The sequence below is a fragment of the Liolophura sinensis genome, chromosome 8 (assembly GCF_032854445.1).
Source record: "Liolophura sinensis isolate JHLJ2023 chromosome 8, CUHK_Ljap_v2, whole genome shotgun sequence".
NCBI lineage: Eukaryota > Metazoa > Mollusca > Polyplacophora > Chitonida > Chitonidae > Liolophura > Liolophura sinensis.
This window is the reverse complement of record NC_088302.1, coordinates 43,393,365-43,465,453: the sequence shown is the minus strand read 5'-3', so window position 1 is coordinate 43,465,453 and position 72,089 is coordinate 43,393,365. Positions and strand designations below refer to the sequence as shown.

The 72,089-nt window shown below is 39.9% G+C and overlaps 1 protein-coding gene across 1 annotated transcript; it reads right to left on the bottom strand.

Annotated features, from left to right (window-relative positions):
• Positions 1-41,420: 41,420 nt before the first annotated feature.
• LOC135472984 (mucin-5AC-like) lies at positions 41,421-59,502 on the bottom strand. The gene is made up of 6 exons (XM_064752740.1): positions 59,145-59,502; positions 48,575-48,729; positions 48,284-48,404; positions 46,031-46,185; positions 43,861-45,336; positions 41,421-42,524 (listed from the first exon to the last, which is right to left on the bottom strand). The coding sequence occupies exons 1-6, from the start codon at positions 59,214-59,216 to the stop codon at positions 42,473-42,475; spliced, it is 2,031 nt and encodes a 676-aa protein (XP_064608810.1). The 5' UTR covers positions 59,217-59,502; the 3' UTR covers positions 41,421-42,472.
• Positions 59,503-72,089: the final 12,587 nt, after the last annotated feature.

Genomic DNA, 72,089 nt, shown 5'->3' with positions numbered 1-72,089 from the left:
CTCATGTCACTGGTCTAGAATTACTCAAAATGTTGAATGTGCGGATGGATTTCCCTGGGCTAATCCCGGTTTCTATAACGCTGGCCGCCTTCGTATAAGTGAAATATTCTTGAATACAGCGTAAACACCAATCATGTAAATAAATGAATCAAAATGTTGTAATGTCATCGCATTTAGTAAACTGTCACATGAAAACATTGCAAGAGAATAAGGTTTGTGTGGGAATACAGTACGAGAGATTTTCAGCATAGAGTGTATTGAATGACAGATAATTATAGTTTAGATTCCCAGTTAGCCTGCACTTGCATGATTCCGTCCTATTTTCGTGCTTTATATACCTTCTTATTTCTTTGGTGGTTTATATTATACGTAATTTTGTGAAATGATCTCGCGATTATTGACTTTGAATGTCCTTATTGGGTGACAGCTGGTTTGCGAATGTCTGTTTCGACGCATAAAATCAAACGCTGAAGCTCGTTCAAACTTTGTCGAGGTGCGAATGATGGCTATGAAATGGTGTCATTCTGTATAGCACGAACACGGAATAACATCTAATACATGCCAAACTATTCCCCACCCACAATATACTTTCAGTTTACATGTATGACTGAATTTGACAATCTGTAGGACAAGCTGTATAACCTATCATCACCACAGATTTCTCCAGTGGCAGATTCCACAATCAGATTTCTGACTTAAGTTTAAAATCTTTCCAAGAGCGCTCAGTTTTTGTTGCTGAAAGTTGAAATTTGAATTCCTTCGGCTTAAGATAACAGTGATGAAATGGGCAAAATTTTACTTCATGAAACCGAAAAATAAGCTTTAAACTCGCCTTTTAAACTTTGACTTTAGTCAGAAATATCATTGTGGAATGGGCCCGTTATGTCCTTCCAACATCCCGCACAGAGTATAGGTTACCTGTAGGCCTGAATGTAGCTGTCACCACAGCTTTTTCCTGATATCCACACTCTTCCCACACATCCTTGGCTCGACTCAGGCATTGAATTTCTTTATAGCCCGTCCCAAAATTTTTCTCGCCAAATTCATCGCGATATGTCGTGAAGTAAAGGTCATTCTTTTTACACACATTCACGTCTATATAACATCCATCGCCACCCACTGTTCTCTTCTGGCCTGAAAAATAGGGGGGGGGGAATCATATTTTTACACCCGAGGCGTTTAAGTTGCTACTATTTAAGCATTTACATGAATTAATTGCACACATTTACACACATCTATATTCCTGTAATTATGTTCTTGTGACAGTTGTTAAAACTTTTCACAATATAAACGAGAGGAGCAAGTCCAATTACAAACCAGGCCATCCCTGAGACTTTAGAACTGTTAATCTTACGCAATAGGGCAAACCTGCAAGGTACGGTGTCAGTATACATTGACAGGGTTGCGATTCAGCCCTAGTGTTTTTCGCATGGTGTTCCACTGAGGCAGCACTATAAATACATGTAGGCCTTGTTGTTAACATTTGCAATCACTCCAAATTTAGTCAGCTTATGTAAGTAATATTAAGTGCTTCAGATTAACTGATGGTGAGTAGTTATCGACACAGTTCGTAAAGATGTGCAATTTAATTGTCCTAAAAAGATAGAATCTAAAAAAAATCTAGAAATGTTTCATATGTTGTTAACTACTGAATCATTATGATGTAGAACTCTTTCGAAAATGAAGGCAATAAAGAGATACTGATTAAGGTAAGCATGCAAATTTGGCTACTGACATCATTGTAACTTTAACTCTTGTTTATATCCTCTGCTCAACTGACGAGACTCTTTTAATCCAGAACATCGTATTCATAGTTTCAGTAGATTATTTGTGTGCAAGAGTAGATATAACATCAATAATTTCCAAAAAGATCTTCCTAAGGTAGGTCTAATTTTAAAGTAGATAAATATCCCTAGTATCAAACATTATCAATATAGTTTACATAGGCCACAATGCAATTTAACTGTGTACTTGTCGTGGCTTAACGCTCTAAAACAGTAACCACATGTGAGGTCTTACAACTTTTAACTAACTTACTTTTGTAACCTTTAGGAAAGGTACATGTACGTATGGAAATCTTTTACGCACGACAGTGAACTAAGTAAATCATTACTTAATTTCCCCCCACGAGTGGTTTTGCGAGTCCCACTGTTGAACGACCCTGTCCAGGACAAAAAACGTCTTTGGACGCAGATTTGACTAATCAAGTCTCAACAGCAATTCTCTGATCGATTATCAGGCACGTGTTACCAAACGGAAATCAAGGAAGACGATTATCGTCTGTCTCTCCGCTCTTGGCCTTAGTAATTACGCTGCATACCTCAAGCATGCTATTCTCCAGACGATTATCTGCTACCTCTCACTAATAACGCTACTTATTCCCGCATTTACTCGGAATTGACTCACATATTAATGTGAACGTGCTCAAACCTATTCCAAAGCTTATCCATATCTTTTTATCCGACACCAGGAACTAGTAAATGAGTTATAAAGGTTGTCCGTGTTATTAAACTGACGTATGATTAATCTGAAAGAGTACGTAAGCGAATGACGTAGCGGAGGTGAAATCACAACTGAAATCTATATACAAATTATATTTCCTTAGATTCATTTAGCCTGAATAAAATGCAGTTACATACTTTGAGCTCAGTTAAATCGACTATTTGGGGCCTCCGTGGCTCAGTTGGTTAGCGCGCTAGGGCAGCGTAATGACCGAGGAGTCTCTCACCAATGCGGTCGCGGTGAGTTCAAGTCCAGCTCATGCTGGCTTCCTCTCTGGCCGTACGTGGGAAGGTCTGACAGCAACCTGCGGATGGTCGTGGGTTTCCCCCTTGCTGTGCCCGGTTTCCACCCACCATAATGCTGGCCGCCGTCATATAAGTGAAATATTCTTGAGTACGGCGTAAAACACCAATCCAATAAATAAATAAATTAAATCGACCATTTGCATAATCTTGGATGTCTATGAATTAGAACTGAGTTTTTCTACTTTCACTGTGATCTTTGAATGGATAGGTTGAAACAAGCAATTCATTGCATCCATCGCCCACTCCATCTGCTTTGTCAACAATACCATTTACCTACCGTTATGAACACATTATAATGCAGCTTCAGAATATCAGCATCATATCATCCACGTCTATGCCAATCTTCATCAAAATTCAGCTTTCAGCATTATATTGTGATATTGGTATATAATGTATACAAATATCATCATTATGCTAATCATATCTACCACCATCACCAATATCACTGTCTTATTTGGCACAATGATAATCACCGTCATCAATAATACCATGCATCATTCCAACTATACCTATTGTCTATTTCCAATCCCCAATGTGGGTACTACAACAAGGAGCACCTGCGTCAACCTAACCAACCACTAAGGCGGGATTCCTAAGGCGGGATTACCTGTTGGTCCATACTTCATCGTCACCAGGGAATGCTCGCTTTTGCAGTTTTTCTTCCTGATCTCGTCGGCCCTGAGGAAGCAGTGGTGTTCTGACAATGTCGAATCTCGGTGCATTTCTCCCCAGTCATCTCGGACAGTCATCATGTTTAACTCCGGCGCACCAGCGCAGTTCTCCGCATAAATGTAACACCCTGGATCAAACAAGCCAGCACGAAAAGACTACCTATAGCTCCATCCCTGTCATATATATCCACTCGATGTCCTTCTCAGTTACAGAAAAACTATCGCCAATCCAAATGCTGCCAGATAGTGACCATCACAAACAATTAAAATATTCATTTCTGGTGCTCGTGCCGAACAAATTCTGCGATCGTGAAATCAGAGAGTAACAGTATTCAAAACGATGGGCTCTACGGACAAAACAGATGTATAGGCTTTGGATTTACCATCTTACTAAGGCCCTGTGATAATTTCAACATAGTTTGCTTTCCTCCTGGCAAATGTACTAAGTAACTCAATAAATCTTTATTGATTATAAATGATTATTCTTGAAACTATTTTGTATTACACATTAAGAGTAGTTTTAGACGAGTTTGAAATATGATCTGGGTATGCTTGTAATATAAACACACTGTGTCCAACATTGAATCCTGATGACTCATTCTCTTTTTACATGAAATCAACCTTTGTGATATTTTTGTATGTATATGTTTTATGTGTAAGAACTGAGATTCTATCCTCTGATAGCAGCTCATGCTAGCTTCCCTTCCGGCCGTAAGTGGGAATTTCTTCCAGCAACCTGCGGATGGTCCTGGGTTTACGTCGGGGCTTTGCCCAGTTTCCTCTCACAATAATGCTGTCCGCCGTCGTTTAAGTGAAATATTCTTGAGTACGGCGTAAAACACAAATCAAATAAATAAATAAAAAATCAATAAATAAATCATCTAATAGGATTCGCACCCGATTGTTTGATTGACGCGTAAATCATTAATCACTTTTTGTCTTTCTTACCTTCCTTGGGTTCGTAATCTGGGTTTGTCATTATTTCTGGGGCCGGAAGTGGTGGTTTCTCTTCTGTCCACTCAGAACTGCCCCCATCTGCTGTAAAACGGCAGCAAAAACTATGTGACTCCACGGATAAGCATTTATGTAGGTCGAAACATTTGTTTGTAAACAATGTTTTTATTAATGTACATCGTCAGAAACTCCACATAATGCTGACAACTCACTAAACTAAGGCGGCCAAAAAGATAAGGAAATATATGTTTAAACTGAGAATCGTGTACACACCGATATACAATATAATAATAACAATATAATGAGAGTAAGCCGTGAATTTCTTTGACGCCCCCAAACCGAGGTACTTCTGCAAAGAATGTAATTTTAAGTTTGAAGTGTTTTCTTTCTTTAATACTTCATGTAAATATACTGCTATGTTCAAATCGCAATACTCAAGCACAACTACATGTAGATATACTGAAATAAGCGTTTCAGTCTTAAACACACTTCCTGTGCAGGTTAGAAACGCGTTATGGTGTTTATTCCTGACAAACCGTGTTTAGAAACCAAAGGTATGTGTTTATTATAGTAAAGATGCGAAACGTTTACATAGTATAAATGTGGTGGATATTTTCAATAAACATAAATAGTCCGGTTAACATGCCTTTTGTGGACGCGTTTCTAAACAGTAAAAGAAATTAAGTGTTTAAAAAAGAAATACTTTTTTCTAGTGTGTAATGGTACTCACCCATTTCGTCCGCATCTTCTCCCATTCCATAATCGTATTGGTGTTCCTCTTCGCCCTCGTACATTTCTTCCTCATCCTCAGCCATCATCATTGTCCCCGCTGATGTACGCGGTCCGACTTCAATTGGACTGGGGATTTCTGGGAATGAGTCGATTTCACGCCACATCGCCAGCCGGGGAGAATTTCTGTTTGGTCGAAAATCCCCTTGAGCGGAATTTGTAAAATCTTTCACCAAATCTGCACCCTTAATAAAAGCAATGAATAACAATAATAGTTTTTTATTTTGTTTGATTGTGTTTTAAGCTGGAATATTTCACTACTTTAAGCTGGCATATTTAACATATACGACGGCGGCCATCATTGTGGTGGGAGGAAACCGGATACAGCCTGGGGGAAACCCATGACCATCCGAAGGTTGCTGCAGACCTTCCTACGTACGGTCAGAGAGGAAGAGGAACTCAAAGCGACCGCATTATAGTGAGACGCTCCAGCAGTGGTTTTAATTACTCCATTTCAGAGAATAATACGACCATCACTGTTTATTACTTTTGCTCTAAGGTAGACTAATGCCGCTACCTATTAAAATGGGATTAAGTAGAGCATGCAGAACAAGATTCACACCACCCGAAAAAAGTTTTCCATCTATCACACAATCAATTGAATATAATTTGAAATATCCCTAAAAACAAAATTTTCTGTGTAGTTTCCGTACAATTTTCCTGATCTGGCGTGGACATCCATGCGATATGGTGCTGAATGAGTCAGATATGACGTCAAATATGGCCAGATTGCTGGGTTGAAGCTAAAGTGTTATTACAGCGTCTGTACGTCATCACTAGGAGACATATATTGTTCTTTTGTCATCTTACATCAGCTGAAAATGAAATACACAACACAAAATTCTTGCCATCCCCAAGACCTAAAAAAAAACTGATACCAGATAAACTAGCTGTAGTTTAGGAAAAGAATTTCAAATTGCCTCGGTGCCTAGGTTTTGCTTTTGGTGATCCTTCTTTTAAAATAAAGGTGGTTTGCCTAGGAGAGAACCTAGGGAAAAGCTGATTTGTCCAGTCCAGAACCTTGGAATAAGTTGATTTGTCCAGTCTAGAACCTTTGGGAAAGTTGATTTGCCCAGTCAAGAACTGGTCAAAAGGTGATTTGCCCAGTCAAGAACTGGTCAAAAGCAGTTTTGCCCAGGAAAGAACCTGGGGGAAAGGTTGATTTGCTCAGTCAAGGATCTAGGGGAAACGTTGATTTGTCCAGTCAGGAACATTGTCAAAAGTTGATTTGCCCAGGAAAGAACCTGGGGAAAAGTTGATTTGTCCAGTCAAGAACCTGTGGGGAAAGTTGATTTACCAAGTCAAGAACCTGAGGAAAATGTTAACAGGCCAGTCACTGATTATGTAGGGTATCATCTCTCACCATGTGTTAAGAAAAGTAAATAGTTTTCATCAGCTTACTTACGCTAAAATGAATTAGATGAAAGGAAACCTACATCTAAAGCTGGAGAAATATCGAGATAAAGAAAAATAATAGTAATAAATATGTGTGTGTATCGAAAATATTCTCGCAGGACGATATTAACCATTGAAAAAACGAATATAACAAGGGACAGAAACACTATTTAACTCTCTTAGTTGACGAGATGCAACAAAATAGGCCTATACAAAACCGGAAATAGTCAACTCGAGCTACTTTTTGGCAAAAAAAATAAGATATCCACTGTCTCTAAGACTCTATTACATACACAAAACAAAATTGTCCTGTCCCTTCCACTTTTACCGGATGAAACCGACGAAACCACTCATGGATGACCTATAACCACAACTGCTTCCATATTCTCAGACGCTTTTGACGCCTTTTCCATCTGGAGTCCCATACATAAGGCCACACATGTTCCATTCAATTCTGTATCAGGGATTTTTTTCCGCCTCACATCAGACATATTGCTTTGGATTTTCCGTGTACTTCAGTTATCTTTTAAGTGAATTACACTTTAAAACATGTTATCTAGATAACAAAATAATTTTGAACCGTGATGGCATTTATCGACAATCAAATAAATAAATGAATCAATAAATCAATAAATTAATAAATAAACAAGTTTTTTTGTATTTTAACACTCAGCCTTGCTTCCTTCGGATCTTGAATGACTGCTGCTTTTACTGAGTCGTCTGATAAACGATTATATGGGTGGTTTATAACTGATGCACAGGAAATTGTGGGGCAATATAAGAGATTCACCCTTTACAATATAAACAAACTCCGATGGAACGGAACTCTTCCATATAATGAGGTGATATAACAGACTGTACAATCAACTCAAACCGGAGGAAAAGGAACTCTCTAATGTAATGAGGTAATATAAGACTTTCAATCCGCACATTAAAACAGAAGCGAATGTAAACTTGCGTTCGAAAGATTGAAAAAAAATTGCTCTGTTGATAAGTGCAAATGGCAAAATGACTTCTTCAACGAAACTAATGGTCACCCGTTAAACATGAAATTGCGTTATAAATTTTGATTGTTATCTTCGTGTTGTAAAAAGATGCAAAGGGTTTTTCTTCACTTTTCTATTGTCTGAAATTTAAAAGAAACTTCCCATGAATTTCGAAACTTGTTTACATAACCTCCGTATCCACCATTATGTGAACACACCTTTTGCGTTCATGAACATCTCTATCAAAATTGTACATAAACCTACATTACATGCAATATACATGCAGATATTAGGGCCTATATCCTTTTGAATTCTTTGAATTCTAATATTTTACTAAGTGTGCTGGAAACGCGTCTGTCAATTCTTTGAAGCATATCAGAGTCGTTAAATTTGAATTTTTGAAGAGAAAGCATATCTATATTTTAACATCAAAAGCTTTGGCAATCACCCGTTCCCATGCAATGGTGAATCGGGTATAATCGGGTATACAATTGTCCTCTGGCAATATATGTGTAACAGTTTGCCCACAAACTGACATCGCCAAAGCCAAAGCAATCTATGCGTGAACGAACACCCAGTAAACAATGATTTATTTATGTTTTTGATTGGTGTTTTACGCCGTACTCAAGAATATTTCACGTGAGGGCGGGTAAAAGCCTGGGGAAACCCACGACCATCCGCAGGCTGCTGCAAGACCTTTCCACCTTTTTACTGGACTCACCAGTAAACAATGAGGTACATCTATTAAAGACTATAAATACATGTAGTGATGTATAAAAGTGTAATATATGAATATGGAGTATTCGTTTAAATACATCAGGATAAATAACATATTACAGACAGAATTTGTGCGAACCAAATTTCCGTTAGAAAAATGAACTTCATTTATTTTAGGTTTAAATGTAATAAAATAATACGGCCACTCACTTTGTGTATTGACTTTATAAGACAGTAAAAAAACCTCTGACCGTTAATCACTTTATTATGCATTAATGAATGATAGTATCGTTTTAACATACACCAAGGGGAAACACGTAAACTTTTTAGGTAGGCCACAACCTAGGTGTCGAAAGATACCTTTGTATATCACTCTTCAATCATAATCATAACATAATAATCGCTCGTGCAGATTTCGAATCAACATTGAATACAAACCACCAAAGGTAAATGAGGAAGTAGTATCGGTAATTGTAATTGGAGAGATTGGTAATGCAAGCCATCACAGGCGCTTTAATGAATGCATGCCATCACAGGCGCTTTAATGAAAATAAACCAATGATTTAGGAGTAAAAGAGAAGAGAGATATACATGTATTATTGCCATATAAATGGTGTGTACCTTCAAGTTCCTGGCCATGGTCACGTAATGTTTAGTATCTGGGGGACAGTAGTCTATGGCATGGAACGCACCTTTCGGCATTGTGAACACATTCTCCGTGATGACGTTACCTGTGGAAAAATGGCATGCTCTCTTAGACACGCGTATTAGAGTACAGGATGGAAAAGATTCGCACTCAAGCAACATTAGCTTGTAAATTACTTCAGAAAGAATACATACTCGCAGACAATATACTGACTGTATTTTGTTGGACAAAGCGACATAATCGTGCCCTGTGATATTGAGGAAATGTCCATCAGCTTTATTACAAGCTTTATTTCAATAATGTAGACAGATTTCCACATATTCACAACAGGTCTACATTTTTCACAATGAAGATCAAGAGCTGAGAAAAATGTTTGTTAAATTTATTTTTAATGCATAATTATGCATTTTTATAAAGTAATTGTCTATGGATTTCGATTATTATTAGACAGTGCTTCAAAGTTCGTTCACGACAATGGCACTGATGAAGAACATTTTTTCTAACTCTTTAAAACGTAGTAAGATGTTATACGTAAGTACAAGCAATTATTTAAATTCAAAACTGTGGGGTTTTTTTTTCGTTTTTTGCTTCGTTGCCGATGAGTGAAGAATACAAGGCTCAAAAATTTTGATTTATAGTCCTTGCGATCAAGGGCTCACTACACCACCACCAATAGCTCACCACACCTGCAATAAGAGCTGACCACACCTGCATCAAAAGCTCACCACTCCAGAATCAATAGTTTAACACATCTCCATCAAAAGCTCAACACACCTGCATCAAAAGCTTACTACGTCGATAAGTGTGTGAGCTGTGGTTGTCAGTTTCATCATTTAAGGCCTAACCTTTAGGGGCGTGAGGACCCTCGTGATCCCACAACATGGACACCAGCTCCGGGTACTGAAGCTGCCACTCTTCATTATGTACGGGCGTTTCCTGTAAATACACTTTACTTATTATTTACATGTACTTAGCACGAGCACCTGTGCCCTCGTCATCTTGGTACACAAGCAAATATGTATTATCCTGAATTTTATCCGGTTCACATATACTGAGAATGCGACAACATATAACATCTATCTAAAATGTCACATTCCTCAGGAAGTGTTTCTTTTTTGCTTGCGACAAGTTGGTCTACGCTTTGGTTGTTGTTGTTCTTACTGTTGTTGGGGACAGTGTGCTCCTTTTTCCTTGATCGTGGTATACGTTTTTGAAATAGACTGTGGGTTAAAACCGAGAGTTTTGTCAGGTAACCGGTGAACGGCAAAGACTTCTTCTGAGCTCTGTTTTTGTTTCGTCCATCCACAAATCTGACCGTCGCCGTCTATAAGTGATATATCCATGAACAGGCCCACGCTTTTAAGCCCAATCAAATACACAAGGACCTAAACAATCAAAGGTTGACGTGCATGTAAGTGTACATATGATGCCAATCATTGTATAACAAAACAATGGAGTGTGAAAATAAAGAACAGAATGGCCGTATTGGTACTAACATAAAGTTTGCCGAAAAGAGTTTCATTGTGCTGAGGTCCGCAATGTCCCATACCGCGTTGGTCAATCACCACCTGAAAAAAAAACAAGTTAACAAAGATATATTATTTGTAAACCTGGAACTACTTTATTATGCAGGAAGCGACTTCTCTTTTCATAAGTTACCCCTTGAGTATTTGGATTCTTCAGAAATAAAAGCCCATGCACAAGGGCATCTTTCACACCATAATGCCGGCCGCCGTCGTATAACTGAAATATTCTTGGGTATGGCGTAAAACACCAATCAAATATATAAACAAATAAATAAGGGCATCTTACCGAACTGTCGGCGGATCCCACGAAGACGTTATGTCTGACCACATTATCACGTCCTCCTCCAATGCGGATGTCCTCGTCATTCTGAATCGTAACAAAATTGTGGAGCCAGAGTAGACTGTGAGCTTTTCAAAGCCATACATCTATAGTACTGCCTTACCTCTAAAGCGTTTTTCAAATGTGGCGGTGTGCTATGTGGAATATTTCCACCATGAAGTAAATCTGTTCATTTCTACCTTTCCGACGACGATTTGTAAGCAAACCAGAAATGTAGTACTCATCTATTGTAAGGTAACTATAAAGTTATATATAAATTTTACTGTTAAACCATAAGGTCAATGCGGCTTGAACCCAGAACATGTAAGCCCATTTAAGAACGGTCCTGTTCTTAAGTATCTTTGTGAGGACTGAAAGTAAATGGAACTGTTGGTCTCATAGACTCCATCATAAAAAATAGACTCCTTTGAATTTTTTTAACACGTTTCTCAACAACCCCTTATGCACGTAACAAAATTTCTCAACAATAAACAAAAATCAAGAGCTGAGAAAATGTTTTTTCACAATAAATGAAAACAAAACTCAGCAACAAAGTGATACAGGAACCCGATGTGATGTAAAAGGTGCTTACGTCATAGAAAACATTCTCCTCGATCAGGGCCCCAGAGTACTGATTATCCAGCAGGATTCCGCGGGCGTTCAGGCCTGGGTGCTGCTTCCGGTTGTGGAAGATGTAGTTTCGTCTGATTACATTCCCTCTCTGGAAAAGCCAAAAATATTGTTTTGCTGTAGGTATGTACCTGGTTAAATGTTAGAAATAGTGAACACCCACGGCCGTGGTGTGCGATGTGAACTCAGTGGCATGTTTGCACCTACTGTGAATTCCACTGGCTCCGTTAATATTATGATAACTTTCTTAATGATTACCCAGTAAAACATTTCGCCAATTATGATGCTTTCTACTCATCATGTTCATGGTTTTATAAACACGCTCGTGGCATTACACCAAAGAAGCAGTGCAACGCGCTAAAAACGTGGCACAAAGTGACACCTTACAAGATCATGTGACATAAGGCCAGACACATGACAAAGGAGGAATAAACCAAATACTGCTGTACCCAATGTCAGTGTATACTGTATAATTGGGTTGCCATGGCATGGCCATCAAGCAAGACACCACTACATAGATGGGATATACATAGACTGTCATGTCATGCAAACTATGATTAAGAGCGAAATTAACCGTAGGAAAACGTAGAGAGTTTGTAATTTATTATCGGAACTCACGTATGTCCAATCGAGTCCACTGCCGAGGGCGGCGCAGTCACTGCTGTCCTGACATGCGTGGTGTACACGGTTATTCTCTATCACGTGATTGTTTCCCTGTCAATAGAAGATATTTCTTCATTTATTTATATATTTTACAATGCACTCAAATCTGTCACGAATGCGACAGTAATGCTTTATGGGTGAAGGAAACCGGAGGAGAACATCCAGGGAAACCCCTCACCTCGCCAGAAGTGTGCAAATCCAAACGCTCTTTTGCCATGAACCCTTAAGGTAAAGAATTTGATGAACATGTGTAGTAGCTAACCAATGGAAGACGTGAAAATTTTGGACCATTTTCTTGGTCTTTATAAAGAAAGTGGTTTATCACCAAATCCCAGACTTAAATGCAAACTAGAGAGATAACTAGCTCTAAGAATTAATGATAGATCAGGGCTTAACCCTACGTTAACAATTTTTCAGCCGTATAGTGGCATTCTAGTCTAAGGACATATGTGACAGAGAATTGAGGATTGGTAATATTCCGCATGCGCAACATGTTAGAGAAGAAAGTCGAAGGATTCCATTAGAAATAATAACATCGACAGCAATAAAATACGCAGCTGTTACGTGCTGACAAAATCTATTGAAGGAGAAGAAAATTTAGATATCAAACAAATACCATTGAAAGTATATGCATTTCCTCGCACGTGCATGCCATAAAAAATTATAATATACCTCAAATTGATAAATAAATAAATTCAGCCCCAAAATCCGCTATAGGCGCCTCCATTTTGTCTAAGAACTAGTCCTGTGTCTTTTGCGTTAGGAGGAAACCGCCGAAGTGCAGTTCATACATTTCCGGTAGAAAATGTACGTGACCTGCCAACTGTGGTACTTCGCGTTGCTTCGGTGATTTCCGCTTAGCGTTCGGGAAACCGGAATCTTAGACGTAGGTCCCGAGTTTACACGAACAAGCCGGCAGTTTTAACGACTCTAACTGGCTAAGAGGCAACACACCCTCAGTATAAATTGCACGGTGTTAAAGATGGAGACAGCCATGGACTCACAGCTTTGCCGTTTCCAGGCTTTACGTGTATGGCTATGATTTATTTATGCCGCAAAATTATGCAGTATGTACCTCCAGATAGAAAAACATGTGCTCTTTTCAGCCTATAGTTCATTTTTAAAATTTTCTTCTCCTTTAAGGAACCGGATTTTTTGTTCACAGTTTTACGATGCTTTTAATACTTGACTTCACTATGAACGTATCATCTGTTAAAACCTCCACTTCTCTGCAATAACTTTTCATTCACTGCTGTGGTTTGTCTTCATGCTGCGTACAGCTATAGCTGACATGATTTTTAACATCATGAGTATGCACTTAAGACGTGAAATTATATGGTGGACTTCATGTTCTATAAGCTGAGGCACGGTCACATCACAGACTCCTCTTTCCTACACAACTTACTTTAAGACATAGAAATACCACTACATATATATTCATCTTAAATGTATAAATATAGAACTCGGGGCTTGTTTGGCAACTAAAATGAATCTGTGATGCGCATTTACTTGCTTAATGTTGTAAAATCCATCAAAGAATCTAAAACTGCATATATCTGCACTTATTTCACAGTAAACAAATGTTAAAAATAACGAAAGCTAAACCTTCGGCCTTCTTGATACTGCGATTTTTTTATTAAGAGGTGGTCAGTTCTATAAGTGAAAATGTGTTTATGGTGCAAAAGAAAAGTCATGTGAAAATACCAAGGCAATTTCCACTTCCGTTCGAGTAGTTCGCTTACCGTCCACCAGAGGGCAAAGGAGCCGACATTGGCCAATTCGTTATGCCGGATAGTCATGCCCACTCCCTCGACCATGACAGCGGGTTGTCCCGTGTAGCTCAGACGTGAGGTGTCGGTCACAAAGTTGTCCTCGATCGTGACATTAGACGGCTTTAAATGGTTACGATTACCACCTGCGACAAACAGAAAGCAAAATGTACCAATCAATTGATTGTTATTTTTTTTTTTTGTTTTTTTTTTTTTTTTAGGAGGGGGCGTTATTCATTATCCCAAGAGATCAATGGTCAGTCCAGCTTGGACCCGAGTCGCCATTCCTAAGAAAAAAAGGTGCCCCAGTAGATAAAAATAATAGTAATAAGTAGCATTAAACTTTTATTGTACAGTAATTTTTATCACCGCGATTGTTAAATTGTAGTATGAAAGAAAATGTACTTGGGACCGGATAAAAGAAACACAGCGAACATCTGAGCTGTTATTGTGATTTTAAGTCACTGTTAACGTTATGTCGGTCACATCACGACGGTGTCTCCTTGTCGAACCCAAGGCCGACATATTTATAGTGCAGCAAATGGCTGTAATAAACATGTCAATGGATGAGTTGACAAAGGAATTGTGAGCCAAGACAAACATGAAGAATTGAGTTATTGGTGATACGAGAGATTGTACTGTTGTTTTGGACAAATGAGCAGCGTTTTATATCATTTCAGTTCACTCTCTCTTCTATTAAGGCATTCAGTAAAGTATGAAGAATGTGGCACATCCCCACCCACCTTCTCACGCGCAGTCTAATCGAAGTCGGAACAACTGGGTCACCTTGGCCCAAGCTAAAACGACCCCAGAGGTCGACGAGCAAGATTTTAGTCGATAATTCACCACATAACGCAGACTACCCCGAGAAGTAAACAAGACAGTCTGCTATGTAATGATCCTCTCTAGCACCTGAGCTTAGTAACGGACCGTTTGACTTACTGCTGATTTAACATAAATGATAGCCAGCCAATGTCGATAAATTTCCGCGTTTTCTGACAAATTGCCGACTCACCCTTAACATAAACGCCTCCTGTGGTGTGGAAAATCTTGGATCTGCTGATCGTCACTTGTCTATTGTCCCCGTACATGTACACGGCACCAGCTCCTGTAGAAAAACAACAAAGCTGAAAGACAGGTTGAGAGCGACAGATCTTTGTGGTGCGAAACTTAACACAATGCGTTCGTCCTCAGTAAAGACAGATAGAGTGATCTGCAGAGATCAACAAGCCTTTCTTGAACTATATATGGGTTTGACGCAATATAGAATACGCACATTGTACTTTCAACGTGACTAATCCGTCGATAGATTCTTCTCGGACGATTTACTTCAAAAATCCAAATTACTTGCAGACTCTGAGTTTGAGATGGAATTACTATTTTTGTTCAATAACGTATTATTTTTTTGTCTTATATGTCAATTTACTAATATATGTATTCATTTTATTTATTTACTTATTGTCGTATTTATGAATTTCCGCTCATTCATGCATATTATTGTATATTTATTTTGAGTTATAGATTGTCATTTGTCGCGCGAAAAGAGAAAGCGCTGAACTTCTTTGCTCTTACACATCCAGTCCATTTGCACACTATAGTATCTTTTCTTACACATTTAAAAGGACGTGTAACAGCCCCAAAATGTCCAGCCACTGTCCAAGAGGTGACATGATTTGACTTCGGAGGAAGCAACATTTAAAAAGACTTGTAAATGTAAACCCTGTAATTCGCTTCGTGTGTCTCACTGTCCACGGGTTCGCCTTTCCTATATAAATCTAATTCGGATCTATCAACAAGTACACCAGATTCCGGAAGGTAGAACTCCCCTCATAGTGGATTTGCATTTTCCATATTCACATAAAAGAGAATCAGTAAATTGCTATTCAAATGATAATAGGACAATAGCTTACATTATCATCTCAATGGCTTGTGCTCGAAAGGCGCTGTAGTTATTTTCTGTAAAATTAACAGCGAAGCAAAGCGCAGTCATTCATCCATTTATGTGTATTTTGTCAACTTGCAGGATACGAGTGTATGAAATAACTAATCCTTTGCCAGGAGCAATACGACATGTCAACAGGGCATATACAATGAGTGATCCATTATATCAATTTTATCAAATGAGTAGTGTAATTTTCATTTGTCCCTTGCCAAAGGTTCGGATCAAAGGAAAATTATATCGCGAGTTTAATAAATTTGATTGAATGAGTCACGAATTGCATATTATATTTAGCCCATAAACCTGTGAAAAGGTTAGAGCCAGAACGACACATTTCACTAAATATAGTTCTAGAAAGCATTGAGAAAATCTGTGATTTTTGTAAACAGAAAACATAACACAGTCCATTAGTGAGCTATAAGACGACTAGCTTTGATTTATCGAAACATTTCGCTCCAAAATTGTGAAGTAAATCTAGATCATATCTCTATGACGTCACGCGATGAGTTGCATGGTGGGAGGAACGGTGATTTCGAAAATCAAACTGAACGAAATATTCAAATTTAGGCTTTTAACGCAAACAATTCACCTCAAAAATTATTTGCTGATCTTACCAAACATCTTGGAACTAGGAAAATGCAATAAAACAGTGTCTACACTGTTCCCAAGGGCTTGATTTTGGTTCTGTCTTGGATTTAGAATGAGCTAGATCTAAGAATAATCTTGAGGTACACCAGTTGTAGACGAGTTCATACACACCAGACAACTCTTTGGTGCCCTACAAAGTAGTAAGGTTAGTTTGTAAATTGTGTGAAAATCTGATACAGAGGCATGCTGCTGTCATTGATGATTGAACTTGAGTTCTGTTTGTGTGCAGGCCTACCTTGTTTAAGCTTACAGCGTCAGTCGCTTCGTTTCCTTTCACCAACTATTGCTATTTTTCACATTTCATGAAGATAAATTTTATGCCTATTCAGTGCTTTCAAAAACTTAACCGTTTGGTACCAAGAAACCGCCGTCCCGGTGTAGTGAGTGATCGCTCGCTTGGCTTTTTCGCAATGGTAACAAACAACAGAAGTAGCCAAAGACAACGTAACATACCCGTGTTACTGATCCGCACTCTGTCAAACATAACGGGACATACCTGTGTTACTTATCTGCACTATGTCAAAAGTAACGTGACATACCTGTGCTATTTAACTGCACTCTATCAAAGGTAACCTGGCATACCTGTGTTAATTATCTGCACTATGTCACAGGTAACGTTACCTACCCGTGTTACTTATCTGCACTATGTCAAAGATAACGTGACCTACCGGTGTTACTTATCTGCACTATGTCAAACATAACGTGACATACCTCTGTTACTTATCTGCACGATGTCTAACGTAACGTAACGAACATGTGTTACTGATCTGCACTCTTTCAAAACTTACGTGACCTACCTATGTTACTGATCTGCACTATGTCAAAGATAACGTCACATACCTGTGCTACTGATCTACACTCTGTCCAAGATAACGTGACCTACCTGTGTTACTTATCTGCACTATGTCAAAGATAAAGTGACCTACCTTTGTTACTTATCTGCACTATGTCAAAGATAACGTGACCTACCTGTGTTACTTATCTGCACTATGTCAAACATAACGTGACATACCTCTGTTACTTATCTGCACGATGTCAAAGGTAACGTAACGAACATGTGTTACTGATCTGCACTCTTTCAAAAGTTACGTGACCTACTTGTGTTACATATCTGCACGATGTCAAAGGTAACGTAACGAACATGTGTTACTGATCTGCACTCTTTCAAAACTTACGTGACCTACCTCTGTTACTGATCTGCACTATGTCAAAGATGACGTGACCTATCTGTCTGTACGATGTCAAAGGTAACTTGACGAACATGTGTTACTGATCTGCACTATGTCAAAGATAACGTCACATACCTGTGCTACTGATCTGCACTCTGTCCAAGATAACATGATCAAGATAACATGACATACCTGTGTTACTAATCTGTACTCTATCAAACGTAATGGCGTGAGTGTCCTCTCCAAAAACACCGTTACCTCTACAGTACTGTATCTTAATATTCTCAAACCGGATGTTTGCGGATTCCTTCATACTGGAATAAAAAAAACATGGAAACATCTTGAGGTGAATCTAAATTATCAACGAACGGTTTTATGCCATGTGTTGTTATCTGCCCTTGTACAATTTCTTAGGTTATGTCGTATAGACAAAAGGTGATAGACACTTCCAAGTTCTTGTAACAATGCGATTTGTCGTACATCGTGAACAATATTGGCGTTTGTCGTTCATCATGAAGATTATTGGCGCTTGTAGTACATCATAAACATTGCTGGCGTTTGTCATTCAGCATGAAAGACACTGGCACGACAGTCGGCATGAACATTATTTGCGCTTATCGCTCAGTTTGAACAGCATTGGCATTTGTCATTCAGCATAAACACCAATCTTGCGAATGTTGTTCAATGTGAACATTATTTGTCGTTCAACATGAACAGTATTTGCGTTTCTCTTTTTTAGCATTAACATTATTTGTGAAGGTCGTTAATTATAAACATTATTTGCGTTTCTTATTTGTTATGAACAATATTTTGGTGTTTGGAATATGACTGTCGAACTTGATATAAGCGTCATGTCCGACATTCGTATACCATTCGTTGTGAGGCTTAGATTTCCCTCAACCCCAACCTGCAAAATCCCAGCCCATCTAAGAACGTGGCAACTTACCTGACACACTCAACAGCTTCGGTTGCTATGACAACATCCATCTCCCCCAAATGGCCCTCTGGCGGGAAGATGTATGCCAGTCCTTTTACTCGATCAATGTAATACTCTCCCTGGAGAAAAGCAGAGCGCGTTGGAGTAATTATCCCAACCTTACTACCCCTCCCCCTCCCCTCAGTCTTAATTAATCGTGCAATGGTGACAGAAGGTTACTCTCATCTTTCTGACCCTGAACAAACATGGGCCTAATCAGATTAAACGCTTTCAGTCTAACGGACTGATTCATTATTAAGCTGTAACACAACCTCTAATTCATCTTTTCTGACCATGTATAATTCGGACCGTACTGGGCCTGTATATGCCTCATTTGAATGCATGAATCGTTTTGGGCTCTAGGCATAGGTAGATGCACGAATGGGATTATACGTATAATATTTATTTATTCATTTGATTGTTGTTGTACCACAAACTCAAGAATATTTCACTTATACGACGACGGCCAGCATTATGGTGGGAAAGAAACCCACGACCATATACATTCAAAGGACGATCTGACCGAAAATAAGTACATGTGTATATATGAATTATGGTATAAAATTTGAATAAATGAAAAGACGTATCACAAACAACATGTGTACAATATCTTACCATCTTATTATATAAAAAGATTTCGTCCAGACACTCAGACTGAAAAACATGGTCTACCATTTGAAAGTTTTTTCAAAACAGACACCATGTGGTTATTTCACGCTCGACACCCTCTTCCATTTCAAAACAGACAACATTTGGATATATCACGCTTGAAAACCACGCTCTACTATTTCAAAACAGATAGCGTGGATATATCGCGCTTGAAAACCACACTCTATTATTTTAAAACGGACAACATTTGGATATATCACGCTTGAAAACCACACTACTATTTCAAAACAGATAATGTGGATATATCGTGCTTGAAAACCACACTCTAATATTTTAAAACGGACAACATGTGGATATATCGCGCTTGAAAATCACGCTCTACTATTTCAAAACAGATAACATGTGGATATATCGCGCAACAAAATCACGATCTACTATTTTAAAACAGATAACGTAAATATATCGCGCTTGAGAAAAACGCTCTACTATTTCAAAACAGACAACATGTGGTTATATCGCGCTTGATTTTTTTTTTTTTTTTTTGGATTGGTGTTTTACGCCGTACTCAAGAATATTTCACTTATACGACGGCGGCCAGCATTATGGTGGGTGGAAACCGGGCAGAGCCCGGGGGAAACCCACGATCATCCGCAGGTTGCTGGCAGACCTTCTCACGTACGGCCACCAGCATGAGCTGGACTTGAACTCACAGCGACCGCATTGGTGAGAGACTCCTGGGTCATTACGCTGCGCTAGCGCTTTAACCGACAGAGCCACGGAGGCCCCCTATATCGCGCTTGAAAACCACGCTCAACTACTTCAAAACAGACAACATGTGTATATAACGCGCAACAAAACCACGCTCTACTACTTCAAAACAGATAACATGTGGATATATCGCGCAACAAAATCACGGTCTACTATTTCAAAACAGATAACATGTGGATATATCGCGCAACAAAATCACGGTCTACTATTTCAAAACAGATAACATGTGTATATAACGCGCAACAAAACCATGATCTACTATTTCAAAACAGATAACATGTGGATATATCGAGCAAGAAAACCACGGTCTTTAGATTACCGGTATATGTGTGTACGACTAGAAAACCATGTGTTACTATTTTGAAAATAGACTAGCTTTGTATTTATTTGACTAGCGTTTAACTCCGTACTCAAGCATATTTCACTTATAATATGGCGGCCAGTATTATTGAGGGGGGAAAACGGTCACAGCCACAGAAAACCCATGGCCATCCGCAGACTACTGCCAGACCTTCCCATGTACGACAGGACCGGAACGACAGGACCTGGACACACAATAACCACATTAGTGGGAGTCTCCTGGATCATTTTGCACCATTAGTTCGCTAACCACTTGGCCACGAAAGCCCCGATTACATATGTATACATCACGTGTAAAACCTGCAAACAGATAGCACGAGTGCATGTAACGCTTAATCATGCTGTACGATTTGTACACGAAAAATCGACAACGCCTTTCTGGCGTTACTGAAGACTGTACATTGAGTACGATTTGCACTTTACCGACCTAATTTGTTACTTAATTTATTTCTCGGTTTTCCATATATTTATATTCAAGGCTGTCCGGAAAATTGGTCATCCAGTTAATGACCTTCTAAGTATGGGCTTTCAAATTCGCAGTTGGTGGTTGGCATATCCTAGAAATGTCCCTTTCCACGCCTAATCCCATCTCTCCAGAGGCTTTTTAAACCGTCTTATTCTTCATAGTTCCTTCACCTGATATACAAAGTACAGGAAATGTACCCCAAAAAAAAAAATTTCGGTCATGAAGGACTTGGTGGTGAGAAGCAACAGTCACCACATATTGAGTAATGTAGGTAAGCATTGGTCAAAGATGTATGGGGCTGTCAAATATATAACATTACCGGCTGATCCAGTTCGGACAAGACGTTGAAGAAGTAAAAATAGCCGCCTTCCCCGGCCTCCATCCCTGTAACATGCAGAGACATACTTCATGAGATACAGCTGAAAGGGTACGCGAAACATTTGCTTTTTATTTCTTAATTAACACACAGTTTAGGATGTGTCAAACATACATGCATAGATAGAAACAAGCCTCTTGGCTTTCTTTTTTAACAGTAAAAATGGATTTATTTATTTATTTATTTGATTTGTGATTTACGCCGTACTCAAAAATATTTTACTTATACGACGGCGGCCGGCATTATGGTGGGAGGAAACCGGGCAGAACCCGGGGAAAACTCACCACCATCCGCAGGTTGCTGGAAGACCTTCCCACGTACGAAAAATGGCTTTAAGCTACAGGTCCAGAAATAAACGGTGATAGCTGTCAAAAACAACTCGGGGTGCGGGGTGGGGTGATAAGTCAGAGAGAGCTGGTCCAAAGAAGTCGTTAAGTTCTTCGTTGACGTCATTTCCGAAAATTTCCAAACATTTGCGAAAAATGTTATCAACTTTTTTTCTTCATTTCCCTTATAACCAAATTCTTTGTTTTAGAGTTCCTTCTCCTGTATCCTTTGAAGTAATAATGAAACGTAACTATATTGTTTTTCGCTTTTGTATTTGTGCATTTACACGAACAGTCAGAATAAAGCTTTATTTTTAAACTACCATCTTACTCGGTGCTCAGCTGTCAATCCGGAAAATAAGCAGCCTGCATTCAACTGGCAGGACGTCAACGATGCTAACTTTGAAAACAACTCTGTGGAAGAAAAGTACGCTTGGGGGCACTAAACTGGTCCTGCATAATTCACCGTTGACGTCACTGATGGAAAATATCCATATAATAGAGGGGGTGCTTAAGAGATATATGATATTTGTTCATTTATGAAACCGGGTCATTTTATCTATAGGAGTCTTTCATCCTTCTTGCGCGTAATTGAATTTAACGGCCAACATAACTGTCCCGCCCACAAAAATGCGATCTCATGCTGAGAGATAATACGGCGCCTGCTGCGACGCTAAAACTAGCAAGTTTTCTCCCTCTTTGATGACCACAGGTTTATATACCCATAAAATCTGACATATCATCCCGGTAAGGAAACGAGCTCACAGCTTGAAAACGCTTTGTTCAGGGCCATCCACAGATTCTCATTGACGTTTTGATCTTTTCAAAAGAGTTATGGTCACAACTGTTCGGATTTATTTTAGCTCAGTCAAGACTATAAATCTACATGGCTTCGCTCAGTTTAATTTAGCCTTCATAGACCATCAACTTTATGTTGCTTATTCAAATTTGTCTTGTGACTAAATAAGTTATGATTGGATATGAAACGCCTGATTATTCATCACTAATAAATAAGTTATGCAGCATGAGGGTATATTATTAAATAATGGCCTTATTAACATAACACACAAACGAATACATCCGTAAAAGAAATGACAGCTCCAGACCATATGTACATATGCGTCGATGAAGTATGCGGTGTACAATCTTTTTACCAATTATCTTTTTATTGCATAACCGATATCTATATTATCGATTTTAACCGATCAGGCGTTAGTTATTTCTATAACTCGAGACAACCACTGTTTCAAGCGAACATTGTTTTGCCTTATAGGTGAGTGGCTCGCGAGTGACACGACATCGTGTTTCTGGTCGTTCTTATATATCGCATCCCATTGCCACGTAAGGATTCCAGATCAAAAGTTGATTTACAGATTTACCAAGTACGTTAAAAAATGTTTGTATCGGATTAGATCCCTTTCCATCCCTTTTGCGAGATAACTAAGGTTATTGTTCATTGTTTTGCCTCTTTTTGAAACTGTGTGTTTTTTGGGGGTTGTGCGTGTGTCCGAGTGTGTGTGGATTTTCTTAATTTTTGTTCAATTTTTTCAGTGGTATTATATGATGTGTTCAGGAATACTTCACCTATATACAACTGTCGCTATGTTTATCGGCGGAGGAAACCAAGAATCTGGTGGAAACCAACGACCAAGCCAGGCAATTTACAAACCAGCTTATTAAATTCAAACTAGCGGGAGCTGTAGTCAAACAAACGACTTCCTTGGTCAAGGGCATGCTGATCGATTTATCGTCTTATTAAACTGACTGACTAATTGAATGGCGGAGTGCCTGATGTGTTTACCTGTCCTGACCCCATAGGGCCCAGGGTTATCCAGGGTTAGTATCCGATGAAGTCTGTCATACTCCATGACACGTGTTGAGAAGTCGGCCCAGCCGTGAAACCTGAGGGCAAGCAAGATACGAGTCTGACTGTGTCAAAAGATATTTCTAGAGCAGAACAAAATATCATGTACGTCATGTAGAAAAGACATTTGCTCATGAACCCGGAAGTAAAAACAATGTATTTAAAAAGCACTATAACAAATATAGAATTGACATCTGCGGTAGCTTACTCACCAATAGCCGTGAACCCAAACATCAGTCTCGCCTTCCCACTGGTCGGGTCGTTCATCCATGAAACCCACGCGCTTACCGAACCGGCCGTTTGGCGCTGACGTCACATTGATGTAACCCTGGAGGACAATTTAAGCTTTTCTGTGATGACGAATTCATTTGTTTACTCAAGATATTTATTTTACTATTCTTTAACGGTATACTCAAAAATGTTCCAACGGTCGGTAGTTTATTCCGGGCAGTCTTTTTTGGAGAAAACTGCCCGGAATAAACTACCGACCGTTGGCAAGTTACTGACAAACTGTCCTAGGCTCATATGGTGTACATATACATGTACACCATATGGGCGGAAGACAAGTGGTCATCAATGAATGTAAGACTGGGCGATACGGGCAGCGTCATCTACAAATCCGTTGTCCAAAGGCTGGGAATGAACCTGCACCTCGTGTGTCTTATCTTATCAATTGAAATGCAATACCGTAATCTTAAGCAGTAACGTACGGTTCGCTCTCAGGGTAGTGAGTGAATAATAATAAAGCCAATTCGTGTTACGTAGATTGTGGTATGTGAGCTGGATTGTCAGATACCTGACGAGGTGAAATGACGTTCCCATGGCTCAGGTCTGTCCCAAATAAATGGTTAATTCGATTGTTATTTCACAACAGATTTAAGAATGTTTCACTCATATGACGACAGGCCCTATTTAAGTGTGGAAGTCACCAGGTCAAGAAACATAACAAGGCATGTTATCGTGGCTTTTCCGATAACCTTGGACATCAAGGATAGCAGAAATGCATGTTTCCCTACCTCGTTTGGATAGGAAGCCAAATTTAGAGGTTTTCCATTGAAGAACAGTTCCATGCCGGCATCGAATTGCTTGTAAAAGCCTCTCTGCTGAAGATGGCCGATGTCCATGACCCCGGCTTCCCACAGGTCTACTTGTAGTATCTAACATGAAGAATAATGACATAAAGTGAGTTGTAAAACGTGATTTGAGCAACTTTTCATAACATATAATAAGGATAACTAAGATTTATATAAAATGAATATGAACAGCAACGTGTATGGGCAACAAAAATATACAGCAATTAGTTTGAAGCACAATAAACACTTTGAAACACTTTGACGAACAACGATTTTGAAGAACAACTTTTAATGAACAACGAATTTATTAGATTCAGGATAATATAAAGTATAATTTAAAGAACAATAATTTGTAATATCTTACATCAAAGCCACACATATAAACAAAAAAGATTTATTGAGATTTTGGACTTTGAGGCATTTGTGTTAACTTTACATATGGAATGTGTCATTTTCTGACAGTGTCAAGTCGTGACATTGAGCTTGTTTTCTGGCGCGTGATAGATTATTTACGCATACAGGGGCAACAATTCTTTGGGTAGCTGTATGAAAGTTCCGTCTCTTTCGAAATTAGCATAAACGTGACGATACTCACCATATGACGGGCATGATGTGGTAATCTCTCCAGGATTTTGGGGTCTTTCACGGGTTCAAACAACTCAGGGGAGATAAATCTTCCACCACTCTGAAAGTTAACGTTACTTTAGAGACTAGGTGAGAGGAAGCATTTCAGTCTTTCGGTTCCCTATCAAAATAGGCCACATCCTCAACACACGCATTAACATACTCTCCAATGCCCCACCTTCTGTTACCTTTCTTTACAGCTGATCTACTGATGTGACGATATAACCGAGGTGTACTTAGGCAATGGACACATCTTTACTTCTTTCAATGGCATTTAGTTGGATAACATAACAAATATATACCAATTGCTGTCATTAATTGATCAATATGCTTGATTACAGTATTAGTATTTATACCGAAACGGCGCTCACGGAATAAATGGAAGTTGTGATCAATATATTTCTTATGTCAGACAAATTTTTAGTTTGGATATTTTGGTCAAATACAGTTTGTAGCAGTAGAGGGCACTTGACTCTAATATGGAACACTAAATTATTGATTTATTAACATCAACTAATAACATTACACGTAATTTGACAAATAGCTATATATGGTGGCTTTAAGTCAGGAGTCTTGTCAGGTACCTGGTAAAGGTCGGCTTATTCCGGGCATTCATGTTTTTTTTTTCATCTATGAACCTGACCAATAATCTAATAAACAGACCAAGCATCTAAATCAAACTGATGAACATAGCTTACAATATGGACGTCTTGACCTTTGTATGGTCGGAAGGTGACGGGAGAGAAATATCTGTCCTCAAATGTGAAACTGACTGGTTCATACGAGCCTTCCATCATCTCCACGGCTATAGCTAGAAAACACAAAAAAGACCGAATAAAAACAAAACAAAAATATTTATTTATTTGTTCCTTAACGCCAAACTCAAAAATTATTCGCATATACGATGGCGGCTAGTATTATGGAGAAATGAAACTGGAGCCTCCGTGGTAAACCACCGACCTTTGTCACTTCCTGAAGAACTTTCCCACGTGAGACGTAAAGAAATGCACACCACATTGGTGAAAGACAAGTGGCGTTTGACGGCGGTAAGACGGCACAAAAGTCCCAACAGGAGTGTGGCTTATTGTCACCACGTCCGAGGATATCTAAAAATTTTCTGTTTAAGGTTGAGTTCAATATAAAAATTGGTAAAACTATAAACAATAAGAAAAAATTTATGCATATCTTAAGGATTTATTTAATCCGTTGTGGTGTCACTTCAGAACAAATGCTAAGATTTAATCCCGGCCTCTTTGTTAATTTGGAGCATATTTTACAATATAGGACCTTGTCATTAATATTTCACAAAAATGACACCAGCGACGTGAGATTACGTGTGAAAATCGTATGTGAACTAATAAGATAAGACCTGCCACTGTACTATCAACGGGTGGAGTAAAACTAATAATGTGCCTGAGATCAGAAAACAGTTGCTACTTGATTGCACAAAGACAGCTGAACAGTTTTGAAACATTTGATTTACTTACGATTGCCGCGGTATGGGTGAATGCTTGCTCTCATCCGGGCAGCGTCAAGGGTCCGCAGGGGGTCCTTTATGGACAAACTGTGAAAAAATGAAGCCGCCATATGTCCACAACAACTGATGTCTTAGAATAATTCACATACCATATTGAGCTCACAAAACAATTTTGTACATCGTCGTTACCTTAATTTATGTTACCAATAAATTATGTATGCTGATAACCCAGTTTCCTCAATTAGTTCTGATTTGCAGTTAAAAGCGGTTGGCTTGTCACACGGGCCTTCCTGAATCAAGTCCGTCAAAGTTAGCTCCTTGATCTTGTAGCGTAGAGACCTGATTTGGACGAAGAGAACGTTGATGATTTGTCGTCTTTTTAGATAGGCAAATCTAAGACATTGTTCACAAATGAATATCCGTTTAACATAAATTTTGGGTTCACTACAAAACTAAGTGTGGTCTTAAGCTTGGCCAGATAAATTGCTGTTACGTGTGGTTTAACCATCTTCAGTATTTTTCAAATCCCTCGACTTAAAGGACTTACCCGGAGTTGGTGTCCTTTCCATGTGGAGACAGATAAAAAATGTAGTCCTTCACAGATTCTGTAAGTTGTAGGCAAACACACAGCGTGAAGACAGAGCGAACCACAACCAATGGCTCCATGATTCTGAATGAATCTGTAAATGCAATTGATGGATTGATTTGATGATTTGTTGATTAATTCATTTATTGATTTGTCTATAGCAAACAACACGAATGATACCAAAGAAAACATTAGGGTCTATTTTCCGGTCCATAAATATATATATATATATATATATATATATATATATATATAAATATATATATATATATATATATATATATATATATATATATATATATATATATATATATATATATACAGCTCGCTCAATTCATTACATTGCACCAAATTCTACCACATCGTGCAGAAATAAAGGCTTTAACTTTTACCCTTTATCACATTTAAGGGATGTGGTTGGGTGCTGTGAGGACATTGAATGACGCCCTATCCGTGCCGTAGCAAGAGACGTTTGTGACGAGCCGGAAGTTTGAGCAAGGAAGTGCACACGTATCAGACTTAGCAGAAGTAGAACTTCTTGAAATACATATATTACCGGTAACGCAGTTCAGTGTTTCAGCTGATGCAAATTCTTTGTCATGACACATTGCCCGCCAAAATCACGAACTTGTTTTTAGCATTATCGTTCTGAACAGTTTAATAGTGTCATGTTTTACATTTAAAATAGAGGCATTAACTGTTGAACAAGAATGGGATGGTCTGTCAACAACTAGCGGATGGTTGTGGGTTTCCCTCGGGCTCTGTGTCGTTTCTTCCCACCACAATGCTGGCCGCCGTCGTATAAGTGAAATATACTTCAGTACGGCGTAAAACACCTATCAAATAAACAAATAAGTAAAGAATGGCTATAACAAATGCTGTCTATAGCATGCATTGTGTCCTCGCTCGAATCATTTAAATGGCGTTTAGCTAAACTCACATGACCTCAAATCCCGAATACGACCAGAACCTGAACTTTAATTCTAATAATTTTGATTTTGCCTCTCTGGTGCGAAATAAGAAGTGTACTGAACGGCCTCAAGGGAGTATTCTGGGATTGGCAAAATCATAATGTGTCCATTGTTATGGTCCCTTTACATTATTTTAACGTTATTGTTTGTTAAATATGATGACAACACAGCATTTTGAATAATTCTAATTGCGACATCTAATTAATTGCAATTAACATCACTGCATTTATTTTCACTTAATTCTGTGTAATGTGCTACTACATTTACATGAACAGTTAGAATAAAACCCTAAATGAGGTAAACTGACAAGAGGGCACATTTAACCAGGTACGCGTGACCATCTTCCAACCGTCGTCGCTGCTCTGGTTTTCCTTTCTATGCTGTTATAATTATATTTTCACGACGTTCCAGTGGGGCTGCTCTATAATTATGTGGACATTGAGAGCGGTCCGCTACACATGGAGACATCGGCTTACTATGACCGACATGATGTTTGAAGAGAAGTTGAACTTCAAACAAGCACATGAGGAAATGAGCTCTGTCATGTACATGTAACACAATTATATATCTAAGCTAACGCATCATCCCAATGATGCACGGACCAGTTATTTGTAGCAAATATGGAAAGAGTTTACTGATTGTCAAGGTCAGTCTGTTTACAATCTAACAGAATTAAAATAAAGACATGCGAGACTGAGCAATGGACGATTCTGTGCCATAAATTCTTACTATGGTGTTTGTACTTGCCCAACATATCAGCTTTTCTGAATTACCTGAGGAGATTCATAACATATTCGTCTTTTGTGACGAATGCATTTACCTATGTTGGAATCCGTTCAATAGCCGTTTTACCGTTAGGACTGTATAACTGATAAACAGCGTTTATTTCATGAATAGATCAACCGCTAATGAAACATACTCGCTACTATGTATATACGCATAATTGAATACTGGTACTGTTACAATTTGAAAATTGCCAGAAATCAACGAGTTTAAGTAAAAGTAGATGAAAATTTATAATAAATGAAAGTCGTGCACATGTGGAACTCCATGCACCGTTAACCTAGTTCGTATCAGTGAAATATGTTTGCATGTGCAGTTGTATCTCAATCCAAAAAAAAAATAAATGAACAGATCAATGAACAAATAAATAGATAAATAAAAAATGGCTTGGTCCAAACCCGTGGCAACGTGGTAAATTGAATCAACTCGATCATACGTAATCTGCTTTGAAAATAAATGCTTGGCTATGTTAAATGTATAATGTACAATCCCAGTTATCTTGCCTTTCCGAACAAAAAGTTGATCTATATCCACAAAAGACATTCGAAATGTTTATTAATTAACGGTTTTGCACAGGGGTAAAAATGTCGTTTGCTTACGTCACTTAATTGGAAGAAACCCACAACATGTATTTATGAATTATCCCTACCGGTCTTTGCAGTCTATTTGGTTGTTGGGAACGCTCGGTTTCCTTTTACTGATATAACTGAATATAAAAAGACTGTAGCATATAGAGAGTAAACCCAGTGCAGCGACAAGATTAATAGCTGGCGTACTATTCTTCATGTTTCTCACGTTAATTACAATCTATTAGACGTCACTGGTCTAGAATGCTCCTTTTTAATGAACAATCACATGAAATGTAAAGGGATCTGGCCTCGGGAATACTTGGTCCTCCAACAGAATCTTGGATTACACGACGCGGACAAAAAAGTGAAATATTCTTGAACCTGCGATGAAACATCTATCACATCCTTTAGTTCTATCCTTGAGTGACATTATCAGGCCTCCCAAGATGCCCGCCCAAGCAATTAAATTTATTTGCATGTCCGTTTTTATTTCTTTAGAAGATCAAAAAGCCTATTCCAGCCATGTAAACACTTAATACATGGAGAAGACATGATTCAAGGTTAGCTGAGTTGTATTCATCCCGATTGTGCGGCTGTTGTCGGCCTATTCGTGAGGCTGGGTACAGTTTATGGGGGTTAATTGACAGAGTCCCGCCGGGGTCGTGTACACTAACTTCCACCGGGAAGAGCGGCCTGGATGCACGGTTTTCAGCAGCGTACACAAATACAAATATTGATTTAAAGTCTCAACCTGGCTATTGTTTCGACTCGCCAGGAATGTCGCGGCGCTGCGTCAAACCGTGCTCAAACACACCGGAAGGCTATGGTCGGACCATGAGGCCCAGAGGACTCTGTGGGTCGATACAGAAGGTCCTGTAAATTTAATACGCTGGCCCGGGGCCTCGTCCACACCCCACATTGATTCCTGCTGTCAGATGGCATGTCCTGAATGCTGCTGTCACCCCTGATATCGACACGGTACTCTCTGACATACTTCAGTACTTCATCCCACATTTTATCTTCATCTCACAAACTTGAACTTGACCTACCCTTATTCTTCAACGTTTTCAACCGCCTCTGCAGCCAATATTTTGAAACATTCCGAGAGAACAATGGGGTCCTTTTAGCATCATTTCCACATTAATTATATGCATGAATTCCACTGAAAAAAGGCTTTTATGCTTTAGTGCTTAAAATGTTGAAGATTTACAATATCCACATTGAATCCACAAGATTCACATTGAATCCACAATATCCACATTGAATCCACAATATCCACATTGAATCCACAAGATTCACATTGTTGATTACCCTGTATTAGACAAATGTATGACACTTTTCCATGTATCATCACATAGTTGGTTTCCTGCGTTTTGCACCTGTATCACACTTCCCCCTATCATCATTACATAGGTGATCACAGCAGATACATGCGTCTTCCTAACACAAATCGTCACAGAAGTGGTCATTGTCATACTTTACCCCAGACTCCACAACAGCATTTACATTTCTTCCCTCAGCATCTTAAACAAAATTGCAGTTTTACTATTCTTTTGAATTCTTTCATACTCAGAACATGAATACAGAAATACTGTATAATATGAACAGTCTTTAAAGATAATTTATTTTTTAAGTAAAGATATCACTCAGAAGCATTTGTGCACAAAGTTTGCAAGAAGTTTTATTTTACGACTTTTTAGGACACCCTTTTCTCAAGTTTCGCACAATTTTATCTTCAAACATTCAGTATTTTTCATTTCTGACTAAATGAAATTCGTCATTTCGCTTTTTAAATTACTTTTTTAAATGTCTACGGATAGTATTCATTGGTATATTTTAAGCATTATTATTTGGAGTATAGATAGTTGACTGGTGTATTAGACCTTATACGATGGCGGCCAGCATTATGGTGGGAGGACACAGGGCAAAGCTCATGACCACCCGCAGCGTCATTTGCGCCGCGCTGGTACGCTAAGCGTAGGACATAGGACCCAAATGCATCATAAATGTACCGATGCTAATAAAACACGCTTCCCAGCAAACTCTCTTTGCCACGATCTCCCTAATCAAACATGGCCTTTTCAAATTGCCTTATCTGGTAGATATTAGGTTGCATTCTAATGCCGTTTTCATTTCATAGTAGCTCAGATATATAAACGTTGAATGTCGGATCACACATTACAGAATTCCCAATACACGTATGTGTGGGATTAATAATAAATGAGTTCGTCGTAACAAGTAATATTGATGTAGCCACGTTAGTTCTGTTCGCTGGATGCATATCTACAACTGCAATACGTTATGATGCTCATTTCTCATTCTGACAGATACCTGTTCCCAATCAGGATTGCCTTGGATGCCATTTGCTTGATGACTTAGCATTACAAAATACCCTAACACAGGCAAAGTAGTTGATCATAGTTATCTAACATATTCCGCTGGATCAGAGTTAGGCATACATGTATTGTGAATACACTGAGCATTCATTATAGATAAGTAAAGTGACTCCGAAGAAATCTACTGGGGCGATATCAATAAGTCTTCATTTCCAGAGAAATGCTACTGAATAATACGCAGAGGTAGTGTATATATGTTGTACCTCCAGGAAAGCATACATGTTTAAAAGAGATAAAATGTTTATTAATAGGTAATTTTAGAGGTTATCTCGGGACATAAAACCTGCAATTCCTGCACGGTTAAAGGAAATAATTGTGTTTCAAAATAATATTTGTTTAGAACTGATTTATACATGGCAACATGAGCGGTCTATGCAGTGTTATATACAACGGCTGGGGTTTCAGCAATATGTCTTCGCATGCATGGTGTGCGAAACCATATCTGGCCAAAACATTTAAAATTTTTACGCGATATATAAATACATATGGAAATAATCTGCGGCAATCTTAAATGAAAAATGTTTCATGTCTGTATTAGGAAGTATACTATACTTTCAAATAAAAGCTTTTTCATTAAAATATTTAGCCATTTCGCAACAACAGAGCACCCTTATAATATTTGAAATGAGTTAGAAGATTTTCACAATCAACCAACATGTAGTAATCACGATGACGCGTTTTGCAGCTGTCTTTTATGAAGTAAAAATGATTTAAAGGGTTATCTTTCTTGCTTAAACTTTCTTGAGTGTTTAAAGTGATTCGTACGCAGCCTTCGCGGGATGGCTTTGACGACTGGTGGCAAGTATCAGTGCAAGAGCTCAGTAATTGTGTGCTTGCCAATTAGCCCACATTCAAGCAGTCCATGACCGATAAACAGAGATTTGTTTCTGGCAGACACAAAATGAAAAAGTATGAAAAGTAACTGTAACCTTTTTAACTATGTTTGTCGTGGGTTGTTTTTTTTTTCTTGAGAGGCGGGTGAAAGTAAAGTGTGGACACAACGTGAGCTGGTTTTGACAATAGCTGCTAAGATTTGTTCGTTATCACAAAGAAACGCCCTGATACACCTTGAACAATAAATCTGAACTACACCTTGTTTCTTTTTATATCAACAGGTTCTATTTGTCGACAAGACGTAAGGCTCATTCCAATAAGCCATTTCTAGGTCAAGTCAAGATTTAAAACCTCGTCAAAACGCTTAGTGTTTCGTACTGGATGTGGCCATTTCGATTACACGTTTGTCTCACGATAATATTTTATGACGTGGTCAAAATTTAAATTTTTAGGTCACAAAAATATGGCCTTAATTTGTTGTTACCATTTGGACTCCAGCCAGCTCAGAAATGGCTCTATGGAATGCTAGTGAACACGAGGTGTACGATTCTATAACTTACCCCTGTGTGCAAACTCCTGAACCCTTAAACTCTTCGGAATCCAAATCGTCTTGGGAGGTATATCTTGTATTGCTTTCTTAGGACTGATATATAGTGGGATAAAGTATAAAGCCGGATGAAAAACGGTTGAAACTACTTTTTTTCATGCCAAATCTTTATATATAGCCTCGTGTGTGTTACCGCGAGCAATATGGCGAACGTGACCAAAACTCTGGTCAGCAGAACTCAGCTTCCTTAAAGACCTCACAAATATTTCATCGTTCATTCGCTAAAACATAGTTTAGGCTAAAAAGGTCGGGGTACTAAAGGAGGAAGACTGGCCGAGAAAATATGGTGCGCATTTCAATTTGAATCTAGATGTCGTACATTATGGTGATGTGTGTGTAACACTGGACTGGTGTCGCTGACCATTCCTGGAGATGTCACCAGATGGCGCTGACATGTCATCCGGATAACCAGACGTTCAGCTCGCGCTGTCACCTCATTTCGTGATAGATTATATGACAAAGTCGTATTGTGGAACTCCTTCAAAATGACCGGAATCACGTTCTGGTGTCTTGGTCTATAATGTACCGCACTGACATCGCACTGCTCGCCATAATCCACATAAAGGTCAGCTTGTTCTTGATGAATGGTTTCTGTGGGCAATATACAGGCCATATTAAATTTAAAGACAACGTATATTACGCAACCACAGAGCACTAACATGTAGCCTGACAATCGTGGCTTGAAGCTGAATGTCTTGCAACAAGAAACTTCCGTGAACCTAGTTTTAGCCACCCTAAAAAAAGGACAACGTCTGTATCTTGATATCGTGAATTTCCCACCCTCGGAAATCGAAATATCGATATGTCATATTAATTTTCACGTTTGACCACATTTTGTTAGATTCTGTGACCCTTAAAATCTGCGCCACAAATCAAAAGGAGACCTCTTATTCTTTTTCACAAATCTGTGTGATTGATATAATTTTCCACACTAATTCCCATACTAACAATGAGCTGAATGAGTATCAGTACTTGTCAGTGTTGTCAAAATATTTCTACTCGATATTTTCCCTGACGATGATTGCAATTTGTTTGGTTGTATCTGAACTAGTTGTCTCTAACTGTCGTGATTTTAGGCAGGTGTCGACACATTCACACTCACACGTATTAGCCAGTCTCAACATTTTACTATATATATGCACAAGTTCTAATATCGAGCCATCTTCGTCATCACATTACTGTTGACGTACCAGCGAAGAGATGTCACCAGCTTAAATCACAGGGTATACTTAAAACTTGTGTTACTGTTATTATTAGTGTAATGTGGGTTGGGACGTGTCTCTGTTTGTGTCTTCAGTATGTTTCTCGAAGTCGGGAGACCTTGGATCAAACCCAGAATGGGCCATATTAAAGACTTTAAAAATGGTACTTGCTGTTGCCTCGCTTGGCACTCAGCACTGAGGGGTTAGAGCAAGGAAATATGACCGGTTGGCCCGGGGTCAGTGTATAGCTCGCAATGTGACTGGATGGAGTGTCATGTATGGTGTCTTCTGCATGATACTTCAGTTGCGGCAGCACTTTGGCGGCATGGACTCGCCCTGTCACAAGAAGACTCAGTATATGTAATACACACCTAATGATTTCTCGCCGTCATATGGTTGAAAAATGACGTTAAACCCCAAGCATTCATTCATCCATTCTTTGGTATGATTCTTGTGATTTAGCGAGAAAAGATGCGAGGACCTGGAACCTTCCCCAGTACTTAACAAAACGATGCTGTGCCCCGAAAAAACAAATACAAATTAGAGATTATGTAGGTCGTTAAGCATCTATCCATTTTTTGTTTGTTTCTTTCTTTAATTACCGGTCCATGTTTACTATCCAGTTCAGTTTTTGCTTCTTCGTTTAAATACCAGTCCATGTTTACTATCCAGTCCATTTTTGTTTGTTCGTTTATTACCAGTCCATGTTTACTATCCAGTCCATTTTTGTTTGTTCGTTTAATTACCAGTCCATATTTACTATCCAGTCCATTTTGTGTTTGTTCGTTTAATTACCAGTCCATGTTTACTCTCCAGTCCATTTTGTGTTTGTTCGTTTAATTACCAGTCCATATTTACTATCCAGTCCATTTTTGTTTGTTCGTTTATTTACCAGTCCATGTTTATTATCCAGTCCATTTCTGTTTGTTCGTTTAATTACCAGTCCATGTTTACTATCCAGTCCATTTTTCTTTGTTCGTTTAATTACCAGTCCATGTTTACTATCCAGTCCATTTTTGTTTGTTCGTTTAATTACCAGTCCATGTTTACTATCCAGTCTATTTTTGTTTGTTCGTTTATTACCAGTCCATGTTTACTATCCAGTCCATTTTTGTTTGTTCGTTTAATTACCAGTCCATATTTAGTGTCCAGTCCATTTTGTGTTTGTTCGTTTAATTACCAGTCCATGTTTACTCTCCAGTCCATTTTGTGTTTGTTCGTTTAATTACCGGTCCATATTTAATATCCAGTCCATTTTTGTTTGTTGGTTTAATTACCAGTCCATATTTACTATCCAGTCCATTTTGTGTTTGTTCGTTTAATTACCAGTCCATGTTTACTATCCAGTCCATTTTTGTTTGTTCGTTTAATTACCAGTCCACGTTTATTATCCAGTCCATTTTTTGTTTGTTCGTTTAATTACCAGTCCATGTTTACTATCTAGTCCATTTTTGTTTGTTCGTTTAATTACCAGTCCATGTTTACTATCCAGTCCATTTTTTGTTTGTTTCATTGCTAGTCTATGTTTACTATCCAGTCCATTTTTGTCTGTTTGTTTACGTTCCAGTCCATGTTTATTTACCAATCATATTTTCACATCTGTGTACATGTCAGGGACCTATCTTGTTTAATCCATTTTGTTTGTACATATATCTGGTAATATTTGTTTCTCTACTTGATAGTCCAGTTTTCTTATATGTATACATATGTGTTACCCTATTTTGTATACATGTCGGCTAATCCATCGTGCTTGAATACATGTGGGCTAATCTATCGTGCTTGTATACATGTCGGCTAACCCATCGTGCTTGTATACATGTCGGGCAATCCATCGTGCTTGTATATATGTGCGGTGGCCCATCGTGCTTGTATACATGTCGGGTAATCAATCGTGCTTGTACATATGTCGACTAATCCATTGTATTTATATACATGTCGGTTAATCGATTGTGTTTGTATACTTATCGGGAAATCCATCGTGCTTGTATACATGTGGGCTAATCTATCGTGCTTGTATACATGTCGGGTAATCCTTCGTATTTGTACACATATCGGGCAATCCATCGTGCTTGTATACATGTCGGCCAATCCATCGTCCTTTTATACATGTCCGTTTATCTGCCCTAATTCAGGCCCCCTCCCTCCCCCAACAAAGTTTTTCGACAGCTACCACCGTTGACGTCATCATGGTAGGTTACTTAATTTCCGGACTGACGTATTCGTGTAAAGCCATTTTTAAGCCAATAGAAGAAAGCTGATCAGCTTTTTTTAATTTTTGTATGATAGGCCACATCATAGAGGGTTTCAAGCAAGGGTTTCACGTTAATAGAGAGGCTATTTATCATCTATCTATACAGCCTAATTCTTACCTAAGTCCGCCAAAGCCATTCTACCATATCATATCATATCGAAATTTAACGCTTTTTCCTCGTCACACTACTTTTGCTGAGGTAGAAGATGTTCACCGAGGCAGAGATCACACGCCGATTATCACACTGCTGTATTATCTGATGTTGGTTTACCTCAAACCGCAATATAGTTTTCTTCAGTAATTCAAGGTTAAAAATTGAAGGTTTTTTACAGTTTTTTTATTTCCTAAAAAGAGGAAGTAAAACCAATCATCACTATTGCATCGATGTGACGGTTTGGAGACACTTCCGGTACAGGCCGCACCTGTCGCTGCACTCTGTGTCCGGTCAGCGTCCGGACGAAGGGCAGCCAGGCTTAGTGCCAGGGTGTGATTTGGCCCGTGTCCTGACCTAATCGGTGACCAGCTCTTGTCCAAGTGAGGTGTTAAGCTGGCGCAAGATGTCAGCGTCCGCAGGTTGATCTGTCTACGTTGATCTGACAGCAGGTGAAGCAAGTTAAAAACAATGGCGGATATTTCGCGAAGAAGTTTCAACAATTAAGGAAACACTTTGAAAGGTTAAATCAGATGGAAACACGAACTTGGGTAAACGCCCATGCGATACTACATGTATGTGAGGGTGATTTGAGCTGAATAATGTCTGCACATAGGGTTTACGGTCAACTTTGTTCTCAGAAATTGGATATTTTTATGGAAGTCTCGGTCGATATGCACGACATACAGTACATATTCTGTACTTACAAAAACGTGCAGATATGCTGTTTGGAAGGGTTGCGGTATGAAGGAGATTGCTTGTCAGTATAACTGTCTTATGAAGTTATGAAGTACACCCTTAAACAAACTAACGAATCAGCTCGTCTCAAAAGCAGTGAAATCGATTTCTAAAAGTAATAATTCCACTTATAAACCACATTTAATCGACGTTTATTAATAAACACAACCGATAAATCAATAATTTAGGAAATACATCAATTATACAATCAACCAACATGAATATCTATTTGTCACGAACGTGTGTATGTTCTAATTTTCGGCCATTCAGGATTTACTGTACTGTGGTTTACTCCACTGGCCTCGGGTTTACCACTCGTGCATCCAAACAAACTACAGTTACTTATCAAATATGTGTGGTTAAATTATTTCATATCATACACATTATCTGTGGTGCCCTGTAAGTATGATTAAACATGCAAGAGCAGAGGCAAGGATTCCGCAAAAGACAGAAGTGTACTTTCGTCGATGACATTGTATTCTGTAAGGTCTACTGGATCGATTTCTCCCTCGGGGACGGTCCTATCTTATATCGGGCGGGGAAGGAACAAAAGCTCCGCAGACAAAAATCCCGCGGACATAAGCCCCTCAATCAATATTAAGTGTATATGGAAAATGACATAACTTGTTTGCTTGTTCGAAAAAACTTGAAACATTCTCCCAGAAGTGACGTTTCAGATTTCAATATATGTTCGCAATCAAAAGAACCTCGCCTTACTCCTTCAATCTCCATGTATTCTAAACGTTTTTGACGACATTGGAAAGACATATATCTCTCAGCGGCATATATATATATATATATATATAGATATATAGATATATATATATATATATATATATATATATATATATATATATATATATATATATATATATATATATATATATATATATATATCTGGTTTTATTTATCATGTACATCCATGTCGAGCATATAAAATGGAGAAAAAAATATACAGTAACCTGTAAAAATAAATTATTATTTTTTATTCTTTTTAAGACTATTAAACAATAATTTTCTTCTTGTGAACTACAATATGATTTGGTTTAAATTCCTAAACAATTAAAATTTTTAAATACATGTGTTATAGTGAACACATAAAATTACATGTAAACTGACCCAAAATGCATGCCTTACAGCAGTCACCAGATGATACTGTGATTCGTAGTAAGCTATAACCTGAATACCATGTTGAAATATTTCAGCCTAACAAATTAAGTATAGTAGTACTATTTAGATAAACTTATATTTCCTCAACGGAAAGCATTTGATAATAATATTAGAGTCATTTTGGCGATAATACTTTGAAAATGTACGTGTACAACGCTTATAAGAGGAAAGGTGTTGAACCCGAGTGACAGACTGAGATACGCTTTGATGACAAATTTTAAATGGAAAATACTATATGAATTCCGAAAACAAATATTCGACATGATGTTTGTTAGACTGTCGGATGTGTTTTGTCGGTTAATTAAGACGACGGGGTGGGGGAACATTTATCCGCAGGAGTTTTAGTCCGTTGGGGTTTTGTCCTGGATTCCTATCGTCCAAGAAAAAAAGAGCAATCCTTTTAACTTTGTAATAATTCAAAATGTTTCAAACGTAAGACTTTGATGGTTCACATACATCATTTTATGGATATTAACAGTTAATATATAATATAACAGTTAATGTTAATATATTAACATTAACATGAAAAATTGAAAGGGCATGCCTGAAGTGTCAGGATGAGGGTGTCTGGAAAGCGACACGGATCATACATTTAAAGCTTTCAAATGTGCCCCTGCTTTGATACAGTATTTCACCGATAGTGCTAAAATATCCCTGAAAGGTGCCTTCTGCCCGATAAATAAAGTGTACGAAATATGATAGTCTTACCTTTGAAACATTTATTCTTATTTGGTTGTTGCTTTACGCCGTACTCAAAAGCATTTCACTTAAACGACAACAATTTAAAACATTTAGTATACGATCATGTAATTACATTTATAATGTACAATGCCAGACCGAGTGTTATGATACGTCTGGGATGCTGTACGTCTTAAGGCATGTACATGTACTTTGAAATATTTGTTGCTGTTGTAAACTCATTTTGCCTATGGTGCTAAAATTGGCTTGACAGCTACTTAATGATGCAGGTGTAATACTTTACTCTTACGTTTAAAACATTTTGAATTATTGCTCAAAATTCTTAAATTATTATGTAAGAAAGCTATCGCCTTTTCGTCTAGTCTACTCGACATATGACATGAATGATACACGTCAAAACAAACGACCTTGACGGGTTCTCGGCAACTCTGTGGATATAGAACTCAAATCATTTCACTTGCTTTATCTATTTGACGAACATGTTCCGCGCACTATGAACGAATTTTATCTGAGGAGCATATTCATTATGTCCTTGGACTGTGATGACACTGGACATAGAAAATCTTTTACAATTGAACTCCATCAGCCTGTTTCATCTAAGTTCTCAATATTTAAGGATCTGTTTGCGTCAGACAAATATCGCACTTTCCCGAAATCCAGCGCGCTTAGCGAGAGCCTGGGAGGTTTGTCTGCATAATAGTTCAGATCAAACGTCTTGGAGACGGAAACAGTATTCGAGGGAGGAATGCGTAGAGGACAACTCCTGTGTAAATGATCTTATAGATGGAAATATAAGAGGTGTGAAGGACATATTGATAGAGTTATAAATTCATTGAAGCCAGAACCATCTGTGTGACAAGCCAGGATTCCCTGCCATGTCAACAGCAGACTTGAAGGAGGTCATCTTTACAACACATATATAATCCATCTTCATACAAATAACGTGTTTTTGTGTTTTATTTCCCGGTTAGGCATGTCTCGTTCGTGCTATATGGCCTACTCGGATCTATCCTCAGGCTAAGATCGTCAAACCGCTCACCGCCATCTGATACGTTCTACGTTGTGTAATAAGGGAATTTTGGGTTCGCACTCTTTTATTTCTAAAAGCAAAAAAAGTCCTACTGTATCAAGTGGCCTTTTAAAAATGTTAGGCTACTATTTTTGAACATATTTACAAAAACATCGTTGTCAGAAAAAAGTAATTTAGGGTAGACGGACGATGGGGAAAATTGATTTATTTTATTTATTTATTTGATTGGCGTTTTACGCCGTACTCAACAATATTTCACCTATACGACGTCGGCCAGCATTATGGTGGGTGGAAACCGGGCGGAACCCAGGAGAAACCCATGACCATCCGCAGGTTGAGAAAATTGAGATGTTGGACGTTTGTGAATTTGAAAAGTTGCTGAAAGGAAAGAGGTATCATTTGGGCCTCTGGGACACGGTAAGACTTGTGATTAATGTCAAGAAGATTAACATTTTTCACAAGTCACATCGTACAGAAGAACGGTTTTTACTTTTAACAATAAAAGGGATAGAATTCAAACGTCCCTATTAGTGTTGCATACACGTACGTTTCAAGATAACGCAACACGAGCGATACCTAGCTCTGTGAGCGGATACTGGGATGTAAAACGACATGCGCCTTGTAAAATGTGCTTTGGGATATGTTTTCACACAATGACTCCCAACTCCAGCATGCACCCTTTTGTTTCCGCCTGTTTTGATAATTTGAAGGAATCCCTAATTGGCAATGCAGATTTGAAATGGCATCTTTCTCTTAAACACACATGTGATCTGTGATCTTCGTTTTTCATTTCTCAGTACATTTACCATGCACTTCAACCCTATACCACATTTAATGTAAGATGCCATACAAAATGAAACAAACAAAATTATCAGTTATTGATACCTTATAATTCACGAGCTTTTTTTAATTAAATACTACATATAAATGTACAAATTTACAAACACAAGATAAACTTATTATGTACAGAAGAGCGTATGCCCAGTTCATCAAAGCAATACTGAAATAGAAACGTATACCATATTGATCATTGCAACATGAATAAATATTATTGGCCCCGTGACAATCTTTACTGAACAAGAATAATAACATTTCCCGAACTCAGTCTTGTTTGAATATAGAATGGTTGGTTTAGAAAACGTTCGAGAAAAAACACATTAATTAGGTGGTTTGTGCAGTTCTCATGGTATATTGCGCTTCAGCGTCATGTTTCTTCTGCAGTACAAGATGTTGGTTAAACATGGCATGAAAAGACAGTACCATCATAAATGATGGAAATGTTTGATAAATTAATCTCTCGACCAGCCCGTCATGGGTTTGGCAGGTTTTTATCGTCAGTGATCATGCCGGAGTAGTGAATGAAAGACGTGGATATCTCTATGGAACGGTTTGGCACAACACGCTATACTGAAAACCACGTGACCAGCACGTGATGCTGACCTAATTAAAGGTCACTCATCCACACAAATGGCAAGTTGTCTGACTATGAAACATCGTGAAAAATGTTTAGGTAATCCATCCAAAGGGAGATTACCGGTCCAAGTAGTCCACTCAGAAATCCACGTATAGACCAGCTACTGTTGTTCTCAGTGGAGGGTAAATGACTATTGGCTTCCACATTGTTGCCATTTTGACTCTTTCTCCAAATGCTCTGACAGAAACAGTTATTGGAGCGACGTTTTTGTCCATGCTCTTCCATCCACACTGAAAAAACCATGAACCTTAACAGGTGCAGCCAATTGTATGAATCTTGTCATTCTTGGATGGACATCCGCTGGGTTTGACCAAACCTCAATCTGACGGTATCCACAAAATGTTCTCCAACATGATTACAATACAATCGTTCGACCTATATCAACTGTTGTTTTTAATTCAGTCGGTAGTGTCGGAAGCTCATCACGTTATCACAAAAAGTAGTTCTTACACACGTCAAACGTTTTACACTTCTGTGTCGGTGGGAGCTTTCTCTAAATCGCTGCTGTTCCGCTTCCTAAAATCATAAAATAACAACATTACCTTATTTAGTTAAAATACTCACATGAGCCTGCATATAATATATTTACAACAAGGAAGTTTCAGATCCCTCCGTGACTATTAGTTCGGCCATACAACAACGATAGATAGTATTTTCAAAATCCCCAAATCTTTCCATTAACCTCAAAACCTTGTTTATATATGAGATACTGTATTTGACCTTCAGTTTTTAGAAAGACGTTTTAAGCTTTGTTTGAAATGTAAATCACCGCCCAGCTGCCTGACAAACCTCTGGACTTAAACCGATAGTCTTAGAAGCGATAGTGTCTAGATTTCTGGACTTAAGCCGATAATCTTACATGCGATAGTATCTACATTTCTGGACTTAAACAACAGCCTTAGAAGCGACAGTATCTAGATGTCTGGATTTAAACCGATAGTCTTACAGGCGATAGTATCTAGATGTCTGGATGTAAACCGATAGTCTTACAAGCGATAGTATTTAGATATACAGTGAAAACTTTTCGATTGCCAAGCATGCATTTTACGGAAGCCAGAGTAACTAACAACATTTTCAAGAGACACATCACGACACATGCAGAAATGAAAGATGGACAATCTAATACAGCATTTGAAGGAATGGATAGCTGAGTACGACGGACGAAGTACAGAGCAGGAAGATGGGTTTTAATTCTTAGACATCAAAGAAGCAACACAAAATCTCGTTCTTCACATCTTTGCGCAAAGAGAACGAAGGGTGGACATTCGTGCATTTGAAGCAAGTCGATTAATTTATACAACACACAACTTTTAAAGCTGGAGGACTTGGTTTTGACTGGACAAATAAAGGAATTTTAATTAACTAATTGTTCTTCCAGTTTTCACATTCATCAGCTATGAATACATAGACACAAACACAGAACGAATCCAGTTCTTTCGACCCCCAGCACAGACCTACCTCATTTATCTCCCTCTTCAAATTACTGTGCTAGATACCTCGTGTTTCGAAACAATTCTGGAAGTTTGGGGAAAACTAAAAATTAGGGAAAAGGAAGATGCCAGTCTGCTTCTGTATACAGTGTTACTTCTTATGTCAAAGACTTCAATAATTTATCACAAGTGAGTTATGCAACTGAAAACCATAGGAAGATGTTAGTATTTTGAATGAGGAATGCACGTTAGGAATGAACATGAAAACCGATGGCAGAAAAGGAGGCTTATGTAGAATGGGGAAATAGAACAGTAGTTGTTGTAGAATGGCGTATACTTCAGTTAGTTAGAGATCAGTGTTAGTTAGAGTTACGTGTAGAACAAGGGTATCAAACAGGCCAACTCCTGGCTGTTTTTCTCACACGAAGGGGACTGGTGGAGGGCGTCTCTCAAAGTATCCGGGGGAGGAAAGGTGTCGGTGGGGTACGCCAATGTGTTTCTTCTGGACCACGGTGACAGCGATGGCGATCACGATTATGGTGGGGATGCCAATGACCAAGCCCATCACGACTGGCCATAACGTCGCCTCGTTCGTCCTCTCAGATTCCTCCCGAGCTTTACTCTGTTCGTCCACTCTTCCAGCAGACGAACCCTCACCGGTTTTGCCCATGTACGCCTCGTTAGAAGTTTCTGGATAAATTCTATCTGGTTTTGTTGTGGTGGTTGTGGTGGATGTGCTCGTTGTTATTGATGTTGTTGTCTTTGTTGTTGTGTTTGTGGTTGTCTTTGTTGTTGTTGTAGGTTCGGCTGTTGTTGTTGTAGGGGTTGATGGTTTAGTTGTTGTCGTTGGTCTAGCTGAGGTTGAGGATGAAGCTTTTTTCCGACCATTGTCTGTGTCCGATGTAGATTCCTGCTCTGGCTTATACATTGTGGTCATTGACCCAGAATCACCAGGGGTAGTTTTTGCCGTTGTTGTAGTTAATGACCTTGTTGTAATTTGGCTGGTTTTAGTCAGCTCAGTTTCGTCCATTTCTGTGGCACGCTGGGTTGCGCTGACACCATCTTGTGATCCTGGATTTGTAGCGCTTACGCTGTCAGTACTGCTGTATGCAAAAGACGGGCTGTCCACGTCTTCAGTTTGCTTATCAACGAGCGTTGTTTCTGAAACGTTAAAGACTGCCTTTGTACTGTTCTCTGGAATTTCTGTGTCAGGCTTAGCCGTGCTGTTGAGATCTGTTTTCGAACCCGTCAAATCTGGGGTTGGGTTGTTTCCATCTTCCGACGCAGGTGCGTTTATCTCAGATGTGGATGTGGTTTTGCGTTCGGTGAAACCTGGGTCTGATCCAGGGACTGGTTTGGTGGGGCTGGGGGATGATCTGTGAGCAGAGGACAAGGAGGTGTATGTGTCATCCAAAGAGACCGGGTTTGTGGAGAAAGAAGAGGACCTGTCAATCAACGTGGTGACGTCAGCCGTCGGGCCAAACAGCGTCTGGAGCAGGGTGGTGAATTGACGACTGGCTGTGGATGGGTGGGTGGGTTTTGAACCAAGGGTAGATATCGGCTTTTTTGTGAGGCCGAAGATCTCGCTTATTCCCGTGACAAAACTGTCCGGGGGTTCCCCAGAGGAAAACGTCTCCGTGTCCTCTTGAAGCGTCGTCAGCCCCTCGCCCTGCTCGGTAACACTCGTCTGAGGCGATAGTGAATTCTCCGGCAAACCCGGATTGGGAGCCTTGGAGGTCGGGTAACTGGAATGTTTCGTTTCACTTCCTGATTCAGGTAGGGTGTTTTCAGTGGGGTCTTCATTTGTGGCCTGCCGTTTGAGCCGAATGGAGTTCTCCAGGAAGCCTGGATTCGGCGCGTCTTGTTCGCCACACGAAACCCGCCACTTCAAGGCCAGCCTGAAACAGAAAATATGATACGTAGAATTCGTATACAATCCATTCTTTAATTGAACTACAGTAATCGTAGCATGTTGGGACGCTTCCATCACATGCAAATTGCACGCAAATAATTCCCCACGAATCATGTCACACATACACAATACATATACAAAAATGGAGCTCTTAAAGATATGTTAAAGAGGATATACCAGATATATTTGGCATAAAATCGATTAGCGCAAGTCCATTCGAATTTTTGCTTTTACTTTAGCTCAACCCAAATAATTACCTTTCACAAAATTTAAGCCTCGACTGTGCACGTGTTACCGTTCAAAATCGATCATAAAGTTCATAAAGGTGGGTCGCATTATAACTTCTTCAGACTTTAGAAGCACATGTACGGGTCTTTATTTATTTACTGAAAGGCAATTAAATTTTGAGCTATTCCTGGTAAATACAGAAAATTTGTTTAACGAAAATAGAATTAAAAATCTTCGGCATAACTTCTTAGAACTTGTTGCCTTGAGATGTAAATTAATAGCGATAATGTTTGAGAGTGTTACAATACCAAAACACTCACATAGCTCTAATCAATATGTATATCACGTTTTTAACATTACTTCGTTAAAATGTTCACTTCGTGGGATTTATATCACGTCACAAGGTAAGAGTCTATCTGAAATGTGGATCAAAGGAAATGGTGATGCCTTACAGCATGATGTCCTTGGTGTCTGGGAGGAGTGCCCAGGCCCAGGCAGGGCCTGCTTGTCCAGAGTAAACCACCTTATGGAAATACGCCACCGGTTTGGAGTCATCTCTTGTATGGATGCTTATGTACAGCTGCAGAAGAGCTTCCCCTGAACACGCCTGTAGTTGAAAGACAGCGCAAAATTAGTAGTCGACAAAGACGTGTCATAGTATTATAGCCTCATTCGATATCTGACGTTGGCAAATAAATGTCATATGCAAACATTCAAAATGTATCCTCCACCCTACGTTGCATACGAAAATGAGACAGAACAGACATTGCTGTGTCAGAGGGAGACGCTGATTAGCTTGCAATCTATTTCGTTGTTTGTCATTTCAATATGCTTTTTTGTAAACGTTAAATATTTGTCGACACAATTCAATTAGTCTAAAATGGCAAAATGTCTGAAAACACCAAGTATTAACATTTTCCATATAACGGACAATGGAATATTTTCTTCTTTGGTACAATATTCAGGTGAAGAACTACAGTTAGATTGTTAATATAAATGACTTTGATTTATTCCCTTTTTCACTTGAAATGTCCACTTAAATTCCTCTAGAAAAGTAAGTGAAAAGGCATGCATATTGCAGCCATTATATATTGTGCCATGAAGTGTAGGCTCGAGTCCATAATAAAACCACTCTTAAAATATGTGGGTGTAACTTTGGGTTACACCCTTAGTACAAAGCTACCACAAAAACCTAGGGTTCCCGGATACCTTATTAGGTATAGCGCGTCACTGAGTGAGTCAAATGTAGCCGTGTATGTAATTAACCTCCGTATGGATCAGCTCGAGAACATTAATACGGAGTTATACAAGGACGTTTGTTACGTCAACCAAGGGTTCAAGCAAAGCACGAATGTCTTATTATCTTTACCTACATATCTACGCTTTTGTGCTTGACAGGATCGTTCCTACACACTGCTTGTGTCTCCCAGTATTGACACAGATTTACTGCGGCCAAGTAACGATGGAATCGGAGTTTGCCAAACATGACAGACTGAAAGGATTCGAGTGACGACCAAATTCTGGCGTACTGACAAGTAGACGTAACCCGTCCAAGCCAACTGTTGAACAATCCATATTTTCACGTAAACGAGGACTCGTTTATTTGATGTTCTGGAGAGATTTACTTAACAGGTAACATCTACCTGGTGTCGTTAGCGAACGCAGTTTGATTCAGAGTTGCACGTTACTACATAGGCCATTTCAACACTTTCACCAAGTCTAAATTCAAATATAAGAAAAGTTTTTGCAGAAATATTGCCAAAACAGTCTATATTTTTGCCCTGACGCATGTCACATTTTGATTTTAAACATTTTTCCATTTCTAACAACCCTGTGCACACAAGCAATCAGGTCTGGCTACATGCTAACCGATTAGATCATGTCTATTTCCTGTCACAATAATGACATGCATAATCAGTATTTCTTGGACAAACACACATGTCGAGAGAGCTTAAAGAAAACAATGAGTCGTCAATTTTAAAGAATCTAGTGGGGCAAAGTTTCCATAGTGGGAAAGACAACAGACATCGCCGTGTTGGATAGGATCTCGGGCTGTCACGGTTTGTGAACAAGTATTAATTATCCTATATGAACATCGACACTATAGTTTTCTTTTGAGGGAATGTTATCTCATGTCAACTCGTAGGTCGGGCGTCTGATAATCACAGTGATATCACACGTTTATCTTGCTGGTCTTAATGAACTTATCATCAATATATCTCGCACTTCTTTAGCAAGTCTGGATACAACCAGCTTGCTCAGGCTCAAGAAGGTGTGCCGTCAACACTGGATTACATGCAAAACATATTTGCTGCCTATTGTAAGCAAACAGCTATTTCCCCATAGCTGCAATCCAGCATTCCACAAGTATTTTCTAAATAAAAAACATGTTTTTAGAAATGTGTCCGTGTTTCGAAACGGTAGGAAATGATCTATTAATACCTGAAATAAATATATCGTACAGACACACTGATCGATTTTTATTCCGCCAGATAAGACGCCTTATAATTAATGTAATATATTTAAAAGTTTATCGCCAACCATGTTCTGTCTGCTTTCAGACGAATTTGAATTTGACAATTAGCACGCGCTTATTTGTTATATCATAAGGTTTATTCTGCCCAATTCATGACAAAGATAACTCTAAACTAATTGGGGTTTTTTTTTGGGGGGGGGGGGTGTGTGGGTGGAGGAAAAGCACTTACCTTGTCGTTCAACACGGATATCGTCATTCGATTGGACGAGCCGTTACTTCCCAAGCTCACAGTGCCGTCCGGACAGCTGACTTCCGGTTTCTCCACTGTCAGGCCAACTTTACCCGCATGACTGTTGAAGAAATCGCACAACATTTCATCACAAGTCACACTGAGGCAAGGCGGTAGCGCGAAAGCAGAATACCGTATATAAAATTCATAATGGAATTGTCAAAACCAAATAAATAAACACGGGTTGAAAATATATTACAACAGTAACTTTCACTACCCAAAACGGTTTACCTGTTTGGTAATATATAGCCAACGACTACTGAAACCGGAAGTCCGCCGGAGACTGTCCCATCAGCAGCGCATGGGTACCCTTCCGGGAATTGGTGAAAATGCAAGCCGACGAATTCTAGTTCCCATCGCGTGATTGCTCTGGCCGATCCTATGCTCTGAAAATATACAACATATAACACTGACTAAGCTGTTGATTAATGGAGTGTATGTACCTTGTTTAATAGTAATATTTTCTTTACCGACTTGCTGTAAGCCAAGAATCGCTGTCCTAATCATAAGCGACATGAATGTACACGGACATATAGTACCTAGATCATGAGACCTTAGTGACAAATAAAAAGCTCGTATGGTCGATTGAGCAACCACTTACTTGCATACTCATCAAAAGTATAAAGGCATGAAGCAATTTTATATTGTTTACTCTCATTATTAAATAACGTGTCAACGTGGCCATCAATATGGGGTGGAAGTTTGTACATGTACAGGTCTACGTCAACACGTCTGAAAGTGTGTCAGTAACACGCCGAAGGTGGAAATCCCATAGGCAATCCGTTTTCCCTCCCTCATAAAACTCGCCGCCATTGTGTGAGTATTATTGTATCAAACAACAACCAATCATATAACCGGCCGCCATTTTGTAAGCTATTATTGCATCAAACAACAACCGATCATAAACATGGCCGCTACTATTGCATCAAACAACAACCAATCAATCACCCGATCATTCAAACCTACTTGGCCTCACAGCGTAACAGAGAACTGGTCGTGGTTTATTTGACGTAACAACCTGCTTATGTGTGTGTGTCTAAAATATCATCATCTTTTACCCCAGGAAGCGTTGCTGCTGCCGTTAACAGATTCTCTCTGTGCTTGTCTCATTGCTGGCGATAGTCGATATGGGCTCTACACACAAAGGAAGTATCTATCTATCGCCTTGTTGTCGCTTTATGCTGCATACGTTCCAGGCTGACACGCGATAAAGTCAGCCTAACAGGTCGATGATAGAAGAATGTAGAGTGGTCATGCTTGCGTCGGGTGTTTACAGGCGGCTTGTTTATGTGCTGCAATTCCTGAAGGCAAACCCCACTACCTCCCTACTCCGGCCAATGCAAATGTGGACACGGCAATCATGTAGGGGCGCGATTCTCGCCACAAGCACATCCTTTCTCTTCAGCAAACCCGACATTGCATATCGCATAAAGAGCCGGGGTCAAAACTTGTTTTTTCCAAAGTTAATTTTTTTAAACAATAAGTCATGCCATTGCTGATGTTAAAGCAATAAAGGGAAATCGATTTACACAATAATTCTTCTTTTTTCACGCATCTAACGTCAACAAACTTTGTTTACTGGGTACAGCAGCTGGCACATGACACCGTCTGTCGTGCAAGGGAAAATTTGTGGTCGTGTGCTTCCACCATGACATGCCGCCGTCTTGAGTAACACATTAACCAACAATCAGTTAAAACAACAAACTATAATAATGTTGGGAGGAACATTTACTAGTGATACAGGTAATACTGTGTCAGCTGAGGGGAGGAACGGCGCTCTAGAAATAATGCAGTGGACCTCCGTCTGGGTGGCAGCGGCCACGGTCAGTGATGTCCAGCGCACGAGAACAACCCGTCCCTTTGGGCATGCCAAGCCTGTCAACGGACATCTATCACCCAACTGTCATCCCCGGTATCCAGTCCTAAAGGGGTGATCTGTTTACTTTGAACTACATGAACAATGTCCTTTCATTAAACGAATAAAAGTTGCATTGAAAAATGGAATACTTCGATGAATTCTTATCAAACTATCGGAGCGTGAGACGTCTCGCGGCGTATGGTCGTTGCTAGTCGTGCCTCGCTCTGATCGCGGAAGGACCCGATACATTCCTGTCATCTCAATTCACCGCACGTCTTGAACACGAGGCGCCATGTTTGAACTTTCAATTCAAAGCAATGACTGAGCAAGCCCGCAAGCAAAGACGACTTCAAATCGCCATTAATTCCAGCCATGCTGCCACTTGATCGCTATGAAATCTATGTACACTGCACAACACATCATCAAAAACGAACGCGAAATTTGGATAAACATTAAAATATTCGGGTGTAAAGCGGATGTCCTGTATGTGGGGGAGAAAGAGGAAATATTGTATACTGTCAGCACTTTCCAATGTCGTCAAGTGTCAAATAATGGGGACAGATCCTAAACGGTTGAGGTGAGATGGGAGCTTGAGAAACGCAAACGTGCGGTAGATAGCCTGGGAAACGCAACGTGTGTTATACAAAATTCCAAAGAATATCGTCCAACACAGGAGATTAACATCGTCATAATAATATGACCAGCATTCTCTTGCAAATTGTGCGTTTTACGACATTAGTATATCCAGAAATTGTCAAAGGCTAGAACTAACACTACACAATAGAGATTACATGCTACTGAATTACAAGCAGGAAAACTTCCTCATTTGCGCAAGGTCATGTGCCAGGTAACATCTTAATTTTGTTTTATTAGGTGAGACGAAATCTGTGCTTTATGCACGAAAAGATGAGATGTAACCTTGCGGTACAGGAGCAACATCATTTGTGTCGCTGAAGAATAGCATACCAGACGAAAAAAATTCAACTCAAAATTTGCTGAAATCTGAGAGAAAGTGACACTTGTAGTTTTTCCCAAGTACTTCAAAATTCTTAAAACTACTTTACCTGTACATCGTAAGCACGCTACATTCATGATGATTGATTTCAGTCAAATATTTGCCGACGAAGGTGACCTTGAAGTTTTGAAGACCATGTGAAAGGTCTGTGATTTAGTATCAAACTCACGGTTCAAGTTCGGACACGGTTTAACGGTAAATCTGAGCCAGGTAATGAGATCGATGAGTGCGGGGGACATTGGAGACAGGCAAGGAAGAGCAGTCCCCTGGGATCCTTACACCAACAGAGGCAGGATCTCACCGGAGCATCGATAAACACGCACGGCTTAAGGGAAGGAGAAAGATATTCCAAACCTTTCTCTCCTCGCCACCTACAAAATGCCCTCCAATATCCCTCCGATCAACATCTTCTTAGCTTCAGCATATCAGCCCCTAGACAACCCGGACTGCAGGTCGTACATGTCCACCTCTAAAAACAAGTATCAGTCTTAGTCAGGTCTTCATACAAACCATCCGACCAGGACAACATGTGTAAGTTCTCACAGCATTATACTCGTGTTTATCAGAATTCCCGCAAAATCCATAGACATAAGATTATGTCCTTCTCACACTAGATAAGTAAGGGTCAGCTTTCGTTATGCCTATAGTGGAGCTTGGACTTCAGAAACCCGAAGCGCCGGTCAATCTGCAGTTTAGCAAATAACAAAAGCTGAACACAAAATCGTAGAATTATCAGAAAGGAACCCCATATGTTAGCTCTGGTTCCACCTAATGATCTTAGAAACATTGGCCTGGTCATCGTGTTTCAACCAAACTGGCCGTAACGTGATCTGCTGTCCCTCTCGATTCTACACGCATTATCTGGTAATTTTTAAGTGGCGAAAAGCAGTTCCACAACATTGCTGTTGTTGTGATACGTGTTCTTCCTGTTCTAGGTAATGCATTTTTAAAATGCGCGTGCGTCGCAAATTGCTACTATACGTCGGCCATTTTTTTCTTGATTTATTTGTAGAGTGCAAAGAGCTATATTGCTTGGAAATAGATATAATCGTCAGCTAGCCAGAAACAAAGATACAGCTGTTATCTGACTTACAAAATATGTGTGTGCACGTGAACAGTTATCATCCAAGATAAGAATATGATAAGAGACAAGTACCGTCTCTATATTAAATGAATTGATATTATGCACCCGAAATTGCACCCATTGTGTTTACTGGCGCCACTGAAGGCATGTCACTGCTCCAGTCTGCGCTAAAAGCTCTAATTTTACATATTGATAACTCACTCAGTGACGTGATATTAATGTGTATAAAATTTGTATAATTTGGCAAATTGGTCACGCACTTACTAACACAAAGTAAGTGATTAACATTCTTACCGTTTCGCCCAACATCAATAGGCCTACTCTGCTCATCAAAGGTTAAAGACACAGGCAATTCAGGGTTAAAAGTTGCAATATTACTTTAATCACATGTTGGGTCTAGCAGTGCAGTGATCATGTTGTAGACATTGTATAACCTTTATGACTAGGTAAAATGTTTTAAATCAAATGTTCAGGCAGTAGCGCGGTTGATTCGAAAATACTTAAGAATACATCATGTTTTCCGCTGATTCAAGTGCAACTATGGAAAAAAAGGTTGCCAGAGCACCTCCTTCGTTAAGGGCCAAGTGCACATTTCTGGCACGGTGATTGATATTTTTTACATCTTGTCTAACTCAGCTAAGCCAGCACTTGGATCATGGTAAAAATGCACTTGTTGTTACTGTCAAAAATGTGAAATAACACGAGTTTGGCAAGACAAAACAACACTGGTTACATCAGCACGTAAATATTTAGAAAAACCGCACTTCAAGTTTTGCCGCGCACCAAGAATAGTTGGCGAACAAACGCATTCTAAGAATACGTGATTTCAGAGTAATGACGTCTACTGACGCTAAATGATATGGACTCAGAGACACTAATAGAGCAGCAACACACTCTGGTCTAGATTATACAGTTCTTCCAAATTGACTGGAAGAATCATGAAAACTACGTTTACTAACTGGTGTTCGCCTTTTTCAATTCACCAAACGCCTACATTTCAACACTGTGTGGTTACACTGTATTAAACATTACAAACTGTTATTCAAATATTATGGGATTTTGAAAATTAACTATTTGTCACACTGCTGAGTTAATTGGAACAACACCTTTGCTAGATAATCACTTAACCAGTGAAATCTTAAGAAATCTATATAAGGCCATTGAGTTCGGAACAGCCTACGGTTGGTCACGGCTAGTCCGTAGGCTGCACGCTGCTCTGTTATTTGACTGTTTGGTCATCCCATTATTATCCCCTTGACCTGTAGGCCTACAATATGAATAAACCGTCGATACAACTGATGCACTCGGTTTCGACAATATAACCCAACAGGAATTTCATTTGAACAGAAACACGGCTCATGGGATATCCATTCCTGGGGACAAATTTGCTGAATCAATACTGGCACATTGTCAGTAGGAAAAAAATATCCAGCACGATGAAAATCAACTGTAATCGACGTCCAGGTACACACAAATGGGGAAGCATAGGCTAGAAGGTAATATTTTAGATGTAGCCTAAAGCTATAATTCTTTATTCATTCTCTGTCACAATAAACTATTCATCTTGAAATTGATAAAGTGGCCAGGTTTCGATTATTTAAGAATATTCATCAGAAATGTCATCAAAGTGGTTTTCGTTTCGGCACATTTAATGTTTTGCACTCATCATGTGGCACACAGATTATCTATGCCGTGTCACAAACAGATTCGTTTATCCGCACTACGCTTCCTACCAGTCAAATTCTGTCGACATTCGAACTGACAAAAATCAGCCGACATGCAGCTTGCATTCTTTGCTTGTTGCATCAAAATGTATACAGTTAAAAGTGAATGTACAAACAACCCATCTATCTAACGCTGCCAATCCTAACATACCCAAAACCCCGCATGTAATTACAAATCGCAGGTAACAAAGTAGATTGAAATTGACATTTACACCTGGATTTGCAGACTGCTAGAGGGTGTTTTGTCTCGTTTGTTTTTCCTACGTAATTAATGACATACTTGTTCAAATTTTTCCCCGGCAAATGTCGGAACTCTACGGTTGTTCTTCCGTGTGTTGTCTACTCATAGTCTACCTGTACACGTGACCCAGAATTCAACCACCTTCTAACTTTGTAACGCAGTAAACAAAATCATCAACACATTAACAAATGGTCTGGCTGAAGCTGCTGTTTTGTGTGAATACAGGGAGCGTGTGTTTTTAACAGCTTGATGACTGGGGATGTTAGGTTTTCTAGGATTGCCCACGCAGTATAGTATGCTGCGGAAGAGACTCGCCCATTATAAAGTGGACTATCCTGGAATATATATACGTATTACCGGAAACGTTTCTCACTGGCAGGTTTTACAAGTATCTGTCACTTTAACTGAATTCTGTTTCCGAAAGAAATTAGGGTAAGTCCCCACCTACCCACCAACTATTGAACTATAACTTCGGCCAAGGCGAAACTCTTACAGCGTCAAGGATTCCATATAGAGCCAGACCAAGTCTGGTCAAACCACTGCAAGTTTTGAACCACCACTTTTATGCTCATAGAGTTATCATTCCGCAGATGGAATGCCAATGGGCTAAACCCAAAGGTCAACAGGCCACTGACAAGAACGAAGCCCCCAAGCACGCCTCTGAAATGCAGGGATTTAACGGATTTATGAGAAGACAGATATGTATTTATAAGTGTCAACAAAAATTATCCAGTTGATATATTTTGCCACCACGCCTCATACTCCTCGTAAACCAGTTAATATTTGTGTTGAGTTGAGCTTTGCGAATAAGGCGTGTGTAAGTATCAGCCCTTCTGGGCGGCTGCCATGTGAGAGCCTCACACAGTTTGTACACAACCCGAAACATAGTAAAGTATATCAGTGAACAGTAACACTTCAAGATTAAGCCGTCTTAAGTTTAATTACCTGGAACTGGACACGTATAAGGGACCGCATAGCATCTCCCTGATTTACTTTAAATACGTGAGTTATATAACGATATGTAATTTCCGTACATAAGATTACAAAATCGCATTTTCTGTTATTCTGGACCAGTGATACGTAATAAATTTCAATTAGCATCACCACATTTTTCCGATTTAATGCTGCTTAAATCATGGTGCTAGGGGACGTGAAATTTGCCACTATATATACATTTACATGAACAATTAGAATAAAACCCTGACTGATGTAAATTGACAAGGAGCCCTATTTTACCGGTTACGTGTGACCATTTGCCCGTTAGCATACAGTCGTTGCCGCTCTGGTCATTTCTGAGCTGTAAGTCATTTATTACATTACGCATGTTTTACAAAATACAAATGCTGGGTGCTTGACATGTCACAACAGCACTTCGCTCATGATCATCTAATTTCGTACAAGTACGTGTGTTTCAGAGGATTATATAGCAATAATTTTGTTATTTGGGAAACGACTTTCAAACTCCTTAGTAATGCCAACCAATTTTCAATGTTAAACTCTGTGCTATACTTAAAATAAGCAATCTTAAATAAAGAGAATCTCGCTAGCTCAGGTCATTTAACAAAAATGCCTTCTCCCGATTCAGGGATCTATATGACCAGCCATAACCGGTCATCAACCTGCTTGTAATTCTCCTTAATTGTATATATCCGGTATTAATACGAATCTCTTTAAATCATTCCACCGTAACGTTCATGAAAGTAGGATTTTTGTCACCTTTATCATTCCGGTTGAATGAATCTCAACAAAAAACTCTATCCTATTCGCTTAGAATACTGGTACATAGTATTTTGAATCAACGTCATGAATATTATTTAAAGAAACTGGTCAGGAAAGCGACCTACTGTCCCAAGTCCCATTTTTCAATCAAGATCGCCAAAGATAATAAAACACCCTCTACAATACACGAACAAAAATAATGCTGACCCGGTGGCTCGGTGGTATGACTGGGATGGGTCAGTATGTGACGGGTGAGTAAGTATACGGGTCAACCGACCGGTGCCATAATTGTAGTGTCTCTGTGCGATGCCATAAAGTAGACCAGGCTATTGTCCATGAACTATCGAGTATGATAAACCTCCTGCTTAAGGGTTACACGAATCCGGCCACTGTATAGGTACAGCTCTAATCTGGATCTGAACAATATAAAAACATTTGCGAAAATTTGCAGTTTGCCATTAACTTAGTAGAAGCAGAAAGACGCACACTGCTTGGTACCGCCTTCAAGCACTTCGTCTTCACGGTCTTACCATATACACTGGTAATACAAGACTCACAGCATAGACAGTGAAAACAGAGCTGCGACCATGCCGTGGTAACTTGTAAATGATCACACGTAATCAGTGAAACACGGCCTCTTGCCAATTTACCTCAGTTAGGGTTTATTCTAATTGTTCATGTAAGTGCTTAAGCCATGTCTCCTATGCATATCCTCCGTCTTATGATATCCCCAAGTTGTCCCCAGCCTAAACATTAGACCGATCACTGATACCCAGGGATATAAGTTCGTGATTTAACACATTGGCACTATGACATGGTTACAGCCCCTACACCTGCAGGTGTAGCCTCAGCGTCACATTTGTAATATGTAGATCAAGGAACCTGTGTAGCACGCCATGACATTAGCGTGAACACGTTGTACAGCTAAAATAGACATTCATGCCAACATGATACATCAGAACATAGTAAAAATCGTCAGACACCGTGACAGGCAAAACGTGTGCAACCTGTGTAACAAGGCACGCCTGACATTAACATAAACGTGTTACACAGTGAAAACCGTCACACAGCGTGACAGGCGAAACGTGTGCAGCGTGTGTAACAAGGCATGACTTAATATCGTCACACACACTGACGTGTCATTTAACATCAACATATAGCTCATAGGCACAATTAGCACATACTCTGACGTAAGGGCTTCCAGTGTCTAAAACCTTTCAATTCCGAAACCCTATACAGGCGAGTGAACGGTAAACTACCTATCCTGGCTGTGTTTAACAGCTTAGGCCTACTAAGTGTACTCTCCAAATAACGAGATTTTTGTCTGTTATGTGTAACTCTACTAATTTATTGTACATTAATGTACATGGATAATTCGTCTATTGCTGCTCGCCTACAACCGCTATATGTTATATATGCACATGAACATAAGAATAGCCTTCACCAAAATGAACTATATAATATGAATTTCATTAGTCTTTTCACACCTCCATTACCACAACCCGGAGTCATCGGGCTTTACTATTTCATATTTTCTGTTTAAACATATCGTCTTTCCTTAAGGGACTATACTTTTTCCCGGACGGTTTTAGGTTACAAGATCTGAATTATTTTCGTTTCATTCAACCAGTCATGGGGCGGTTGACGACTGCAGTCGTCACAGGGCGGTATGGGGATCAGACGTGCGATCGGTGTTGCCCTCTACAATCCTACTCAAGGTCCCACTCCCCGAGGACACGCCCGTGTTTTGAGTCAGGCGGATCACTAAGGGCATCTGTAGTGCATAACATCTACAACTTTCAAGTCTGTTTTTGTTCGCCTACCAAGCTGTCCATTCACCTATCACTAACTGACCCGGTGGAATGTCGTTTAAGAATAGTCTATGCCATATCAATACAAAACGTAGAACGCCAGAGCAGGGCTGAATGAGACCTACAGAAATACATATATACAGGAGCTTTATGTAGGTTTTTGTGTAAAAAAACCGCAATTATTCAACTGGTTAGATGTGGTGGTTAGATGAAACTCCTAACCACATAAAGAAGTCACGGAGGGAGAGAGGGAGGGGGGGGGGACGGACGGACGGGTTTGAATTATACTTTACACCACTCCTTAATACATATTTCTACCTGTTTCTCTCAGTCATGAATACGGCATGTAAAGCAGCGTCTTTGTCAGACTTTTAAATTTGAAAGTGTAAAAGTGTAATACATACCTAAGGACGTTGTGATTTTTATCATTGTGAAGATAAAAGAGGGGCCTATTTTGTTCTTGATTTTGTTAAAATGTTTATTTTTTCAGTTTTTTATGTTTTTACAGATTACAAGATAAAGCATAAAGACGTGAAAAAACCGTAACATGGAAACTCATGTATAAGTGATGCCCCAGACGCACCCCACACGCTGTGGATGTATAATGTTTGTAGTGAAGAGCAGCACCGTCAGTGGATGATGACCTGGTCAATCACGGCCCACACGCAGTTTCGTGACCAGCTGTGCAAGACATAACACGCTGTCTCACCTTACCACATACACTGAACAAGGTGTACAACACACGATAAAACACGCGCACAGACATTGTCGACATATCGTCGTCGTATTTTTTTTCTTTTACTTTTTTTTCTATATTTTGAAGAAAAATAAATATTCATCTCCCACGTTCGTCTGCACATTGTTTATAAAATTGACAAGCGAAACTTGCGGAGTTGTTGCTTTAAATGGGTGTTTTTTTCTAGATACATTGCGGAGTGTTTTGGAGAGATAGCACAAAAAATACCTGAGCCTGTACAAACTATCTATATCCAATCCTCAAACCTTGCCAATGCTAACATCAATTCAAGTCATAATCGTGAAGAGAACTGTTGCATAAAGTGTATGTGCGCCTATCTTTCTTCTGCTCTTAAAGATCAATTTGTTCCGTCCCTTTGTATGACAACGTATTTAAACAGTTCCTATCGCACGAATCGAGTGCCCGATAATCAATTCTTGAACTCTTGTTCCCAGTACTCCGCTAATTATTACAGTTAAATCACATTTTTCATAACTAAAAGTTTTCACTTCAACCTAATCCAAATTCAGAAAGTGAAAAAAGAGATGAGAATGTATTTACATTTCTTTATCAGACCAGTTGACAGAAATTTGTGATCAGATATTTGACTTACCTTCTGCAAAGACAATGGAGTTAGAATGAGGAAACATATAACATGCACGGCGTAACTGTCAATGGCCGTCATGCCTCCAAAGTGTACCAGTGCAACTCTTAGTTTAGTAAACTGTGTCCAGGTACAACAGGTGAAAACTCTTTGATCTCACCGCTAGCTCAATTTGTTCCAACCCTCCGGGGTTGATAAATAGGCTGATATAACACGGCACATTGAGAACTTCAGGATTTAGCTGGGGAGTCCACTAAATTTTGAATAACTTTCGACGAAGTGTAAAATATTCCAAAGTAAGAGGAACGAAGTATTCTTCTTGGTTCAGGTATTGAATAAAGCTGTTTTGAAGTTTTGCTGTCACCGGTAACTGTTCGTCTGTTGTGGATGACAGATCACTGGGTCATCTCTCTTATGCTCTCGCTGTCAGGCTGGATGACACGCTCCCGCTCCGCGTGAGTCTAACTGACCCAACTTTGCATGCTTAACCACGGCTCGCGCACATTTCTCAGGTCATGGAATCGACCCAAATTGACCTTTGAACTTTGTTGACACACACAAACCTTAAAAGGACAATTTGGTGGAGCTCCCGTGTGTTTGAGAGCTGTCAATCCCGCTGATAGGACCTGTCAGAGGCTTTAGCACACCCACTCCTGGTTTGTTTGCGGTGAAACTTTCTGTATTTCGATCATGATCTGTCTACAAGGCCGGCACGAAATTAGGCCCACATCCAGAGTAAAATTAGATTTCGCGATGATACAAGAAGACGTCTATACAGGTGTGTGGTAATACATGTCGGCGGTAAGGAGTGTTTGAACGAGCACGGACTCAGAAAGAGTTCGAGAATTTCCAAATGACGCCTTTGAAATATAGAAATTGTAGCAGGAAATGCTTGAAATGAAATCACGGGTACAGTACGACAAATGTTCGTGATGGTAAAGTGATTTTGTTCACCATTGGAGATAATTTGGAAAAAATGTCAAACACATAAACTTACGTACTGGATAAACGTGTGTTTATATTTCTGTATGTGTTTTTTTCTGGATACAAAGAAATCATTAGACAGGTATCCTGTAGACTCAGAGGTGTGTACACTTCCTGGTTGGATTTGATCACACACACCTCTTCATCATTATTTACTGACAACACTTTCAGGTGACCCAATCTGTTAAAATCTTCACCCCCGCAAGATTTTCAGTATTCATTTGGAAGCCATTTGACTATTCAATTACCAAAGTAAATAAAGCATGCATTTATACAGTAACCGTCGACATATATGTATAAGGGCGAGACATAGTTCCGCCTTAATAAGACAGTCATATACTGATGCGTCACCTGATTACACAGAAAGTGACATTTTATTAGGGAATATCCTTGATACCCAATGATATCTATTAACGTTTGATCACAGTTAAGTCAAGCATGTGTGATCAAATTTGTTATAATTATTTTACTATCACTAAGCCCAAATAACGGACAATATTATATAAAACGAAAATTTGCAAATTATTTCATCATTATTTCACTCAGTCATTTTTTTTCTAACGGTAATACGCCAACTATTTACTGCTAAACCTTGCTGATTCGATAGAGAGGTTGCTTGAATTGAGACCAGAAGTGCTTGACCACTGAGGTCTGGGGTTCACAGTCACCTCTTGGATTGAATGATTGAATATATGGCCTGAGGTAAGGAGATTTACCAGGCATCTGACGATGTACGGTGCCGTGTTTCCCCCGAATTACGCCTATTCATGCCACCGGTATACGTGGCCGACTTCGAATGTAAGTAAAATGTACCCTGGGTGAACGTGAAATAAATAAATAAATAAATAAATAAATAAATAAAAAGAACAATCTGAACTAATCATTTTTGCGAAAAAGTCTGTTAAACGCGTATTAAAAAATACACCGTATACATTTTGTAGTTCTGTAACAAGATTCTAGTCGGACTGCAACATAGCTATATCTTCACAGTTATAAACAGTCTCACAAATCTCTGCATGTGAGCCTATTCTTATTCAAAGTAAAATGCTTATACACAGAAATATTCTAGTTCCAAAACAGCATACATTTATAAATCTTGAAGACCTTCCGAGTAGCACTGGATTTAGACCTGTTTTACAAGGGAACGCCCTTACGGGTCACAAAACTTGTGACCTTTTCTTTCAAAGTTCCTGATTGAAATGGAAATTGTAAAAGTTGTTCTGAATGAGGTTAAGAGGTTAAGTTGTGTATTGATGCGTTTCAAATCAGAAAATTTGTAGGGGTGTTGAGACATGCTAGATTAAACTCCACTGGCATCACTGTGCTTATACTGACTGACAATGGACGGGTTGTTTTGTGTTGCTCTGCAGATCTTAAGCTATAGTCGACTTCCAAACCTCACTTTGTGCATACTCCAGTGTTTGTAGCACTGACATAGTGACATTTGTAAGGAAGCCATCATCTCCCGATTACATGTGCAGCAATGACATAAATAACAACATAAGTTATAACGCCCTGTGGTGAATCGGCTGCCTTATTCATTGCATTCTTAACTAACGCTGTGGGTGTTTTTATTTATCGTGACCATATAAATATCATACAGTCATCTGTTAAATCGTCAAATAATGCTGCCACACCTTGACATCTTATGAATACAAGAGGTTATCTTTTCCCATTCGCAATGCCTAGTGTCGCTACTGCCTTCTATATTACATTTACATGTAACGTTATGATTTGGACATGGAGCTTGAGTTGCTAAAAAGAAGATGGACGTGTTTTTGGATAAGATGGACGCATGTATATTCATGTTCGGGTTGGACCACCATGCACCTATGTTTAGAATGTTTTAGTCTTCCACTTTTTGAATAAAGTTCACAAAAGTATGTAAATTTGCTGATCAGTTGGCGTGTTTCTGTTCCTTCTTCATCACTGTAATATAGACCAACAGCGTTATATTAATTGCACGTTTTAGTTCAGTACCACGTCTGTAATTTTTAGTCGTCTTTTATCGGCTGAATTGATAATTTTCCATGTCTACGTATTTTCTGTGGAACTCAATTCCGATTCTGTGTGAATATCTTAAAATGCTCTTGTAAGCAATGGCAGGCAATGCTGTTGTTGGATGCCTCGATGACATTGTGTCCATATTTGCCGTATCAACACATCTTCTGTGTCAGATGTTTCTTGTCGGTGACAGCTTAACTTTCTGTACACACCGCTTACTGTTTTTTTTTTTCATTTGAACAATACATATGATTAACATTATACAATGACAGTGTTTCCGTGGGTATTTTTCATGTTGCAAATTATACTTTAATGTAAAATGTGAAACTTTCTTCCTTTTTTGTATGTTTTTACATTATCTCTGTAAAGTTTATCTTACGAAATTAAAAACTGACTACCACTATTTCAATAGGCATGTATTTATTACAAACATCAAATTTCTACAGGGCGTTGATGATAAAAGGCGATCAACGTGTCTCTTATAGAGCCGTTTACACAGTATATCGTTGGCTAAAGGCCTTGTCTTCCACCAAATAGCGAACATGGCGTGTGAAAAAAGTTCGTGAGTATCTTTCCAAAGGTTGTTGGTTTACCTTCAACCACAAGCTGATCACCATTGCAGTTTGAAAGTGAAAATTCTGCAGTACGGCGAAAAAGCAACAATCAAATAAATAAAAACAGGTTTATCAGGTACAGGCCTAAGCCATCTCACAGTTATTTTTAAAATGACGAAGGGCCCGCAGGTTCTTTTGATAACAGTATGCATTTATTTTGTTTATTTTTCATGTTTCACTCACACAGTGGTGGCCAATTTTAGTAAACCGACTTATATGCCAGTAAACCTGAGTTTCCAGGGGTAAACCACGAACCTTTGGCAAGTTGCTGACCAACTTTTCTACATTCGGCTGGTTTAAGGACACACAGTTTGGTTCTTTATGACCGTAATTGTCATTTTTATCTCATCCAGCTGGAAAAAAGATCGGCCTAACCCTTTCGAGCGGTGATCCTAAAGAACCAACAATCTCATTGGTACGAAAAAAGGACGTTCTATTTGAAACTTAATATCACTGTCCAAAACTTATTCCAGTCACTGTCAAACATTACACATTTATTGCGTTTGATAAAGAAGTTATAGGATCGATAATCGGAAAATCAGTTATAGGATCGTCATCAGAAAATGGGGCTGTTACCCATACGTAATATATCTGTTTCTCAATAAATCTTTGGTCCTCATCAAATCTTCTTGGCTATACCTGTTTTCCTTCACTGACGTCTTACCATTTATTTTGTTCGCATGCACCATTGACAGGTTCCTAATCTTTTGATTTCTGCCAAACTGGCTGTGCCCCGCCGGTATGTTTTCAATATACTGTTGATAAAATCGGATGAAAAACAAGTGAAATCAATGATGTAAATAAATACAGGAAGTGGTCCGCCTTATAACCTGCCTATATACACCATGGTTGACCTGAACACTTGGAACAAATCCAGGTGTTGACAAATCACGCTAGAGTTGTTAGAGATTTGTATCCCTGATTTAAAAACCTACCCAAGTTGTACACAATCCCATCCAGCAGTTGTTGAAACGTCCATTTAAATGAAAGGACATGTGAAAAATAATATAATACTAATTATTTCAGAATAGGGATGGAATCAGACGTAAACGACCACAGCCATTGGTAACCCTATAAATCGACCTTTAATCTTCTTTGATCAGAAGGCCAAAGGATGCAATACGTAAGAGAAACGGCCGAAACACTAATACAGCGTCACTCACACCCCACGCGCATAGGACTAGACTGAGGAAATAATAGCGTTCGTGTGACGCCAGCGGAAACGGCTGCCTCGGATTACACAAATAACTGGAATGTAATAGGTTAAAATGATAACATGGCGTTGTTCTCGATTTCTTCAATGTGCGATATCTCGGTTATGCAACCTCACAAAAATAAAAAGGTATGGTTTCAAAACTATATATGGAATACTTTATCGAAGCATACACACATTTGCCCTAGTGTTGAAGCGGAAAAGCGACTCAATTCTGTAGGATTTCTATTTTATATGATTTGTAGTTTTGTACTAAAATAGTATCATTGTTAACAGCTTACCACTCTGATAAATTTCTCAAGTCAGATTGGTTGAATAACTTACATCCTGAATAACAATTGCACATGCGTACAGCTCGTACATGTATTTCAAATTAGTGGCTGAAGGTCGCATATTGTAGGCGTATATTTTTTTTTTACATGAGTAATGAGCATAGTCGACACTAATCGTATTTCTGTTCTACAGCTATACCTCTAGCTTGAATCAATATAATGTGTCGCATAAAAGCCCCTGACGTAGACATGTATTCCGCACCATTGTCCCTTATGATGAAAAGTCTAGGCATATAGGTTAACCATGGTAATGCTTTAAGAGGCCTGTATATTCATGCAGACTTGCCTTTTCGGCTTTATGTAAATTTAACAGTGATACCGACCAGTTAATTTAAAATAGATAGGTGAACTTCCGATAAAATGTTCAGGTGATTGTTTTACATTGTTTAAATAGGTAACTGGAAACAAAGTGTTGAAGTGGGTAAATATAGTTTTCTTGTTAGCTCTATACACATTCTCACCTGACGTTTCAGGTCGTGGTCAAACACCTCGGGCCAGTGTTCACACACCACAGAGAGACGTAACAGGGCATATGTATAATCAACTCCTTCACATACATCTTATGTGCCTAATGGGCGTATTTAACTTCTGTTTGGGGAAAGCTAACAGTCAGCCTTTATAAAACTCTTGTCGTCAACAACAGCCTGTCGATCCCAAATGCGAGCCAGCCTGGACTCCATATCAACTGGTCCAGGGCTTGTTATATACATGCACCGCTTCCGTGGCCTAATGGTTAGACCGTCCACCTCGATGTCGTGATCAAACCCAAGTTGGGTCATACCAAAGAACTTTAAAAATGGAACTTGTTGCTGCCTCGCTTGGAGCTCAGCACTGTGAGGTTAGAGCAAGGAAACAGGGCCGGTTGGGCCTGTGTCAGTATAATGCGATTGGGTGGGGTATCATTTTAGGTGTCTTCGGCATGGACTCGCCTGTCTACAGGAAGAGAAATTATAAGAACACATACCTATGACTCATACTGTTAAGTACGGCGTAAAACCCAAAGCATTACATCCCGGTACATGTAAATACACATGTAGGCCCTATCCACTTTTATTCTAACCTCCAAATCTAGGGGTCAAAACAGACAACCGTTAACCAAAAGGAAATTCCAGGTCAATAATCGCATGACCAATTTCCAAAACAATGCTCAACACAACTAACAAAGAACTGATAAAATACCAAAGTAAGAAGTTAGGAATACGGATTCGTGCAAAGAGGGGCATTCAACTGATGATGAAAATGTGGGAAGGATGATGGAAAGACGGAAAGAATTAATTAAATCCGTCCACACATGTAGTCACAGCTCTAGCCTCTGTTCTCACACAGGTGATACTGACACAGTTTTAGCCTCACACGTGACACGGTACTGATATATGTAAATGTAGTTACATTTCTATCCCCCATTCACACACGTGGTTCTGATAAATTCAGTTCTAGTGTCCATTCTCACACACACGGTAGAGATAGTTAGAGTTCTGCTGCCCATTCGCACTCATGGTACCGATACAAGTAGTTACAGTTCTAGCGCCATTCTCACTCGTGGTAGTGACACAAGTAGTCACTGATCTATCGACCAGTCTCACACACGTGGTATTGATACAAGTAGTTACAGTTCTAGTGCTCTTTCTCACGCGTAATATTGACACAAACAGTTGCAGTTCTAGCGTCAATTCGCACACGTGGTACTGACACAAATAGTTACAGTTCTACCGTCCGTTTCCACACACACGGTAATGGAAGTTCCAGTTCTAGCGCTCAATCTCACACGTGGTACTGATACAAGTAGCTACAGTTCTAACGATCATTCTCACACACGTAGCACTGACACAAGTAGTTAATGTTCTAACGTTCATTCTCACACACACGGTAATGGCAGTTATAGCTCTAGCGTCCATTCGTACACACGGTACTGATACAAGTAGCTACAGTTCTACTTTACGTTCACCTTGTGGGTATTGTTAGGAAACAGTTAACAGTTCATGAGCATATTGGGAACAGATTCTTAAACTTACAATAAACGGCATCCATGCATTCCTTCTTCAGAAGCTTATTGCTGAATTGGTGTTTAATGTAGATTTAGTTGATAGGACTACGTCGCCGCAGCACATCATAGAGAGCGGGTAGTTGTTTAGACAATGCGATAATATAATGTAACTGGTGTGTAAGGAGGAAAGTTATTTGTACATGTTTAAGAATACAAGCAAAGCTTCAAGTACGACAAACAGACTAAAGAATATTTGCTGACAAGAACTTGATAAAATTTATAACAGAAGGATTAGACTCCATCTTTCTCTAGGCTCTTTTTTCTGTCTTGGACCAAGTATTACAGTGGCCTATGCTCCGGCTTACATGCACTCGGCGGAGAACAGTGGTTACCGCCATTGAATTTGTGCCGAAAGATGCTAGACTAGTCTCACATTCTGGCCATTTCTCTATATCACAAAAGTTTCATAGCGACAAACGTAAAGTGATGTCTTATTTGTCAACAGCTGACTTACATCAAGTGTATTTATTGCTAACTTAATGTAGTCAAAGGACATGTATTTATTCTGTTGGAACTGAATCTGAGTGAGGATTACTTAGGGCGTCGGCAACAGAGCGCAGAAAACTCTCCTCAAGAGCAGCCGCTTTGAGTCGGAGAATCTCTCAAATGTAGAGTTATCCCAGAGTTACGTCACTTCGAATTGAAAGCATTAACCCAAATCCCAGTCATGGAAAAACATCATAATCTGACAGCTTATTTGCAGAGATTCGTCAATAGCCGCAGTTTTCTTTAAAAAAAAATACCAGAAAGTTTTTGTCAGGGTTTCACGTGATGACGCACACTACATCTCTTTTCATAAAAATATAAACTGTTGATCCTTGTGAATATTTGTCAGACATAACCTGTTTTTGTGTCAAAATCCACAATAAATATCTTTTTTCTCAAATGTTGCCTTATGAATAATGTATTGCCTAAGACTCTCTTATCACTGTCTATTTACACATGGCTATACCTGTGTCTGTTTATATGGATGTTTTACAATATATCTGTTGAATGCTTCGCATATCACAACACTGCTTTGCTAATGCCGGGTCATTTAATTTATTGCAAACACTAGCTCTTTTGGAGAAGACAGGATGACTACAAGGGGACACTCTGTCGCGGTCTCCGGGGAGGGGGCCGTGATCTAGTGGTTAAAAGTGCTTGCCTTTCAATCGCTGAGAAACATGAGGTATTGGATCAAATCCAGTCTTGGACGCGGATTTTGTAGATATACCCCTGATTTAACAGTCTGTGATGCCTTGGTGACAATAACCTGTCAACCACGCTTCTTCGACTATTTCCACCGTCTAACGTACGTTGAAGACCACTTGCCTCCGATGAATATACTTCAAATATCTGTGACATATCTGTATGTTCTGGAAAGTTCGTCAATAACTTGCCACAGGTGGGTGGCTTATCCCCGGCAGTCTGGATTCCTCCACCCATAAAACTAACCGCCTCATAGGGGGTGGGTTGGGGGTAGGGGTGGGGGTGATAGTTAGTGAGAACTTACTGAATTGATTTGAATAGGAGGTTAAACAACAACTAAATTGATACGCAAAATAAATGTTGAGATCTTTCTATATAATTGTGATCTGTGAACTGTGAATTGGAATCTGATAATTTTGTACAATATAAACATAAGTGTGGATGATTACATCCGTTGAACGCGAACCGGGTTCAAATGACACAGAGTATTCACTATATAGTTTTAAACACAGATGCATAATGACGAACTACAAGTACTTACATTATTTATTTATTTGTTTGATTTTCGTATACTCCAGCCAGTATTTTACTTGCCCTGCAGTTACTGGAGACGTGCATGTTACATCTGCACCACGCATGTGACCCGAGTCTTTGTATAGAGTGTGCCTATTATTGGAAACGACACGTTTGGGATGCCTAGCTTATGCCAGGCATCAGCTGGACGTCCCCATCTTTCAAATGAAATATGACGTCATGCACACATTACCCTATGATGTCGATAGCAGCTATAAAACTGGTCAACAAGTAAATCCGTGCGTGTAACTTCTAAAGCAACGATTTACCCTTATAGAGGTCTATAAATTGACTGGTGTACGGAGAACGTTTGTTTGATTGTGTAAATGAGCAGAAACATGTTGACTTGATGTTAAATTCAAATATTGGAGCTATAGGAAGACATTTTGGATATTGTTAAAATGTCAAATTAAAAGACCATCGAAAATCGGGTTTTAGCTTATTGAGCTAGTGTATGTATTTAGGCCAAATTAAGGTGCTCATGTCTGACCTAGATCAATTTGATTGGGGTTATACACCGATTATAAGCAATCTACAGATCACGTATTCTCGTGCAGGCGCAAAGCCCGTTACTAAGTCCTGATGATGACCTTACACCACTGCCCGAGTGATAGCTAAAGCAGCATGCCGCAGGATACCGTTTTAATATATAAAAATCAGTAATATATTGGAACGTCCAAGCTGCGCGCTTACCATTAGGGAATAATTCTAGAACTGGTCAGCCCGGTGTCCATTGAGGAAACAGCATAAATATAACATGTGACATGTAGCGTCGTGATTCAAGCAAACAAGGTCATAAACAAAGCCCTACACATGTTATATAACAGAAAGCAATCTTGAAAATCACAGATTATAGATTTCTGAGCACGGTAGTAGTATAGCATGCTGCAAACGTGTCTCATTGGAGAGGATAAATTGAGGAGGATCAGGTGCATGTACACTACTGGATAATATATATCCATTGTCTGGGGTAGGTTCACTCACTATACGCGGACGACACCGGACTATGCCTCGCACCGGCCGCCAGCCACCTCGCCGGCAGCAGCAAACGCCGCGGCGGGGCCGGAAGCGGGGTCACAGAACGCTCGCGGGCAGAGACTCAGGCCCGGTCGATACCGTTCTCCATGCATTGTTCTACGATCCCGACAGTTCAGTGCCTTACAGCGGCGTTCAGCCCTTGCTCAAGGCATCTCGGCAACATGGACTCAAAGTGAGTCGGGCCCGCGTGTCGGCTTGGCTGGCCCAGCAGGACACGTACACGCTGCCCGGTCCCGCTCGACGGCGCTACCCTCGTAACCGAGTTGTGTTGGGGGTATAGACAGTCAATGCCAGGCGGACCTGGTCGACATGGCAGCATTTGCCAAAGAGAAAGACGCCAACCGTTACCTGCTTATCTGCATCTGTGTCTGAATAGACCGTTCCAGGCATTTTAAAGGACAACGAGGTGTTTTTCTTTCCAACGTTTAACCAGACCAAAGCGTCCGTGGTAGATCGGTTTAACCGTACTTTGAAAGGACGCATGTACAAATAATTCACCGTTCACAACACTCGGTGGTACCTGGAAGCTTTACCGGCGCTGGTCGGCGGCTACAATCAAGCGTATCACCGGAGTATACGGCGGGCCACCATCGAAGTCACCACCCAGAATCAGAGAGAAGTGCGTCAAGCCTTGTACGGTCCACCCACGTCCAAACGATCGGTGCACCGTTATCGCGCCGGCGATCTCATGCGTATAGGTAAAGTGAAAGGGAAATTCGAAAAATCGTACATCCCAAATTGGAGCACGAAAATGTTCCGCATTGTCCGCACCCACCCTCACCCGCCTGTCGTGTACACACTGGAGGACTTGAACGGGGAACGGTTGCTCGGGACGTTTTAGGAGATCGAACTGTGTTTTACGGCGACCGCAGCCGCGATCAGCCGAACTGACTCACCCAGCTTCTCCATCCATGGATACTCGATGAGAGCATCAGTTTAACTGACTCGTCAGCGGACCAACGGGGTGTGGAAATTCCGTGTTTGTGAAACGGTTGGTGGCGCACGCTCAAACTCTCATTTACCCATCCCCGCAACGCGTCGTCTGGTGCTACGGAGAGTGGCAGCCGTTGTACACCACGTTATCCAACGTTCGGTTTGAAGAAGGTGTGCCCAGCCCATCAGCATTCGGCCCTGGGGAGCGGACGTTAGTCGTCGTGGACGATTTGATGGCCGAAGCGGACGAACGCGTGACAAAACTCTTTACCAAAGGCAGCCACCACCGCAATATCAGCGTGGTGTACATGGTGCAGAACTTGTTCAACAAAACCAAAGATCATTGCACCATCAGTCTGAACGCATACTACTTGGTGTTGTTCAAAAACCCGCGATACGCGTCTCAAATTACCACGATCGCTAAACAGATGGCTCCGGGACGGACGCAGTACGTCAGCGAGACGTTTGAGGCTATTTGCTGGTGGATTTCAAACAAGCCACACCCGACCATCTGCTACTTCGCACTCACATCTTCCACGGGGAGATTCAGCACACCTACCTCCCCAAGTCATAAAGCTTCTTATGCACCATCTACCGAATCAGTTGTTTCCACGTCAGCCACGTTTCCTCGCCAAAACCACGACCACCAAAACAACTACCACCACCACACCACGCCGATCCAAGGGACGACAACAGCGGCAACCCGGACTGCGTCCGTCTCCAGCCATCGTACCCCCGCTAAAGTGGAGTCCGTATTAATTACCGGTGCCACATGAAAAGATGGTCAGTCCGCCCGGAGGAGATCACCTCACCAAGATGTTTTACGTCACGCTGCCCAGTAACAGCTCGCTTGACTGCTTCCCTAGCAATACCTTGACGCATTTCACCACCCAACTGCCACAGCCCATTCATTTGACTGGTGACCGGGAATGTGGGTTGGTAGAACACAGTAACCCCGTAACTGGTTCAACGAGCGGCAAGACGAAGTGTGGTATGTCTTAGACTCCAAAGAGGACCCGCACCGCGCTAAGCATAAGTTAACATTGCCAGCAAGCTATTACTCATCACCCAAAGACCTTGCTAAGGGCCTGACCGACTTGTTGACCCACACACACATCCCTTTATTCAAGGCTAACGCCGGTGATTTGACATTCCGTTTCGATGATGTGCGGCTGTTTCAGAAACAACTGGGGCTCGACTTCAGCCCGCGTCTGAAGCAGCTCATGAATTTACGGCACGATTAGCTCTGGGGCCAGCGGATCTGCCGCATATCAGTGCCGACGATTTACATGCCACCATGACCACGCTGTACACGGACATTGCCAAACCGCGTGTGGGGAGAGACACGCTGGCGCCGCTGCTGCTGGTCAACACAAAAAGGAAGTACGGGCAACACATCTCCAAGACCTTCCAACATGCGGAATACATCCCCGTGCGGCACAAGCATTTCTCGACGGTGGAAATTGATATCAGTGACGACACGGGGCAACCCGTTGCATTTGAACGCGGTAAAGTGGTGCTGACACTTCACTTTCGACGGCGGCGCGCATTACCCTTGTAATGAACGTCGTAGACGACCCCACCCTGTGCCGATCCTACATCGACTATTACACAAAGCAAGCCGGCGGAGGTGTGTTACCTGTGTTTCGAGGTGCCGTTGTACAGCGTGGTCACGGCTTGCTCGGCAGCTTCATCACAATGGCGCAGCCCTTGTTAAGTGCGGGTGTGAAAGCGTTGGGTAAAACTGCGTTACGTGCCGGAGTGAAAGTTATGGACGACGTGTGGGACACGGTGCCGGTGAGCCAGGCCTTGAAAAGACGCAATCTGGATGGGTTGGGGGGGGGGGGGGCAGCTGGTGGTCGTATCGCCGCTCCCACTCGTCCCCGCCTGCCCATTGGGCCCAAAAGACGTACCCTCCCCCGCCATCCTCAACGCACCAAACTCCACACTGGATATTTTTAGCTAACGCCATGGCTCTGACCTACGCCGAGTGTTGTCCGACTAACCTGTGGCTGCATTCGCTGTGAC

Coding starts and splice junctions, on each gene's coding strand:
- LOC135472984 (XM_064752740.1), bottom strand. CDS start 59,216: ATGACGGCCATTGACAGTTACGCCGTGCATGTTATATGTTTCCTCATT. Junction 48,405..48,574: donor GGCTATATATTACCAAACAG/GTAAACCGTTTT, acceptor TTTCTTCAACAG/TCATGCGGGTAAAGTTGGCC. Junction 42,525..43,860: donor CCTCCACCAGTCCCCTTCGT/GTGAGAAAAACA, acceptor TTATGATTTTAG/GAAGCGGAACAGCAGCGATT.